The sequence below is a fragment of the Sinocyclocheilus grahami genome, unplaced genomic scaffold (assembly GCF_001515645.1).
Source record: "Sinocyclocheilus grahami isolate Dianchi unplaced genomic scaffold, SAMN03320097.WGS_v1.1 scaffold360.1, whole genome shotgun sequence".
Taxonomy (NCBI): Eukaryota; Metazoa; Chordata; class Actinopteri; order Cypriniformes; family Cyprinidae; genus Sinocyclocheilus; species Sinocyclocheilus grahami.
Genome location: NW_015505539.1, coordinates 795,401 through 860,197, shown reverse-complemented (window position 1 = coordinate 860,197; position 64,797 = coordinate 795,401). Strand labels below are relative to the sequence as shown.

The following is a 64,797-nucleotide window of genomic DNA, read 5'->3' as shown; positions in this document are numbered from 1 at the left end:
ACAGAAGCTGCATTAGAAGGGGCATTTAGATGCATTTACACAATGTTTAATGCGGGACATGAATGTTTTAACTTGCAGTTACAAATGCATTAATACCGTTTTGATATTTTAAACATAAAACGTTGAATACTGATATTTGGAATCATTAAAAAAAAGAAAGAAAATATTAATATATTTAAATGTGAAATTAAAACCGCCAGTAGGTGGCAGCAAGTCACTGTTAATAAGTGAGTCATTGCGACTGAACTGAATCATTTAAACGGTTGATTCATTCAGGAACGAAACACTGTCATGTTGCTCAGAAATGCAAATTGGAATTATATTTGTTGGCGAAATAGAGCAAAAACAGTCAATATTGTGTCTAAAATGTAAGTATCTTAATATTAAATGTTGTTTATTGAACTGCTGTGTAAAATCAATATCACATTTGTAATCATGTTGCTTTTTGGTGGAAAAAACGTCAGTCTTCGCGTGATACTGATTAACTATATGAAATGATATACATATATACATTTCTGCCCCTGTATCTTGAATTTTGTGATCATTCTAAATGCATTTTAATAAACTAAATCATGCAGTGAAAGAACGCGCACTGGTCTAAACTAGACTTCCTATTGCCTTAGCTAAACTTTAGCTGATTTACATGGTAGCTCTTGTGAGTCATGGATGTTAGCAAGACAATTTAACTATAATTGCCTTTTGTCTTTTGGATAATGAGCTGTAAATTTGAAGCATAGGTAGCTTAGTCTTTTGTTCATCACCAATCACCTCCACGGCAAGACAAACACAACTGGAAAGGGAGGGAGGGCTTCACTTCTGCGCTCTCTGCCTGTCTGTGATGTGCATGTGCCGATCAATGTGTGCTACACTGTTGTGCTGCACGGAGACGCGGAGGGGAGAAAGGCATCGGAACTCAAGAGAGTTTCAATATTTCCCGACCCGACCTGATATTTAGATCTTTTATTAGTTTGACGGGGAAAGCGGTGCGCAAACAGAAACACACACACGCGCACATATATACTAGGGGGTTGCACTGATTAATCGACTAGTCGACTTCAGTGCTCTGCCATGACGCTTTAAGCTTGACGTCGACTAGTCACTGGTCCTATAGAGGGTGCAACAGTATAAGAAATCTTTGAAGGACTTCCACATTTACGCTCCGTTTCCATACAGTTCAAATGACAAATAAATGCATACTCCGAAAGCGCTCCACAAGACATGTGAGATTATATTACTGGATGCTCGAAACTGAATGGGAGAATGCACATTTTAAACAGCTTATTGTACAGGTAAGTTAATCGCCGTTCTAATCTAATGCGCTGCTGCACTGTAACGCACACACATAGGCTACAGACAGTAACACACACAGAATCATTCAGCGCGGAAATGTATTGTCAACACTGTTCTGCGATTTCTCAATAAAATAGCTTAGAAACTGAAAAGTTCAAGCATATATTTCTTAATAACTAAATTCCACAGCTTCACTACTAGTAGAGAGACGCTGCCAGGTAGAATTAATTCACACACGCAATTGCTCTCACTAATGCATTCATATGAATGTAATCTTTACTGTGCTAATTTATCTGTATCCGATTTAGAATGAGCAGAAATCTGTGAGAAATAAATCGACCCAAAGACAAAAGAACTGATAAAAAAGCTGTTATAGGAGCAACAGCCATGTGGGCAGTGCTGTGTCATGCCATAGCTGTGCACAAGGTGTTTGAGTCTCAGCTCCAGGTTCAGGCTTATTTGTTCATTAATGACGTCATCAGCGACTAGTCGACTTCGACTCGACTTTCATCACATAAAAGTCGACTTCAAAAAATCAGAAGTCGTTCAAACCCTAATATATACATATATTAATTTATAAAAAAAAAATACAAGAAACACTCCCCAGACAGTTTAAGTTCAAATACTAAAATAACTCAAATTAAATAAACTAAAAATAAAAAAGACAGACATATAATATAGACCTATTAAAAAAGAACTAAAACAAAAATAAAAAAAATTAAATTAACTTAAATTACAACAAAAAAAATAATGAAGTCTAATTAAAAATATTAACAAAATTATAATAGTATCCTCTAATACTATAAAACTGTAATGATACTAAAATAACAATAAAATATAAATATTAGATGAAAAACTTAAAAATGTAAAAAGTTGCTTTGGCAACTAACTCAAATTAAAAGTAGTACTAAAATTATTAAACTAAAACTGAAATTAAATAAAGATAAAAATTAAAGCTAAATAAGCAATGACAAAAGCTCATAGCCTAATAAAATGACTAAAACTTAAATTAAAATATAAATGAAAACTGACTATAAAAAGATAAAAACTGATTGAAAATATTAGTAAATGTCATATAAATAATACGAAATACTACTACAAAGTGTAGGGTAAGAAATGATTTATTATATAACAGAATACAGCCTGGTGGTTAGAGCAGCATAAAAAATCATGCTGAAAAGAGTATTTATATTGTGTGCCTTTTTTTAAAGATAGATTTGCTCAAGAAGCAACACTGTGCAAGATATTAAGACTTATGCATGAAATTGTCAATTTTATGCATTGTTTCTGGTCAAGTAAATTATCTGGTTTCATTTTTTTATGTTTTTGTTAAAAAAGCCCTTTTGTAGCAGTGAGAGGGGCTCAAAATTGCATTGATTTGATTTAAAAGATTATTAATAAAAACATATTTAATTTGGAGTAATGTGCAAGAAAAAATTTCCTTTATTTTTAGTATTATATAATAATTTAATAGAACTTTTAAAAAAATGTTAGTGGAAAATCTATTTTTAAAATGTGAAAATTATTAGAGGAAAATGTCTGTTTTGCGGTTTACATTTTTTTTTTATTTCAAATGAAATTTTTAATGCAATTAAAATTATTTCTAATACTGTTTCATTGCCAATTATAGCAGATTTCCCCCTATTTCTAGTGTAGTATTTACTAATGTTTTACAAATAATTTTCCCCCCAAAAAATATTAGCAGTTTGTGTATTTTACTGTATTTTTTATTATTATTATTATTATATCCTATTTTTGTTATTTTTTCTAATTTAATGTTAATTGTAATTACAATTAATTAAAAAAAATGTTCTAATACAACTTTTATTGCAAATTATTAACAAGAATGTAAATTTCCCTTATTTTTCGTATTGTATTCTAATTTATTAGAATTGTTCAAAATTATTAACAGAAAATCTGTTTTTAAAATGTGTATTTTTTTTTATTCAATAGCATTTATTTCATTGCAAATTATTACAGGAATGAAACCAAATAAAATCAAATGAAACTTTTAATGCAATTAAAATGATTTTTTTTTTTTTTACAATTCTAATACAGTTTCATTGCAAATTATAGCAGATTTCTCCCTATTTTTAGTGTTAATTACTAATGTTTTTTAAATTGTATTTTTTTCCAAAAATATTAGCAGTTTGTCTATTTTTACTGTATTTTTATTGTTATTATTTTTACTAATTTAATTCAAATAATTTTTTCCATATCATTCACAGAAAATTTGTCTAATGTGAATGTGTATATATTTACAATTCTAATACAGTTTCATTGCCAATTATAGCAGATTTCTCCCTATTTTTAGTGTTAATTACTAATGTTTTTTAAATTGTCTATTTTTACTGTATTTTTATTGTTATTATTTTTACTAATTTAATTCAAATAATTTTTTCCATATCATTCACAGAAAATTTGTCTAATGTGAATGTGTATATATTTACAATTCTAATACAGTTTCATTGCCAATTATAGCAGATTTCTCCCTATTTTTAGTGTTAATTACTAATGTTTTTTAAATTGTCTATTTTTACTGTATTTTTATTGTTATTATTTTTACTAATTTAATTCAAATAATTTTTTCCATATCATTCACAGAAAATTTGTCTAATGTGAATGTGTATATTTTGTCGATTTTTTCATTTAATAGTTTATTTCTTTGCAAATTATGCATTTTTCGTTAAACCAATTTTTTTGTGAAATAAATTTGGATTCCCAGATTTTCAAGACTTTCTCAGTCTTTTGAAACTCACTTTATCCTAACACGTTTATCTTTGACTCTTTCCAAGTAACAGTATAAATTATAATTCATAATTATAACATTTGCATTTATTTATTTAGCAAAAGCTGTCATCCAAAGCGACTTACAAATGAGGAATACAACAAAAGCAATTTATCGACATCTGAAGTGCCACAATACAAAGAAAAGAACAAAGATAAAAGGGTATACAGGTACACAGCAAAGCTTGACTGTAACACATAATTCTGTGGATATTCTCTTCATAAACAGGGATGACGGCCATCCCGTGTGCCTGTCTGGGCATATTCCTGGGAGGTTTGCTGGTGAAGAAGCTGAACCTGTCTGCTCTGGGAGCGATTCGAATGGCAATGCTGGTCAATCTGATCTCCACGGCCTGTTACGTGTCCTTCCTCTTCCTGGGCTGTGACACAGGACCTGTCGCTGGGGTGACTGTCGCCTATGGCAACGAGTACGGACTGCTCAGCTGCTTTTTTCTCCTCACAGCCTTGTTATTTTTTGTGCCATTTATAATGTCTTTGCAGAGAAGCTAGAGGATGACAAGTCTTTTTTGTGGATGAGCCAGCTTCAGTATTTTATAGATGTCACTGGTTCTCTTTTTGAGTGTTTCAAGGGAATAGGAGAGAACAGATTAGTAATACATCCCAAATTATTTTCCAGGCCCACATTGAATCTTTGCTTTAGAGATCTGCACACATAGTGCTGTGGATTTTGATTGATCTCAGTGACTTAAAAGATTTTAAATCTGTTCATTTGCTGATGCTTTCTGCTTGTTTTCGTCATTACACCAGTAGGTGGTGAAAATGAGTGTATTTTTGTGTGTTATGAGCAAGTCGTTGAATCACTCATATTCTTATTATATTTGGATATATGCATTTTTAAACAATTAAAAGTAATTTAATTTTTTTTTTTTTTGTAATATAGTTTTTCATCGCCAGTTATTAGCAGAAAATGTCCTATTCGTTTTTTTATATATAATTTAATTTGAATACAATAAATGTGTTTATATAATATTCTTCTAATACAATTTTTGATGAAATTATTAATAGGAAAATGTCTATTTTTCCATATTTTTAGTATTATTATTAACTATTGATGTTTTATTATTTTTTATATTATTTTTATTTTTTAGTAATTTGATACAAATTGTTTTTCTAAATTATTAGCATAAAATTTTCCCCCTATTTTTATAATCATTTTTACTAATTTAACACTTTTTTTTTTTTGTATTAATTATTATTTGTCTTTCTTTTTAATGCAACACCATTTATTTCATTGCAAATTATTAGCAGAACATTTTTGGTGAAAACAGTTTTAGTGAAAATCTGAATCTCCGATTTTCACGATTTTTACACAAATTAATTAACATGTATTTTATTATTTTTTTGTAATACAGTTTTTCATGGGCAATTATTAGCAGAAAATGTCCTATTATCTGATTTTATTTTATTTTTATAATTTAATTTTAACACCATTCATTTTTTTATATAATATTCTTCTAATTATTGATAAGAAAAAAGTATTATTATTAAGTATTAATATTTTATTATTTTTAATATTGATTATTTTTTCATAATTTTTTCTTCTTTTTTTAGCAGAACTATATTATTAGCAGAACAATTTTTGTTTAAATCATTTCAGTAAATCCCAGATTCATAATTCTTCTCTGAATGAGATTGACAGTCTAAACAACCTCACATGCCCCTCTTGTTCAGTCGGTCAGCAGATGTTTCATTCATTCAGTTTGTTCATGAACAAGCCGTCTCAAGTCATTCAGTTTGCTCAAGAACAAGATGTCACTGCTGCTCCAATTTGTTCAGACTCAACACACAGACTCATTCAGTATTTATTCAATATTTCTGTGTACACCATCACACACTATTGGTTTTTCCCCAAACGATTCCATCCCCAAAAGTCAAACAGTTCCACCTGGGCCTGTTCATATCTAAGCTGCTAAACAAACAGGGCTGTGTGTGATAAATCAAATGAACTCATTGACACTCAGTATATCAAATGAACTGGCTTCAAACAGGTGAATGTGTGTTTGTGTGTATATAGGACACTGCAAGTAGGCCAGAGGCCAGAAGCCCCCTGCATGAGTCATTGTAACTGCTACACTTCATCCGTTAGCCCCGTTTGTGGCTCCAACGGTGTGACCTACTTGTCCTCCTGTTTCGCTGGCTGCTCCAGAGTCATCAGCACCGGACTTCCACCTCCTCTCTCTCAGGTCATTACCCATCTCATTTACACAACAACCTTTGTCTCTCGCTCTTTCTTTCCTCTTTGCTGTCACATACTCTCTGTATGTCTGTTTCTCTGGCTCTCCGCTCGTTTTCTGGACAGCTCGTGTCCGGCGTGGGTCATTAGAAGCGAAGCCCACGACGCTCATCAGATATACAGTATGTCGGAAAGGACACAGCGCTCTGCCTGCCAGGCATCTTAATGGCCACTGCAATATGGGCCTCTGCACTCATTACCATACAAAGCGAATGGTACAAACTGGAATAGATGAATCCAAGATAACAGTCACAACCATTATCGTAATTGCGCACTGGCTCACCACATGAATATACCAACTGGTGGGTTTAATTAGCCTGTTTCTGCCAGGGTTCGAGGGTGCATCGGTTCTCTGTAGATAAAATTGACTATAGCACGTTCAGACAGCTCATAATGACTCGTTTACTTTACACTAGTCCACTAAACTCTCATTTAATATTCATATTCATTTTTTGTATTTTAAATAAACCCTCGTTTTAATTTAATGGTCGATGGTAGCATATATTAAGTGATTTAAACTTACTGTCATATTTGCACATATCAGAAGGCAAAATTATAAGCAGATTTATTTTATGAGGAGAATATAAATGTTATTTGAGGTAACACTTTATTTTAATGTGTCCTTGTTACACAAGTTGCATATACTTACTATTATAATAACAAGAACTGATGCATAATTGCATGCTAGTAACCCTAAGCCAAAACCTAACCATATAGTACATGTAGTTCATTAATATTACTCAGTACTTAAATGTATAATTACACTGTAACAAGGACACCTTAAAATAAAGTGTAACCTTATTTGTTTTTATTTTCAGAATATGACGGGATGCGCGTGTATCTCCGCATACAATGACTTTGCCACGGCTGTGCCCGGCAAATGCCCGCGTCCCGGCTGCCAGGAGGCCTTCCTCACCTTCCTGTGTGTGATCTGTGCCTGCAGTATGATCGGAGCCATGGCCCAGACGCCCTCCGTCATCATCCTCATCAGGTGACTCTACCTTCACTTATTACACACTGAAATGAGAGTAAAAAACAGAGCTCTAATGTTATGGCCCGTACAAACCAAGCGCAATAACTATGATGATAACCATGATAGCGTTGTTTATTATAAGCATGCACTGCAGTTTTGTCGTCTGCACCTATCAATGCTGAAGCTATTTAATGCAGAAAGAAATCGATTTGGCTGTCAATGTTTTTATTGTCCATCAGCTGGAAAAATGGTTCTGAAAGTGATTCCAGTGATAGCTTAGTTCCCTCTATGTAGTTGTGGTGTAAACGTCCTTATTCTCATAGGATAAGAACATCTGTCTGTCTGTCTGTCTGTCTGTAAGACTTATCATTAATTTACTGTATACTCACCAAGAATGCATTTGATCAAAAATCCAGTAAAATTGCTTGATTATTACTATTAATTAATTACTTGAAAATTACTATTTAAAATAACTGTTTTCTATTTTAATGTATTTATTCATTTAAAAATTTGTGATGGCAATGCGGTTTTCTCTCACTCTTTAAATCATTGTAATATCCTGATTTGGTGCTCAAGAAACATTTCTTGTTATTATTGATGTTGAAAACCGTGTGCTGCTTAATATTTTTGTTGATATATGTCAGTTCAAAAGAACAGCATTTATTTGAAGTAGCAATCTTTTGTAACATTATAATGTCTTTCACTTTTGGTCAATTTAATGCATCATTCCTAAATAAAAGTATTAATTTCCTAAAAAGACAAACTGGTAGTGTAATAAATAAGTAAAATAAATAAATGATACATCTGATAAATATGTATATCAGATTTTTTTTTCTTTTAAATCTGAGGGGACACTTTGAACGTGTGTGTGTGTGTCATGAATGTGTGTATGAATAATGAACATGTTTTGTGCTCAATATGTTGACTTGCTTTCTTGCTCTTTTAGAACTGTGAGCCCAGAGCTGAAGTCATACGCTCTTGGAGTTCTTTTTCTACTACTGCGACTGTTAGGTGAGATATCACAGCACAGAACAACCACATGCTTTCACAGTATATTGTGGAGAGTGATTTGTTTGCCTCAGTGAAATAAGTCAATTTCCTAGCAAGCAGTCCAAAGTGCCATAAAACAAGGACAAGTTCATTTGCCACTTCTGTTAAAAAAAAGCAATAGTTTTCTAGCAGTAAAATTAAAGGGATAGCTCACCCAAAAATGACAATTCTGTCATTAATTATTCACCCTCGCAAAGTGCCATAAAACAAGGACAAGTTCATTTGCCACTTCTGTTAAAAAAAGCAATAGTTTTCTAGCAGTAAAATTAAAGGGATAGCTCACCCAAAAATGACAATTCTGTCATTAATTATTCACCCTCATGTCTTTCCAACCCTATAAGACCTTCGTTCATCTTTGGAGCACAAATTAAGATATTTTTGATGAAATTCACGAGCTTTCTGACCCTGCATAGATGTTCAAGGCCCAGAATGGTAGTAAGGACATTGTTGAATAAGAAAGAAGAAATTGTTGAATTAAGTCGTTATTTTAGTTTTCTTCGCACACAAAAAGTATTCTCATAGCTACATTAAGGTTGAACCGCTGATGTCACATGGACTATTTTAACAATGTCTTTACTACCTTTCCGGGCCTTTAACATGGTAGGTACGTTGCTGTCTATGCAGGGTCAGGGTGCTTTCGGATTTCATCAAAAATATCTTACTTTGTGTTCCGAAGATGAACGAAGGTCTTACAGGTTTGGAACGACATGAGTAATTAATGCTAGAATTTTCTTTTTTTTTTGCGTGAACTATCCCTTTAAAGCTGTTTGTCATACATAAAGTAGTTCTCAACTTGCTTTATTAATCAGAAAATGAAGACTTCCTCCATTCTCTCAATATTGCAAAACACCTAATATGTGCAGAAGCAGATCAGAATCAGAATTTGTCTTCAAAATGCAAATCTCAAATGATACAAAAACCATCTTTCAGGGTTCATTCCTCCTCCTCTGATATTTGGCACGGGGATCGATTCCACATGCCTTTTCTGGAGCACCGAGTGCGGGGACAAAGGCGCCTGTCTGCTATACGACAACGTGAGCTACCGGCACCTGTACGTCAGCATGGCCATCGTCCTCAAGGTCGTGGCGTTCCTCCTCTACACAACCACTTGGCAATGCTTGCGCAGAAACTACAAGAAATACATTCAAAACCATGAGGGATACGTTACACCCACGGAAATGTTCTCGTCCAGCGTGAATCTGGACAGTCTCGGAAAGGACAGCAGTCAGAGCCAAGTCAACAGGACTAAATTTATATATAGCCTGGAGGATCACGAGTGGTGTGAAAACATGGAGTCCGTTTTATAGTGGTTTCATGCTAATTCGCACATGATCGTTATACTGAAGGATCGTCTGTTATTCCAGGATGTGTCAGACTTTCTTGTAAACTCCTTCAAACTCTTCTACTGGGTCCATCTTGTTTTTACAAGTACTTTCACAGGTGTTTCTCCAGTGCCAGTAAAAAGTTGTAGTAGTTAGCTGAAGGCGTCTACTTCAATGCCTGACAGTGTAGCTGGTTTGTTAACTTCACACAGCTGTGCATTAGCTGAAGTCATACACAAAATGACTGTTTCCACAATTTTTCAAGTAAAATAATTATATATACAACTAAGATCAACAAGTTGAACTCGTCATCATCAGTCATCCGGCTGGTTGATGCTGGTTATGTTCTCGATCCCCGTTCCAGTCCGTTATTATTATGGGGATCATTTAGTACATCACAACCAGTTTATTAATACTAATATATAATTCTATTGTATACTACATACTGCAATTTTAAGCAATATATATATAAAAACAATATCAATTATTTCTCAAAACATTCAAAGGGGTGTTTGAGAGATGTTTTTTTCTAAGTGCTTTTTGCAGCATTTGCTTTCTGCTGTTGTTAATTTATATGGTTTATTAAGGCCTATAATGTCTTAATTTGTAAAGGTTATTGATACAGTACATTATTAGCTTCTTTATACATCTGTGCAATAGTGGGAGAGTGTATTTGATTTTGTTTTGGATGATGAAGACTGAGTGAGACTGATTATTTGTAGTTTTTTTAATGAATTTAGGAATGCCTCTTTATTCAGATGACAACAATGGCATGTTTGGGACTAGACTTTGGGAATATTGTGACCTACAATATGACTGACATCAGAGGGGAAGTATTGGGAAAAGGCGTTTTTATTAAATGGCAGAAGACTGTTGTCATTCATGAGTGGTGCGCTGATCTTGCTGTAGAGCAAATAACGTTCTGATGATTAGGCTGGGCCTTGGTATTTATGAGTTGGATGAAGAATGACATTTTATACAATTATAATGTAACATTTGAAGTGTGTTTCAGTTTTGGATTGAGATTAAACTGTTTTATTTCACTTCACTGCAATAAGACATGGCACTGTGGGTTCTTAGCAGATTAGAAATAGAGCTGTTTACAAAAGACACCTTGGGATAAAAACTGTTCATGATGAATTTCTGATTTTACATTATTTGAATTTCCTCTAAAGCTTCATAGCACATCATTCTTGTTTTACTGCAGGTAAAATTGAAGCAGTGTACTTTTCGTATCATTTTTTAAAATGGCAAAATAACTTTTATTTTATTCTGCAAATAAATTATTTTTCATAGAATCTCAGATTTGCCTCTATGGTTCTTTTTTACCTAATATTTTAAATAGTTCAAAAGATGTATAAAAATGTACTCACCCTCAGACCAACCAAGAAATAGATGAGTTTGTTTGTTCATCAGAACAGATAAAAAAAAATTAAAATAAAAATACATCACTTGCTCACCAGTGGATCCGCTATAGTGAATGGGTGCCGTCAGAATGAGAGACTAAACAGCTGTTAAAAATTACTGCATTCTATCAATTAATGTCTTGTGATGTGTTTTGTAATAATCAAATTCATCATTACATTTTTAAATTCAAACCGATACTTCAGGCTAAAATACGAGTCCTGTATCTATAATGTTGATTTTGTTTTCATGAAGAGTGATTCAGGAGTGACGTATGCACAGATAAAGTACCATTTACAACTGAAAACAGTTTAAAACAGTTCTAAACAAACATGTTAGTGAACTTTGATGCGAGAGGGATGGACTAGGGAGAGGGAGGATTATGGATTATGGACTCATATTTTGGCCAAAAGCAACAGTAAAATGTGTTAATGATGGGATTGTTTCTAACAAACATGCAGCTTTTCACTTCACGAGATGTTAGCTGATGGACTGGAGATGTGTGGATTACTGTGAAGTTTTTATCAGCTATTCGTACTCTCATTCTGACGGCACCCATTCGCTGCAGAGGATCCATTGGTGAGCAAGTGATATAATGCTACATTCCTCCAATTCGTTTCATATGAAGAAACAAGCTCAGCTACATCTTGGATTGCCTGAGGGTGCGTACATTTTCAGCAAATCTTCAATTTTGGGTGAACTATTCTTTAATGGAATAGAATTTAAGATATTTTATCAGTAGAGTATTATGCAGAATCTACTCTCAAAATATGTTTTTTTTATGTTAATATTCACTAGAATTGTTTTATTTAACTTTCTTTTATACATTTTTGGATTCACATCAAAATAAGAATAAGAGGATGTATTATAGTGTAGATGTAAATGGACCCAATTTGGTTATTTATAAAATCTAGGGCAAAATGGAGAGGAGATGACTATAAGCCATTTGACTGCTGGAGTGAGATTTCCACTCTATGGAAAAAGAGATTTGATTCAGAAAGGCCTTATTGCATTTGTGTTTGTCTACTTCTGATAATATATTCCTTGCTTTACCTTCTCCTCTTGAGCTACAACCTGCAGTTCAACCAAGGAGTTATTAAAAGTATGGACACGAAGCTTTTTTTCATAGAACCTTAAGCTGGTCCTGAAATAAAGAAACTGCTTGATCTATTGTGGATATGAAGGTGAAAAGCACAATACTTCACCATGGGCCTTTGAAATTAAATTCTGGACCATCTCCAACATCAGAGGCTATACCGCTATTGGGTAAAAAGGCTTTCTTTTGATTTCCTTCATAGACACACGCTCTTCACAACAAAAGGTCATATATAAACCTGACAACCTTCAAGGTTTTTATTTATTTAACTGATTGGACACCAAATGTCAGGCTGTTTGGAATCACCGTGAAGATTTTTGCAGGAGTATCTGAATTGAAATCCATCTTTTGGATTTATGAGTATTTATCTTCCATCAGTTTTTAACGGTGTCTCTTTAAGTGAGGTGACACATATACTGCGTGTTAATCTGCCCTGGTGTGTAAGAAGATTAAAGTCTTTATTTGATGTGGCTTAGATTCCCTTCTACAGCCTTGACAGATAAACGAAGAACCGATAGAACTGGAAGAAGAGTACGATGAGAGACTTAAAGGAAAGATACCCATTAACTAATAGGGAAACAAATGCAATGCTTTTTTTCCCCGTAGTTTGCAGCAGTGTTGTTTTAGAATAATTAATATACTAGTATAGTTTTTATTCAGATTTTGAACTAGATTTTTTTTTCAGTTTAGTTTTATTTTTATTCGTTTTTTTTCTAAGTCTGATATGTTACATATATTTTATATATATATATATATATACTTGTACTCACTCTCTCTCTCTCTCTATATATATATACATACAAATAGATATAATAGAAAGTGGGATTCACTTATTAAAAATAATGACTAAGTAGCAATAAGACCAACAACAACAGAGCAATATTCACTGAATAATGTACTAAATATCCCCGACATATTCAGGAGGATATTTATAGCATGATGTCCTATTCATCAGCACCTGCAGAAGACACAAAACATCTGCCAACACTACAAAAGGTTTATTCTTGTTAAAAATATGCTTCATGGAACACACTGTTGTCAAGACTGACATCTCAAACATGTCTTTGGTGCAATACTGTTCAGTTCCCACTTTCATACATCTCAGAGGATCCAAACTCAGGAGGGATGGGGATATGAAGCATTTATGTTCTGCAGTGCAGGGTTATTTATCAGGGTTATTATTGTCAGCAAATAGAGAGCTATTTTAAACTGATGTGTAGCAATAACACAGTTGAGAGAGCTAATTCAATTACCGACCATTTCACATACTTAAAGGAATAGTTCACCCAAAAAATGATAATTTGCTGAAAATGTACTCACCCTCAGGCCATCCATGTAGATGAGTTTGTTTCTTCATCAGATTTGGAGAAATTTAGCATTACATCACTTGCTCACCAATGGATCATCTGCAGTGAATGGGTGCAGTCAGTACAAGAGGCCACAAGTAATCCATACAACTTGTTAATTGAAAAGCTTTGTGTTCATAAGATTTGTTTATTACAAGCACTCAGCGTTTAGCTTCACAATTTGTTAATTGATGGACTGGAGTTGTGTTGCTTATTTGTGGAATTTATTGTTGTATTATTTTTATGTCTCATTTTGTGTTTGAAGTCATTGAGTCATTTTGACGGCACCCATTCACTGCGGAGGATCCATTGGTGAACAAGTGATGCAATGCAAAATTTCTCCAAATCTGTTCTGATTAAGAAACCAATTCAACTACATCTCGGATGGCTTAAAGGTAAGTACATTTTCATTTTTGGGTTAACTATTCCTTTAATTGCTAGTACAGAAGCCTTTGTTGGTATATTACCTGTGAAACTGGAGGGAAAACTCTTAAAAATGAAAAAGCGTTTTTGTTTGGGAATTCAAAGCTTTTACAATAGCTACAATGTTTCCCTAAAGACTTACTCCCTAACCATGGAGTGCATTAGTAGGGTTTGGTTTGGCATGTGTCGTGTGTACGTTTCTATGCACATTGCATCTGTTTCGCTTTGTTTCACATAATAATCCATCACTGCTATGGCTATCCCATCAAACTGTGCATAATTAATTTGAGGATTCATTACAAGGCCTAATTTCTCAGGAGACTGATGTGTTTGTGTGAAAATGCACAGAATATTTTATGTAAATAAGTCATTCAAAAGAGAGTCAATGTTCTGCTGCAGTGCTTTAACTGAAAAAGATGCTGAATTTATGGTTTTGAAAATTATCCTTCGGAACCACAGCTCAAGTTGTCCATAATAATCAAACAACTTAATCGTCTTCAGCTGAAGATAAACCCTGCTGTGTCACAAATATAAATAAAAAATACGCTCTTCTCTCTCCAATGGCTCTCATAATATTTGAGAGAGAAGCAGGAGGGGTGAATTGTCAGTTGGCTCTTTGTGTTGTACATTTTTGATGTTCGGTTCAAAGTAGATGTTGAGAGCAGCTCAAATGCTCAAATACAGACTGAGTTTAGGGAAAAAACAAGGGGCTTGATGCTTTATGATCAAAACCAAAGGATTTTTTTTTTCAAAAATGCAAACAAAAGTAAACTACAATCTGGATATTAAATAAATGTTGAATGCTCAGAATATTCTCTCATTTTACAGATTACAGATTTTTCAGATGAAGAAAATAGAAAAAAAGTGTCAGATTTCCTCCAAAGCATTTTTCACTTATTCTTTGAACTGTTGCAAATTACCATCTTACATAAAAATTAAATTGCAAAAGTATTTCCCTTCCCTGTGGCTGAGAGTTGAGCACTGTCTGTCTGTGTGTGTGTGTGTGTGTGTGTGTGTGTGTGTGTGTGTGTGTGCAGAGACAGGAGGAGATTATTTAAAAACATTACAAAAACCCATTACTTGCCTTCATGAAATCCTTAGAAGCAGATTGGATATGGAGCATGGTCATTTTCCATTGGATAACTTGATATACACATTGCACACGCAGGGCTAAACTGGGTCCGGTGCAATGGCACACTGAGCCGATGGAAATATGGGCACTATTTTCTGCCTTAATGTTGCAGCAGATGAATTATATTGGCTCAAGGCATTCAAGAACTGCTGTGACTCACTGACATGAAATGTTGCTCATTTATTTGCAGGCAGCTCTGCTGACTCTCTGACAGCTTCAGTAGCCTGGTCCAAGTTTGGTAAGATGAAAAAAGACTTACAAACTATTTGAAATACCTTTTAAGACGGTTATTCTGAATTTGATTTACTTTTTCACTTATTTCACTTTACTACTCTAGTATTGACATTCCAAAGGGGGTTTTCGCAACGATGCCATAGAACCATTTTTGATTCCCCAAGTGAACAGTCAGTTTATACTGGATGCAGCGCAACGCGACAGGTCAAATTCCCGACTGTAAAACGATGTCCCGTTCTATTTCTGACCCTACTTCAAATGGCCGCGCTACTTCTGACACGAAGGACAAATTCATTTGCAACAGTCGTTCTATCGCGTCCATCATAGACTGTTTTAAAGGGTTAGTTCACCCAAAAATGAAAATTATGTAATAAATTACTCACCCTCATGTCGTTCCAAACCCGTAAGACCTTTGTTCCTCTTCGGAACACAAATAAAGATATTTTTGATAAAAATCTGAGAGCTCTCTGACCCTCCGTAGACAACAATGCAACTGTAATGTTCCCAGGTCCAGAAACGTAGCAAGGACATCGGTAAAATAGTCCATGTGACATCAGTGGTTAAACCATAATTTTATGAAGCTACGAGAATACTTTTTGTGTGCAAAGAAAACGATGATAACATAATTTATTAAAAATTCTTCTCCCCGAGTTACCGTCTTCCGCCATTTTGGAGAGTACCCCAGAACGTAATCAATGTAATCAGTGTTGTGTACTTTCAGTAGACAGCGCGCACATGCTAAACGTAAACAACGCTGAAAGCGCGCATATGCTGAACATAAACAACGCTGATTACGTTGATTACGTTCTGGGGTACTCTCCAAAATGGAGGAAGACGGTAACTCGGGGAGAAGAATTGTTGAATAAATTATGTTATTATTGTTTTCTTCGCGCACAAAAAAGTATTCTCATAGCTTCATAAAATTATTTTGGGTGAACTAACCCTTTAAGCTGTTATGACGCGAAGCGACAACGCTTTTTGTGAAGAACATTTAAAAAATATTTTTTCAATATAAAGAACCTTTTGTGGAATAGAAAAGTTCTATGGATGTTAAAGGTTATTCATGGAACCATATCCCTGCTGAAAAAAACAATAGAGACCATCACAGGAATTATAATGGTTTCCATACAAAAACCATTATAAACATTACAAACCATCAACTTTTAACTATTAAAACCACTAAAAATGGATTCCTGAGTTTTGGGACATGGTCCATTAGGATTTAGTGGTTTTAACAAGCCACCAATAGAACCCCAACCAATTACAAGTAGAGACCAACAAGCACCATTACAGTTTCCATTAAAACCAGTACAATTCCCATTATAACCAGTAAAACCATTACAAATTCTCTGACGGCCTCTATTGTTTTTTTTCAGCAGAGATGCCAATAATAAAGAACCTTTAAGATATAATTTTCACTGACAGACAGTAGGCCTATTAAACACTCACACATAAACAAAATGCTATTTAGAAGGTTTTCACAACCCATCATGCATACAGACTCCCTATAAAGCAATTGTGAGGACAAATTAAAAATATGGCAGGATGATGACCCCCTTTTTCCTTCCCTTACTCTTTTCTCCACGGACACCACCATTTCTAGGCCATCTCTGGCAGCACGAAGCACACAAATGTATCAGAATGATTCAAATAAGATTCCTTCTGCTTCTTTTAGAAATTCACTATTGGTTTGTGGGCACAAAACAATGTTTTGTGGGCTCATTTGCCAATATATTAAAAACTTTGACAAAGAAAGAAAATCACAGATCTTGTGCTGACAAAATAGCAAGTTAAGGTCCTTGCACACTGAGTCCGAAATTTTCGTATACTTTTTTTTTTTTCGTATTCATCATCCTTTCCTATCAAAATGCTTGCTATCGATGCGAAAGCGCAGAAAATCGAACCTGGTCCAAATTTTTTTTTATAACGGATGAAAGTTTTGGAGGCAGTGTGTAAATGTGATTGACACAACGTGAGGTCGTATTTATTTTTTAACATGCGAAAATTTAGGACGAGAATTTGTGCAAAGACCTTTAGTTTAATGGCAAGATGAACTTTATGCAGGAATTCATAAATGATCATGAACAATCAGTTAACAGGCTGGATGTACAGTATAGGACACTTTCAGTTTACTATCATTATGTGTATATTGTTCCATTTCTAAAAACAGTATTAGGTTAATCCTAAATATGCATGCGATGATGGTATGACAGCAATGTATTATGATATTTGAATCATACAAATATAATAAATGGACTAAAAATCCCATGAATCCCATCTTTATATCAGTATTTTCTAATACAAACTTACATTTGCCTACACAAGAATATTTTGATAAGCAGTGCAGGTGTTAGACCTGACAGGAAACTGTGATATAAACAGTACATCTTTCACAGTGCGAGAATCTTCTTCATTTGTAGGTTTAGAAATGATATGCCAGGACTGTTTGAGTATATTCCTGAGCCTGGAAGACGGTGAAAACGGTCATGCACATTCTTCGTAAGTAATATTTTGTCAGCTTTTTTCCAGTTATGTCTGCTGGGTGCACTCTTAAAAAGACAGCAAATTTTAATACCTCTCATAACATCTGCTGTTGTGAAACACTTGGTGAGTGATCATGATAACCAGTCAATCTTAGCTGAAAAAACAATTATGCTGCCTAATTGTATAGGGTTGTAGATCACTGAAACAACCAGCAAATTAAAGTTTTACTACCTTTCAATTAAATCAGAGACGATCAGAATTAAAGATGAAAGAACTGTTGGTTGAAGCAGCAGGTGCTTGTGTGTGTGTGTGTGTGTGTGTGTATGTGTGTGCATGTGCGTGTTTTTGTGACAAATGAGGACATCAATTTGTATAATGACAAAGGTATGACATAGGTGACTTTTCAGGACATTACCCCATGTCCCCACTTTTCAAAACGCTTATAAATCACACAGAATGGAGTGTATTGAAAATCTGAAATAGCACAAAGTCTCCTGTAAGGGGTAGGTTTAGGGGTAGGGTTGGTGTAGGGCAATAGAATATACGGTCTGTACAGTATAAAAACCATTACGCCTGTGGGATGTCCCCACTTTTCACAAAAACAAACCTGTGTGTGCGTGTGTGTGTGTGTGTGTAGGTTTAAATGACCAAATGTCCCTACAATGTCGGCAAAACCCCATTAGCGCATTGACATTGTGACCTCCAGCAATTAAATTTGTTTTCTAACCAGCTGTGACTGCAAGGCGATGAGCAAGTATATACTAGCTAACATCCAGCACTTACTGTTTTTTTCCATATACTGTAAATATATGGCAACATCCACAATATTTTAATGTAAGAGCTGGGGCAGACATTTTTAACTTTAATGTGCAAGGTTTGTCAGCCACTTCCTGTCATATTAGCTGTACAAAAATATTGTTGTAATGTGCAGTCAAATTTTTAAAATTGCAGCGAAATTTCACCGGCAAAAAAACAAACAAACATGTATTGTCAATAGTGTAGTAATGTATAAAGCACAGGTCACACAGACGTTTCTTTCAAACTAAGCAGCTTTCTGTTTTTGTGGCAAATAATGGTGATCAACTGTAACCTGCTGTGAAATCTGCGTGAGAAATTTCTCGCCCTCAAATTAAACTCAAATTGCAAACTATTATTTGTTATAATATAATTTTAATTTAGTAGGGTATTGCAATCATAAACAAACTGTCAGAAAACGGTGTTACTGTTACTGCACTCTGTTATAGGCCTACTTCTAGTTATTTATAAAGCTGCTAATGAAACGGAAGTCTCGCACATTAACAGGAAATAGATCAAATGTTGCTAAATTGAACAGAATTAACGCTCCTGGACGTGCATATTAAACATTAAACATGAATGAGGTGACAGGTGAGGCTGACTGTGGAAGATGAGAAATATTGGAAATCATATGACAAATCCCTAAAGTTCAACAAAGAAAATTATGAAAAGCATGCCGCCCTAAATAACAGCAGGAAAGTCGTGAAAATAAAAGGTGTTCTGGTTGCGCAGCACAAGAAAGCGCGCAGACGGAACTGCTCTGGTTGGCAATGTGGACAGACAAATGGTTTGTCGCTGTAACCCTGTCGCGTCGCACCTGGTTAGGCCAAGGATTTAGGATTAGAGGTTAGAAAATACCATTAGCTCAATCTAAAAACAATAGAAGTCAATGGAAAGTCCTCACTGTAGAGAACCAAACGTCCGTGTCTTTGTCAAATAGAAACAAAGAGAGCAAGATGGAGAGGGGGAATCATATTTCATATTCAATTTCAAATCCACGCCTTCTGCCACTATATACCAATTACGCGGTTTAACTGAACGCATAACATTCATATGTGAGATTATGCACCTTGCAGGCAAAGTTTCAAGGGAACTGCCACCCACCAGATCTCCGAGGAGTAGCGGCAGGAGTAGAAGAGAAGAAAGGACGTTCACGTTTGCCTCATCTCTACACTACTTTAGTGGAGGTGGAAGAAGCTGATGGACGTGATGTTTAATGCAGACAACTGTTCGCTAACCTGCACGGCCAGTTAGAATGGTCCGGCTTTGTCGAGGAGACGGAGGAACATTACATGCGTTGCCCTGCGTAAGGAAGCAGTGTGAAAGAAGAACCGATTTCTATTGCGCTTATAGTTCAACGCTTCTATAGAACCGCACATATCGGTCAAGTCATGTCTTTTGAATTCCGAATACTGATGTTTGGAATCGGGACAGCCCTGGTTATATTTGTGATTATAGCTGATATATCGGAAGTGGAGGAAGAAATCGCGTAAGTAAATTCGATTAACGTACAATAAACAATACAGATGAATATATCGCATTCTTGTTGGGTCTTTGTGTCAACGCACAGTTGCACTCCGTTTATGTGATGTTTATGGTTAGGACATTGTCCTCCGTGCTTTGATTGTCTCACGAGAGACTTTGTAGAAGCCCAAACAATGGACAGTCCATTTAGGACTAGCCTGAGCTGCGTATTACATTGGCTTGTATTTATACCATTACTTTAAATACAAGAAAATGACAGAGCTGTGCATTTTATCTACTTGATTATTATGTGTATTATAATTTTTTTTTTCTATTGGAAAATCAATCTTAAATTGGTGCTGTGTTTTGGAAAATAACTGGTCTCTAGTTGGTCCAAGCTGGTCATTAGGTGGTCTAAGCTTTTCAGTTGCTGTCTAAAAAGCTACCATATTCCAAAAAGCCAGCCTGACCACCCTACTGAGCTGTTCCAAGACGATTTACCACCTTACCAACTTAATGACCACCTTGGACCAGCTAATACCCATTTTGGAACAGCAAATAACCAGCCTAGACCAGCTACAATGTTATAAAACACAGACTACATTTTAAACTGTGTCTTCCTGCAGGGCTGGTTTGGTCTTTCATCAAACAGGGTAATACTGTGTCTAGTCAAAAGAGGGAGACAATGTGTTGTCCCAAGGACTATTGTTTGCAAAGCCATAGCCTGTGTTTGTGGGTTCTTAAATTTGAGGGAACAGCTTACGTTTGATATTACGTTAGTTTGATGGCATTGATAGTTCTGTATGATCTGGAGGGGATATGTGAGATTTTAAAGCTTTTAAAGTTAATCTGTTATCCATTCAGAGTTACTTACCAGCAGAGTGATAATATTTTGGAACTGATTTTGCAGAATATTGTTAATATGTATATAGTCTCAAATTATTAATGCTTGGCAGGTCTCCAACACAAGTCCTTCAGACTTTGCCGAGTGTGAAACCTTGTATGAGAGTCATCAGATAAATGCAGCTGACCCTGGTGCTCTGTAACGAATGGCTGTTGGTTTGTGGTTTTGTTCTACTCTTGAGTATGTTCTGTTTGCGCCCATTCATGGCAAGTGAAAAGACAGTCTGATCTGTGGTTTGTGGCAGCTAGGGGATTACTGTTTGATTTGTGACTTTAAAGCTACAGCCTGGAGACAAAAATGAACAGTTTGCCTTTCCTCAGTTATAATTGAACCCTGTAGCAGAAATCCTCAGGCTTACATTATTGCAAAAATCTCGCTGTCTCGGGACATACACTTTAAAGCTCTTAAGCGAGAAGAATGTTTGTGTGTAGATGGATTAATTGCAAGAATAATTGCATGAGAAAACAACACTCAAGCACAAGTGTATGCTGCCAAGATGTGCATATAGGGCTTAATTTTTAAATGGATCATGCCTAGAATTGCCACATTTGACATTTTATGCAAAGTATTTGGCTTGTTTCTGTATACCGTGAGATTGTATTTCACATTTCTGCTGCACTGATTACTATTTATCCATTAAGCGTGGAATGGGAATATTTTCCTCCCTCATATTTGCTAACCCAAAATATCCCAGAGACAAAATAGAATTGTAAAATCCCAATTTGGAAATTTCACACCTCATTTACTAGCAGTCAGAAGGCATTAGATGATGCTTATGATCTAATTTTTGCTTAAGTTATTGGCGAGATTTATAATTTATTGCAATTTAGAATATAATTCCATATCAAACAAAGGATCTAAGGGGTATATCTCAGAGCAGTTATAAGCGCTTTGACGCAACACCACTATTAAATCTGCATTTGAAGCTGCTCCCCAGAATTTTAAGAGATCTGTGCTCTGTCTGCTTAATAATGCTCGTAGCCATGACTTTGAGGGAAACATGGAGAGCATTACAGTGAGTGGTAGACAAATAGGACTGATTTGCTGAAGGAGACAATGCTATCCTGTCCTAACTGCTTTGAAGGGGGGCACCCTGCAGGAAGAGGTTTTTTGAACGGCATGATGTCAGTTACCTATTATCCTTGCCGTTATGTCTGAAAGGAATAGTTCACCCAAAAATGAAAATTTGCTCACCCACAGGCCATCCAAGGTGTAGATGCGTTTGTTTCTTAATCAAAACAGATTTGGAGAAATTTGGCAATACATCACTTTCTCACCAATGGATCCACTGCAGTGAATGGGTGCCGTCAGAATAAGAGTCAAAACAGCTGATACAAACATCACATTAATCCACAAGACACCAGTCCATCAGTTATCTTGTGATGTGAAAAGTTGCATGTTTATAATGAACAAATTCAACACATGGTGAGCAAGTGATGTAATGCTAAATTTATCCAAATCGGTTCTGATGAAGAAACAAACTCATCTGCATCTTGAATGGCCTGAGGGCGAGTATACTATTCCTTTAAGGTGATTCCTCTAGTAAATATTCGGACACTTTATTTTTATGAAATAATTAATCAGTAATAACCATAACCTTGTGTTTGTACCATCAAAATATTCTAAAGAGTTTAGAAGTGGAACGGCTTATATTAAGTCCTAAATAAACATCATCATAATTCAATTTCATATATTTTTCCAGTCCAGGGTCTAATTGCCTTTACCTCATTATTAATGGTCATATTACTGGATAATGATGATGAATATTTTATGCCTTCTGCTCTTAGGAACATTGAGGATTCACAGAAGTTTCGCTTTGTCCTTCAGTCCAACAGGTTTGTAATCTGATTTGTTATATCAGTTATGATTTATGGTGTTTTCGTGAGAAAATGTCATTGATGCTTACAACCACATATTTAAGTCTGTTTCTCAGTGTTATAGACCTAAACCAAGACATTTTAAATGTAAATGTATTCAATTTTCAGTTTATTTGCATGTTAATTATTTATAATTATTTAAATGTACTTAAAATCTTTTTTTTCATATTACTGATTTATCAGGGTTTCAAGAATTCATTAAACATAGCTGCCAGTATTTTTTGAGGTGACAGATGTTGTTATTTGTAGCTGTGTCTTACAGTGATGTTTGGCAGACATGCACATAAACATGGTATTTTTCCTCCATCAGAAATTCAGTCCTGAATAGTGTTCCTACTTCACTAGTCACCTATCGAAAGAGCAAAGTCTTTTCTTCTCCAATTCCACTGCCAGGCATGAAGAGCAAAACCAGCAATTCATTCTCACCAGAATGGACTTTCAACAGAACCTTGTCTAACCTCATCAGGTATGGCTTGAATTTATTCAAATGCACAGTATGACATTTCTAAAGAATGTGGTTCCCTGTTAATACTTGGTTTTTTAATCCCTTAGCTTTCATAAAGTGTGTTGTTGTTTTTCATTTTCCTTCCAGGAAAAACATTTTGAGGTTCCTGGATGCTGAGAGGGACATCTCAATTCTTAAGAGCACCTTTAAACCCGGGGATGTAATTCATTATATATTTGACCGCCAGAGCACCACAAACATCTCTGAGAACCTGTACCACCTTTTGCCGACTGTGTCTCCCATGAAGAACCAGCATTACAAACAATGTGCCATCGTAGGGAACTCTGGGATACTACTGAATAGCAGCTGCGGCAGAGAGATTGATTCACATGACTTTGTCATTAGGTAAACAACTTTTCTTCTGTTTTGTGTTGTAGCATTCAAAAGTGTGTGCTGTTGATGTAACCTTAGCCAGCTCTCATCCTGAATTAAACAATAAATCCACCTAAACTAGCTGTAAAGAATAATTATAAAACAATGTCCTAAAACTAGAACTTATGTATATATATATATATATATATATATATATATATATATATACTTCCTAAAAGAAATAATGTGAACCTTCCTTTTTTGGTCCAGATTTAAAGATTTAAAAGAGTGTAAAAAAAAAATGTCATGCAATTGCCACTATTTCTCATAAATTGGTCTTTATTTCTTGTAACTGTGATTTTATATCTTACAGTGACTCATTTTTACACGTCACAATTTTAATTTTTTTTGCAGAAACTTGTTTTTATGAATAACAGGCAGAAAAAAATCTCTATATATATACTTCCTAAAAGAAATAATGTGAACCTTCCTTTTTTGGTCCTTAATACCAGATTTAAAAGAGTGTAAAAAAAAAATGTCATGCAATTGCCACTATTTCTCATAAATTGGTCTTTATTTCTTGTAACTGTGATTTTATATCTTACAGTGACTCATTTTTACACGTCACAATTTTAATTTTTTTTGCAGAAACTTGTTTTTATGAATAACAGGCAGAAAAAAATCTCGGATACAGAGGTTTCATCATGAGTAGGATTAACCTTAGAGCGGCAAGGCTGATGTTCATTTATTATGAAGTTTATTAAAACATTTTCTGTGCCGTTTGTATCTTTGCAGCCGTAGATTCACATTCTCTACATTCAACTTGAAACTTGCTTTAAAGAAATGGTTGGATTTCAAACACATTACGATCTGTATGCGACACAATGCACTTTTGAAATAGCTGTCAGTACTACATCCAGGCTTGACTCATACTGTCGGAAGGCTTTCAGAACTGAAGGGTGATACATACTGCAATTAGTGACCAACTGAGCCAATATGACATTTGTATAAGTCATACTAAGCCACAGTCCTGGAAACGTAATTAGGCTGTCTTCTAAAAGTGACTACAGTTCACTTGCCTGTAAAGTGCTCTGCCTACAGCCGAAAGCTTTTACAGCAATGTGCTTCATGTGATATACTAGTGTAATACTGTGAGATTCCCAATCCTAAATGAGTCTTCATCAGCCCAGCTGTGCTCTTAGGACATTAATGTCATTCAGCCCCAGTCCAGGGACATACAGAGCCTCGAAGATTAAGTAATGGAGGAACTTAAATCCCTCCTGTGTGTTTGGCATGGCTTTTCTGCTGGGTAAGGGCAAGACTGTGTGGGAGTGTGACCGTGACAGCTAAGCCTTGGCAGTCGGCATGGTGCCAGTGTTGAAAGGTTTTCCAGGTATTGTGGCAAGATGATAATGCCAACACTGCGCTCAGTATTTGCTTTAAAGTCACCTCTGTGTGTCTTTATGGATTTTTTGAAGTTAAATGATGGGATGTGCTTTAAAAGGCACTTGCTTAGTCTGTAGGTGTATTCTGCATGTGAGAAGATAATGCCTACTGTAGTATTAATATTGTAGTTTATACAAAGATAAATTACTTGCTTTAAAATGAAGCAAGTCTGGAGTGAAGGTCATTTACTCGTTCGTACTTTTTAGCTGTTTATATGTCACTCTTGATGCTCAGTAGTCCGGCAGGGCTTTTAAATTTTTCACTTGAACCCATCTTTCACCTTTCATACACTAGTACACTCAAGTGTGCTACAAGTGGTGACTAAATACATATTTTAAATACAGAGATAGTATGTTAAAGAGCAGGTCATATGGGTTTTCGAAAAATCTCTCTTTTGCAGTTTGTAAGGTAGCCTTCAATGTAAAAAGTCTGCAAAGTTGTTAATCAAAAAAGTACATGATGAATAAAGATATTGTCTCTCAAAAGAAAGAGTCGACTCAGAATCGCCTTAAGTCGTTATATTTTCGAATCTTCTGCCTGTTACCGATCTACGTCACTGGGTAACAGTGCAATACAATTCGAACCTTTTGTTGTGCTCGTCATTTTACCCAGGACTGCTTCTCTAAGCTTGCCTTTTATATTCATTGGCTTCTAATCTTCTTTATTTGGACCAATAAGCTCTCCGAACCACAACCTGTAAGTACAATTGATGCATTATGTGTACATTTTCAATTGAGTGCTCAAAATATCTAGTTTTTTTTGTGCTAATATGTGATGTATAGCTAGTGCTGCTTTAGGTTTCCAGGTAAAGCAGGATATTACTGTTTTACTGAAATAGGTCTGATAATTCGCTGTGAACCCACTATTTCCTAAGAATGTGTTGATTAATGTAGACTGTCGTTGTTCTAATTACTTTGTTTAATAATAAAGAATCTAGTGTAGCGCACCGACTTTATAATCATTGTGAAAGTGCTGTTTATGTAGTTATGGTTAATGCAGGGAGTAAAAGACCCGGTAAAGAGAGACGAGTTAGTTAGGCTGGTGCGCATGTGATACAGCTGTTCTGCGTTATAATTAAAGGTTAAGACACGGAGCGTCTTTTGTCTGTCGTTCTTCAGACATTACAGTAGACATATTTTGGTTTTCAAACTGTATTGTTTCATCAGTTAGTCACGTTAGCACTCGGCTAACGTATCCACCATTATTGTTTTTTTAAGTGTTTACAGTTTAGCAGCTAAACTTTAGCTGTGGGCATGATTCGCTTGCATAAGTGTTAAACAAAATGTTTTTGTCATTTATTTTAAGAACTGATTGAAGCACTAGATTATTGTTTTATGTAAAGGTGCATGCTATGGTTGCCAGGTTGTCACAACAAAACCAGCCCAATTGCTACTCAAAACTAGCCCAATCGTGTTTCGAGGGTGGTTCCCCTTTAAAAATCGCATTCTGGGGTGTAAAATACACTCTTTCAGTTGGGGTTCCCCTGGTAAATTCCCATTCCAGTGCCTAAATATGACGTTATTGGGGTCGCTACAACCCGCGACATCAAAAACAACCACGGATTTGGCAACACCGATGGTAGCACTCGCTAACTTGCTCAAGCGCTCCTCTTTATGCCAGTCACAACAGGCTTGGCTAGCTGACCAATCAGAGCAGAATAGGCTTATGGAAGGGAGGGGTTTACAGACATTTCGCTCAGAACTGAATCGAACGAACCGTTTCGAAATCATGGACAAATGACTCTATGTATATATGTAAATTCTGGGAAAATAACAGTGTTTTCTGACCTTTGATGCATTTAAACCTGTTGTAGGGGACTCCAACACAATATTAGGACACTTTAAAAAAAAACATATGACCTGCTCTTTAAAAGCATATTATAGTTCGGTGTCCCAAAATAGCACAGTTGAGTTCACTTAGATGATCTTAAGATTATCTCAAGTACTAAATCATAATTTTTAGTATATTAAGTACAAAACTAGTGTGCGATAATAGAGGACTAAGTACATTATGGAAGTGTACTTTTTTCACTTGGATAGATTGTACTTCCAACTTGAGACCTTTTATTTAGTATTTTAATTAGTGATGCACCAATCATAATTTTTCATGGCTGGTGCCGATTCCGAAATTTTTTTTTTTTTTTAAACAAGCAAATTACCCAATTCCAATACTGGTTGCATATTATTTTATTTATTTATTTATTTATTTATTTTTAAAGCTAATTTATTTGTTGATTTGCTCTATAACAGGCAAATTGGCTTTAAACAGAAATATCTGTTTCTATGTAACCACTGCATTTTAATCACGATCCAAACAAATATGCTACACATGTTGCAAGAGTTGTTTTTATTTGAATTAGATTGTATAATTTCAATATTTAAAGCAAAAACAGAACGGTCTGACTTCATCTTTGTAAAATGATGCTACATCAAATATCTTCCTTGAAACAAAAACAACAGAGGGGCTAAAGAAATGCAAATTCACTCATTGACAGCAGGTGGCGCTTATGGAACAGCAGCAATGTAGCGTTTCTTTGGATACTGCTGTAAACAAAACACTGCTGCGCTTATAAACACTGCTTTATACGGAGGTAAGAGGGGAAGAAAATGCAATTGCCATCAAAACTTTTCTGAAGACAGTTCCCTTCAGTGATACATTCATAACCCCTCACCACCAATTCAGTATTCATATTTTAGTTGAAGTTCAAAAAAAGCACCTGCAACAGATTATCAAACTATCAAACAGACAGTAGGTTTGTCTTGAAAGGTGTGTGTGGAAAAATAACCGTAAAAGAAGATTGTTTAGTCTGTGCTATCGCACCCCTTTTGGCAACAGCGAAAATGCAACACTTATTTGAAGGATCTGCACTGACACATTTGTGTAGAGTATGTTATGGGAGTAATGTATTCTCTTTGAAGCAGACATGCAGAGTGAAATAAACTTCAGATATGTTTATTGTTGATAGCTTGCTACTTGAAAACTAAGGCTTGATCATATGTCACCATGTGAATACACACAGGCCTAAGCATTTACGTATACAATATGTAAAGGAAGTAACTTGAGATAATAAGTAGTGCTGTCAAACGATTAATCGCATCCAAAATAAACGTTTTTGTTTACGTAATATGTGTGCGTGTATTGTGTACATTTTATTATGTATATATATAAATACACACACATACAATATTTCGTAAATATTTACATATATATTTAAATTCATATTATATATAAATATATTTCAAATATAACTTATTTTTCTTAAATATATACATGCATGTGTGTGCATGCATATTTAGTGTGTGGTGTGTGTGTTTCCAAGGTGTAACCTGGCTCCAGTGGAGGAGTATGCGACTGATGTGGGCCTGCGCACCAGTCTGGTGACTATGAACCCTTCTGTGGTGCAGCGTGCTTTTCAGGACCTGAATAGTGAGGAGTGGGTACAGCGCTTCGTCCACAGGCTGCAGAGCCTCAGCGGGAGTGTGCTGTGGATCCCTGCCTTCATGGCTAAAGGAGGAGAGGAGCGAGTGGAGTGGGCCATCCGCCTAATTCTTCTGCATACCGTGAACGTCCGCACTGCCTTCCCCTCCCTGCGTCTGCTCCATGCTGTCAGAGGGTACGTGTCTGTGCATTTAAGCCTACTCAACACTCATGATCGCTGAAGCATGTGTATCAAGCCTCTCGCTATTTATAGTTCAAGCATCAATACATTCACATCCTACTCTGCGACCACAGTGTGGGGCTGTTCCTGTAAGTGGACCGAGGCGCAAGTGTTTACCAGCATTTATATATCTGTATTTTTTACAGAAGGTCTTTGTAAGTTCGCTCAATGAATTCAAGCCCCTCTGGGCTCAATTGTAGTTGGCTGTCTTTAAATAGCACGCAACCTTTGCCTCTTTCATTGACCTCTGCATATTTTAAGTCTGCTATTCAGCCCTCCCTTGGAGCAGAGTGGCTAGAGCCCACCATCCTTACAATGCACCTAGCCGAGGATGGTTTTTCTTAGATCCATCTGTGTAACATGGGTTGCTGGGGCCAGAATAAAGGTCAGGCAAGAGACGGCTGTTAAGTGAATGGTGTATTGAGGAAAATATGCCATTACAATATGTTGTAGTTGATCAAATTATTAAAAAGTAGTACATATGTAAAGGAATAGCTCATTTAAAAATGATATAATCTGCATACACTCATTTGGAAATGAAAAACATTGAAAGATCTACAATGAAACAAACATTTTCAGAACCTCAGAAATTGCTAGTAAATTTCACAAACGGTTACAAAGAAAAAGAAATTGAGTAGAAAAACACATTTTCTTGTCAAACGTACTTCAGGATTTTTTTTTTACAACTTTGAAAAAAAAAATCCATGTAGTTTAAATGGAAGGAAGATTAGCACGTTTAAGTCATTAAATAGCTTTACATGGTGCATTCCATTTTTAAAATTAAAAAAAATAAATAATAATTTATGCTTATTTTCAGTAGCTATATGAAAATGTATTTGTACTTGTTGATTAATCATCAGTGTTACAGCAAAAGAAACTACATTTTATGTTTTCAGTGTAGGTTTGCTGTCTGTATTGAATGTTACAATATTTTAAATTGAGTTGTCCTTGTTAGATGCATGCCAAAAACAATTCTTTTTATGAGTTGATTCTTTTTAAATAATAATTCACAAACATGGCATACATTTATAAAGTTACCAGTTTGAGTAGGTCTGAATCAGTGCCCGCTATAATTTACAGCATTAGCAGAGAGAATGTTTAATTGATACAATACTGTTCTATATATATTGAGAGAGAGAGAGAGATTTAACATTTTCCACAAAAATATTGAGCAAATCAGCATATTAAAAAGATTTCTAAAAGATCATGTGACACTGACACCTGGAGTAATGGTTGCTGGTAATTTAGCTTTGCCATTACAGGAATAAATTCCAAGTTAAAATATTATGAAATAGAATTTTTAGAATTTCTTTTTAAATCCCAAATGAATCAGATAGCAGAATTCTGTACTCAGCCCTAAAGTACAAAGACCAGAGGTAGCTTTAAGATATTGGATCCTCTTTGTTATCTGAAACTCCTTTCCTCCAAGCCCCCCCCTTTTTCCTCAACCGTTCTGAATGAATGACACCTCACGGATACACAGAGAGAGCCCCATTGTGAGGGTTATTCAGGGGTGAGTGGACTGGAGAGGGTTCAGTGCATCTTAATGGACATTGTTCAATTGTCTGATCTTCTCCTTTTAAACGTGGAAGAGCGGCACAGCCGTCAGGTTTGGATGTGGACGAGTTTAGCGTGAGAATATTGTAAAAAGGGGATTTAGCCTAAATTCAGCAGCTGAGCTCAGGCACCTTTTTTAGTAACCTTAGCTGTTAACACACTTAGGATTTTATAATCCCCTGTGACATTTGGATTGGCACTTTTTAAAAACCTTATACACCTACTGTTCAAGTTTTGGGTGAGTTTTCTTTCTTTTCTTCTTCTTTTTGAGAGGAATGGCTATTTTTATTCAGTAAAGACACATTCAATTGATAAAGTGACAGGAAAGACATTTATAATGTTACAAAAGTTTTTAATTTAAAGTTAATGTTGTTCTTTTGAACTTTCATCAAAACAATTCATAGAACAATTCTTAAAAAAAATACGTATCAGCTTCCACAAAACTCTTAAGCAGCAAAAATGTTCAATATAAATAATAGGAATAAAGGTTTTTACAGCCCCAAATTAGCATATTAGTATGATTGCTGAGGTACCATGTGACACTGAAGACTGGACTAATGGCTGCTAAAAATTCAACTTTGTCATCTTTCTGAAGATTTTATTAAAGGGATAGTTCACCCAAAAGTGAAAATTCTGTCATTAATTACTCACCCTCATGTGGTTCCAGACCCGTAAGACCTTCGTTCATCTTTGGAACACAAATTAAGATTTTTGATAAGATCCAAGAGCTTTCTGACCCTGCATAGACAGCAACACAACTGACACATTTAAGGCCCAGAAAGGTAGTAAGGACATTAGTAAAATAGTCCATGTGACATCAGTGGTTCAACCGTAATTTTATGAAGCTAAGAGAATACTTTTTGTGCACAAAGAAAACAAAAATCATGGTACTCTTCTGAACGCACAAAGACTGACATAGAAGAGAAGAATTTTGCCAAACAAAAAGAATTCTCGTAGCTTCATAAAATTGTTGTACCGGTGATTTCACATGGACTATTTTAATGATGTCCTTACTACCTTTCTGGGCCTTGAACGTGTCAGTTGTGTTGCTGTCTATGCAGGGTTAGATAGCTCTCAGATTTCTTAAAAAAATATCTTAATTTGTGTTCCAAAGATGAATGGTCTTAAGGGGTTTCAAACGACATGAGGGTGAGTATATATGACAGAGTTTTCATTTTTGGGTGAACTATCCCTTCAATGTAATTGATCTACACATATAAAACAGCATACATCATAATAATTGTAAGAAAGCATGCACTCAGTCTTATGTTTGTAAGTAATCATTGATTTTCTTTCAGATACTGGTTGACCAATCATGTCCAGATCAAAAGACCCACCACTGGACTCCTGATGTACACCATGGCCACACGCTTTTGTGATGAGATCCACTTGTACGGCTTCTGGCCTTTCGCTCATGATCCTGACGGCAAACCGGTCAAGTACCACTACTACGACACGCTAACTTACCACTACACATCCAGTGCCAGTCCACACACAATGCCTTTGGAATTTAGAACTTTAAGTGCTCTTCACAGACAGGGGGCGCTGCAGCTGCACACGGGACCGTGCAAACTTCCAACATGAGCGTTAGCAGCCTCATTCCAAATGGTTTCATACACTGGATCTTAGAGATGCTGTGGAAAATATAGATTACCTGAATACTTTAGGTACATTTCTGACCAAATGTGAGAATGCAATATGAACACGGGGTAGGTTCATATGTTCAACCTTAAGAAGGTGTTTAATATCTAATTAAGGCTATTTTATAAAAAGTTCCTTGCCATTGTTTTATTTGTTCTTATCCCATGTTTTTTAAAATGTTTCTTTAAGTGTCTTATTTGTTCAGATTTTATGCCATATTTGGCCACAAGGTGATATGAGAGGATAAAATGAGAGGCTCTTTTTGTCTTTAGTCTTAGCTTTTTGAGACAATTTGTGTATAAAAAAGAAAGTCTAAATTAAGAATGTCATTTATCTGTTGCCTTTACGGTCTATGTGTCTGTTGAGCCCACAGACAGCATGACTGAATGTAGGACTATTGTCAGTTTTTACATTTAACATGATACAGTTTAGACTTAGAATTAAAATTTTAAATGGTTTAAAGGGGTTTTACCACTATGTTGCTACATGCGTTCTTCTAGACGATATTTTGGACAATAATTTAGTGCCTCAAGTAGGAGATGATGTTATGCTGCATCATGTGACTCTTGATAAAGTTGCCTTAGAAAGACAAAGTGAGTAGTGTTGTGACTTTTAGCAGGCGTTAAAACTTTTGCATCAATGTGCAGTAATACTTGTGGAACATGTGAACTGCGACTGTCTGAACACTCTGGTGTAGTTGAGCATGTTTGCACAGTGAGGCAGCTATCAGAGCATGTGCAGCCCCACGCTGAGATACTGTAGCCAAATCCAGTACACACCCAGCTGTTCACACACTCATGTGTACTCAAGGATGGTCGAGCGTGAAGGGATGTTCAGTGTGTAAACTTTGGAATTGGTTAAAGCCACATAGTAGCGGTGTTTCTGTATCTAAGGGTTTTTGGATTTCTTTTGTATGTGACACATATTACATGTTTAAGTGAATGTATTTGTGATAACTTCTAAGTAAAGAACATACTGCTGTACTCATCTGCCCAGTGTGATAACAGGGTCAATGACATAACACAATGTTTTTTTTTTTATTCATGCATACACTGTAAAAAAAAAAAAAAGTTTCAAGCTGTTCCAACTAATTATTATTTAGTAACATTCAGTCGATTTCTGATTTCAAAGTGTTATCTCAATTGTTAGTTTTTAGTTGGCTCAACCTTTACTGAACTAGTTTTATAGTCCATTCAGCTAAAATGTTTTAATTGGTCAAACATTTAGAAAACTACAGCAAGTTATGTCAATTAAAATCTAACCACTTACTCCATGTGTTTATACCTCAACTAAGATTTATTATTTGGGCATCATAAGAAATTGCTTGGGAACTAGTTGTTACATTTCATATATTTTTATAGTTTGACAAAATTATTAAAAATGATTAACTGATGTTTATCAATCACTAAAAACACACATTACAACACGTTATAGCCTTTATTTAATAACAATCTCCATTTGTAACATTTTTCATACAGACTAATCATACTCAATAAACATGCTAATAAAAGTTTGGAGGCTTACCAATGCTGCATTTAAATAAAAAATACAGTAAAAGTAATATTATAAAATATTACAATTTCAGTTAATTGTTCTAGTTTAATATATGCTAAAATTATGCTAATTTTTCAGGATTTTTAAATATATATATATAGCTCAAAAGAACAACATTAATATTTTGCAACAATGTAAAAGTTTTTACTCTCACTTTTGGTCAAATTCATGCATTCATTATTATTTTTTTATACATTTTTTTGGAATGGTAAAAATGGAACGGTAGTGTACATTGACTTTGAAATTGATATTTTTGGGGGCCATAAAGTAAAAATGTCAGGGCAATGCAGAAATAAATTAATAAAAGCAACAACATTTCTTTAAAAAAAACTACTTTACAAAATTACTTCATTGCTTATTAATATTTTTTAAAACTTAAAATTGATAAAAAGTAATGTGGTGTGACACATCCAGAAACAAACAGAAGAAGAAAAAGAAACAGGAAATGATATCACCGAAAGAACCCCTGCAGACCCTTATGACTGTATTAAGGTCAACAAGTATCAGATTAATTTTCATTTAGAATGAGACAAATTAATTTGATATTTTTACACAATGCAAGGTTATTTCAGGTTGTAAAATGTGATGCGACTCCCCAAAAAGGTCAAATGTAATGTAAAAACCAATGATATTTGTAAGCAATACTTTTAACCTTTATAAAATATTTAAATTTCTTTCATTTCGATGTGAACATGTAATCAAGAAAAATATAACTTTTTTTATTTAATGGTTATATCACGTCATGACTCTAGACATAAATAAATTTAGTGTTTAACTTCTTGAAAATAGATAGATCTTTAAAAAATATTTTTAAAGGGTTATTTTATTTTGGACACAAACAAAAAAACATTTTTTAAATAGCTGAGTGACAAATTTCATTACATTTGCTTTGAGGTCTAATAAAAGGATGTTTTCCTAGAAGTTGCTTGCTAGAGGTTTTCTGGAGACAGTTAATCCAAATTAGTGAAATGTTTGGAATATTTTTCTGCATAAACACAATCCCAGCGAGGAGCTTCTCATGTGTTTTGAACCATGTGATCTGTCGTGTTTTTGACATTGAGCATTCGCAGCACTACATGTTGCTCTTATGTCTCCAGTTAAGTTAAAAATAGATAATTGTCTCACCGCAGACGTCAGCAGGCCATCCGACATAATGAACGCATTTATCCGTAAAAGCACCCCTGTGTTTTGAAAAAAATAGAAACGGTCTGTAACCAATATGGCTAAATGTAATTACACCGCAACTGACTGCCAGTCACAGCTTGGAGGACGTTTGGAAGAGATGTCCACGTTTCCTGCTTTCAGGATGTGTTAATGATTACCACAGTGTCTGGTTTTACACAATGCAAGGTTATTTCAGGTTGTAAAATGTGATGCGACTCCCCAAAAAGGTCAAATGTAATGTAAAAACCAATGATATTTGTAAGCAATACTTTTAACCTTTATAAAATATTTAAATTTCTTTCATTTCGATGTGAACATGTAATCAAGAAAAATATAACTTTTTTTATTTAATGGTTATATCACGTCATGACTCTAGACATAAATAAATTTAGTGTTTAACTTCTTGAAAATAGATAGATCTTTAAAAAATATTTTTAAAGGGTTATTTTATTTTGGACACAAACAAAAAAAACATTTTTTAAATAGCTGAGTGACAAATTTCATTACATTTGCTTTGAGGTCTAATAAAAGGATGTTTTCCTAGAAGTTGTTTGCTAGAGGTTTTCTGGAGACAGTTAATCCAAATTAGTGAAATGTTTGGAATATTTTTCTGCATAAACACAATCCCAGCGAGGAGCTTCTCATGTGTTTTGAACCATGTGATCTATCGTGTTTTTGACATTGAGCATTCGCAGCACTACATGTTGCTCTTATGTCTCCAGTTAAGTTAAAAATAGATAATTGTCTCACCGCAGACGTCAGCAGGCCATCCGACATAATGAACGCATTTATCCGTAAAAGCACCCCTGTGTTTTGAAAAAAATAGAAACGGTCTGTAACCAATATGGCTAAATGTAATTACACCGCAACTGACTGCCAGTCACAGCTTGGAGGACGTTTGGAAGAGATGTCCACGTTTCCTGCTTTCAGGATGTGTTAATGATTACCACAGTGTCTGGTTTTTGAGGAGAAATGGGGATCCTTTTGTTTTTACTGAATGACCTGTGTGGTTAGGGGACCCTATAACTTTACACCCAAAATAGCCCAGATGTTTGGGGAGATGAGAGCTTCTTTGTCTTCATTGTATGGTAAAACTGTAACAGGCTGTGTAAAATTCTTTAGATCTAAATGCATATTTTAAGTTGGATGATGGATCTCTGAGCTAAGCCAATGCACTAAAGTCATGCTGTTATACTTTAAACTTTAAAAGAATAGTTCACCCAATAAAAATGAAAAATTTGCTGCACATTTACCGTTAAAGATGTAGATGAGTTTGTTTCTTCATCAGAACAGATTTGGAGAAACTTAGCATCACATCACTTGCTCACCAATGTTTCCTCTGCAGTGAATGGGTGCCGTTAGATTCAGAGACCAAACAGCGGATAAAAACATCACAATAATCCACAAGCAATCCGTATTTTGGCCACAAGCGATGGCTTAAAGTTATAACACCTTAATGAATGGATTTGTTTTTTTACAAACACAGCTTTTCATTTCACAAGATGTTAATTGATAAACTGAAGTCGTGTGGATTATTCTAATGTTTTTATCAACTCTTATTCTGACGGCACCCATTCACTGCAGAGGATCCATAGGTAGACAACTGATGTGAATTTCTTCAAATCTGCACTGATTAAGAAACAAACTAATCTACATCTTAGATGGCCTTATTTGCAGCAATTTTTCGTTTGTACACTCTTAAAAATAAAGGTGCTTCACGATGCCATAGAAGAACCTTTTTGTCTAAATGGTTCCATAAAGAACCTTTAACATCTGAAGAACCTTTCTGTGTCACAACAGGTTCTTTGTGGAGAAAGAAGGTTCTTTAGATTATAAAAAGGTAAGAAAGAGATGGTTCTTTAACAAACCTTTGACTGAATGGTTCTTTGTGGGACCAAAAATGGTTCTTCTATGGCATCGCTGTGAAGAACCTTTTAAGCACCTTTATTTTTAAGAGTGTAGGTGAACTATTCCTTTAATAAAGTATTATAGAGTTTAAATAAAGAGAGAAACGGGAACTGAGAAAACAGGAGATGCCACAAAATGGATCCAGTCTGAGAAAAGCTAAATCGTTTATGATCTGTGAGCCACTTAACAGCATTTTAGCCTATGTTTTCTGAGAAGTATGTGGTGTGATGTCTTGTCAGGCAAATTTCTGGAAATGTGGCGTGTTTTAAAGACTTGTGGGTGACCGACGCGTGAGGAGTAGCTGTAGCCATAGAATGACTCAGCTCAGCCAAAATTTGTTTTAAAAGACTTTATCACAGGAAAAATACTTTTAAAAAGCCTTTCATGTCAGGCAAAAAGAGAATTTACAATATTCTGTGGTGCTTCACAACTTAAGGATGGAAGGCTCATTTAACACCAAAATTCCACATAAAGCTTCAAATGCATTTTTAAAGCCAGAATTGTGTCGTGTGGAACAAAATGTGTCTGCCTTCTGCAAGTAATGAAGTGGCATGTATCCATGTGATTAAGTGAAACATACTCTCTCAGCAAAACTCTCCACAAAAAAAAAACATGATTCTAAGTTATATCTCAAAGAAATAATTAAAAACCTAAGAGGGCTATTAACGTGGATACATTCTAGGTGTATATATCAAAGAAAAAAGGCGCAAAGCTGTCACTTTGGCATCTTTGTTCCTTATTTACCTCCAAATTATGCATAGTACTTTAAAAATACATATTACCTTTTGACAGAGTACCACCTCAATGAGTTTTGTACCTTTTTCTGAGTGTACACCAATAAAGGACCACCAATTTTGAAACTTGTCTTTTGCATCTATTTGTCATTTTTTGTTGAGTTAGCCAAAATATTCTGTGCAGCTAAAGCTTGACTACTGAGCTAAAGGGAAGCCAGACAAATGAAAAATTTGACTTGTATGTTATTCCGTTCTTAAGCTGTTGCAAGTTATTGATTAACACGTTTGTGGCAGATCTTAAGATATTCCAACTCACATTCGAGCTCAAACCATCAAACGACGCATTTGACAAACCTTGTTTGAATAAATTTTATTAATCAAGAACCCCCAAAAAAGTAAATTTATGATTTGGTACTCTTCAGAAACAATATTCTACAATTAGCACAGACATAGACAAGTCTTCTTTGGAAAGAAAAAAAAATGTTTTGTCCAGTGTTTATACTAGCAAGCATGTCAGACAAAACCAGGAAAAAGTTAATGCATGTAGTTTAAGACAATTATAGCAGAATGCCAAAGGAAGAAAAAAGCACCTTAGACAAGACACGCTTCATCTTAACAGTGCAGTTTTACAGCCATCAGCAATCGCTTGCATTTAATACTTGTAACTTTCCATTCAGATTTGTATGAAATACATTAGGAAGTTGGAAACATTTAGAGTAGAACAGAAGGAGAGAGAGAATCACATATTCAGTTTCTAGTCAGACAATAACAGCTACATCATAAACAATTTATAATTCAATAAACATTCTTATTGACCCTTAGATGCTGGACATAAGTCCTTCACATTAGCATCTAGTAGGAGCATCAAGAAAAAGTCACACTGTGTTAAGGAAATGTCACATAATACAATATATCATCAATATATCGCTGTAGCTTTAAGATATTCTTTCAATGCTGCTCTAAACCTGGGAAATATAATTGAATATATCTGATACGATAGCTATATATGCGTTTAAACCCTTCATGATGTGTGGCACTGCAGTTTTCCACTGTAAAACCCTGTAAATTAAAAAAGGAGGTGTACATATGTGACACAATAAAGAACAACCCCCAATGTCCCCAATGTCAGAGAGCAGCAATATGGCAACAATATTCTCCCAACTCCACACATATCCTCTCTCACACATGCATTCAACCCTTATACAGTAAATATGCACAATTAGTGGTTAGTAGATTAACAATTCTCTAAATATATGGAGGTTTGAAACATATTACTCTTATTAAATCAAAATATGTTTTTTTCTGTCTAAAAAATAAACCATTTCAGAGGAATAATTTGCATACAGTATATACAGACAATAGTACATAATAAAGACAGTTTCAGTATTGGAACAAAAACATCCATTTAACCGTCAATAGTCGGACTCAGGGAAAAAACTAATCTCTGTCCATCACAAATATATCTATATTCTTTTCATTTGAAACTTTGAGCTGATTCAAGCACAGCTAAATCACTTAAAGTAAGCTCCATGTGTATTCATTTTAAATCAATCATTTTAATAATTGTCTGGAATTATAAAAAAAAATATGATTACATTTCAAAAATATTACTTAAAATAGCTTCAGTGTGATATACTGTAACAGAAATGTTCAAGCTGCCGGATACATTCAAGGGCAATGTTTAATATATTATACTGAATTACTGACTTTCTACCAAACAACTGGAATGTTTTTGGGCAAAAGGAAAAACATGAAAAGTTGTGCAATAATTAAAGCAATAATTAATTTGTGGAGGACTAACTTTAGCGTCTCCCTTCTTTGGAGCAAAGAAAAGTTTATTTTATCACTCTTTGATTAAGTTTATGTGCTTTCAACAGAAAAGCTTTCATAAAACATCAGATTTCAAGCTGGTTTGGAATGTCAAAACATATTAATACATAAAAAACATGTAACAAACAAACCACTGCTTTCACTGAAGATTCAAGCCGAGCACAATTCCTGTATAGATGTGTTCACACAGAGGTATCGGGGGGGGGGGGTCTTAAAAAGAGATCTTCAACAATGACTCAGAGCGCAGAATGTAGTTCACCTATGAAAAAGCAAAGAATTTAAATGAGCGGGTTAAGTAAACTAACAAAAAATATCAAGTTTCCAGTTGTCAAACTGGTCTAAACTGCTTTGCCTCACTATCAAACAGCTATGTTGCCAATAAAATCTGATAAACAGGGAGCCATGCCCAGCAAAAAGGAAGTAGTTTCTCAGTCAAAGAACAATTGGACGGAAGGGAGAAGTCAAGTCTTGACGCTCACCAGCCCTCCAAATAACACAACTATTTCTTTGCCTCACTATCAAACAGCTATGTTGCCAATAAAATCTGATAAACAGGGAGCCATGCCCAGCAAAAAGGAAGCAGTTTCTCAAGTCAAAGAACAATTGGACGGAAGGGAGAAGTCAAGTCTTGACGCTCACCAGCCCTCCAAATAACACAACTATTTCCATTGTGACCTGTGAGGTCACACACCAAGAACATCCATATAGTCAATAAACAATTACCAGGCATTAAAACACTGGTCTTTTTTAAAGATTATTATAATGTACCTTGTCAGATACTCCCCAGCAACACAAAAATGGTAAGCATTAACATTTTAAAACATTTACAACTTAAGTCTGTATAAAAACCAAACATTTCTGGCAGAAAGGTAGCACATAAACCCTCTTCCTCAGCAAAAAAATGTTCAAATATGCATTAAGTGCTTGGGGAGGCATTTTCCATTAGCTAATACTTTATTCTAATGAGATGAAAGTCCTTAGACATTTCAGTCTTTGTTCTATTTTTTAGCACCACTTCCTTATCCCACTATGTTGCTATTCTTTACTGAAACCTATTTAAAATGTTGTATTAACTAGAGAAAAATATGTAGCTGCACTGCAGACTACATTTATTGCCAAACATCTGGGAAGAAACTGAATCTAGTTTTCCTGTGAAGATTGGAGGTATTTAACCGGCAGACTTGGAAACCAATCAGATATGATCCAGACCCACATGCCACTAGTTTAGGCATTAGTCCCCCTCCGATCAACTTGTTTTTTAAATTTCCATTTTAAAAAGCACTGGAACAGCCCTATAAACAAAAACGACTAAAAGAAGACAAAAGTTAATACATAAGATCTTATGCAATGTTGTAAGCAAATGTTGTGGTAAAGTACTCACCTGTACTTGACATCGAACAGGGTCGAGTCCTCTTCTTCGTCATTTTCTTCATTTAAAGGTGCCATCTCTACACGCTCGGCCGGAGTTGTGATGATGTCATACTTTCGAGTTTTTCTGATCTTCTTCGCCGATCTAATCAAACCAGGGATCGAGAGAACAGGTGAGTAAGGTTATGACCTGTATGTTTAATAGCATATGACAGTTTTCCAGTTAGGCAATGGGAAATTCTGATTTCCATTCCTTAGCTATTAATGATCATTTTTAGTCATTTTGAACAAAGAAATAGTCACTTACTTGCCAAATTAGATCATTTTAGAACTAATCTAACAAATCATAAATACAATTCTTCAAAAGGCTGTATTTATAGTGACAGACTTTCTAGATATGACAAATGCAATCCAATAAATGATCCTGCTTGTATATTATCATGTCATTCATTTATTTTTATAAAACACCAATTCAACAAAACTCATAATGTCTTCAATTGCATGTCCTATTGACAAATCAGTCACTACATTTTAAGTACCACAAAACACACATTCGTTCATTAAGTTTTGAATCACTCAAAAAGAACCGGCTCATAAGAGTCACTATTCGTTTGTTCAGAAAGCGGACTTGTTCGCGCGCTGTATATTTGCTGGGAACACTGTCAGAGTATTTTAGTTTCGTTCGCATCTGTTAACGGAACCGAACGTCAAAAAAAACATTTCGACTGGTTCCTAGACAAAGGTTCCGAGTCGGTTCTCGGGTGGCGAACCACCTGCTTCCAAAGCCGTTAAGAGGATTAAATCAGGGATAACGTGTCCGCGTTGACAGAGAATCTAGAATGTTCCGAGATAAACGAAGTATGCATGTGATATATATTAGAAGAACAGTGACACTAAACAACAGAGACATTTACCACCGAGTCGAAAATTACGCCATTTTCAATCATGTGCAAGGTGGCATTTTCTTGGGAACAACAATAACAGAATATTTGCACAAGCACTCAGACCAACAAAATAATAAACCATGTAAATATAGGACAAATTGTGTTACCTGCATATTTTTATGACAAGGCACGTGATTAGCAAGACTGTTAATACGCAGATGAAAATCGAAATGCTTTTGATGGTAGGAAGATCCCTTAAAATAGTAGAAATACGAGATCCAACCGCTGACTCGGTTTCATTATGTGATGAATTTTCTTCTTGAGGGGGTAATGTTGAGTTGAGCGGCGTCGCTGAGGATGGACGCGTATGTGGCTCTCCGTTCATCTCATGCGCAATGACAACAAGAGCAATAGCCAAAGTATATAGCCACATATTGTTTCCCTATTTAAACTGCTTGCTTAATGTCTTGTTTATTGAAAAGAGTCAGTACAGAGAAGGTCGGCGTTCTGTAACTCGAAACGTGAACAACAGCTGGCTGACGAATGGTGTTGGGAGGTGCCGCTCTGACATCTCAAATATCCCACGCTTCCCACAGTCGGTCGTCAAACACGCTGTATCTCGCGAACTATCTGGCTTCCACCTCCAGTGCTCGGTTTCATTCGATGGTTTGCACTCACACGCAGCTCGGCCCGTTATCTAGGATGTTTTCTTGGGAATGCGTGTCGGCAGGAGGAAATGTGGGTTATCCACACCCGGAAGAGCTCCGGGAGGGTCCAAACCGACGAGGAACCAATGCGCATCAGCGTTTGGCACAAACGTGGTGTTATGGAAGAAGGGCGCGCGTTGATAGTTGTGGTGTTGGTAGGGTGGCCATATGTGCCATTTATACGGGACACATCCTGGCCATGATTTTTATATTGCCTAAAACAGCCAAAGTAGTTTGACCAATAACATGCAGGTATTGCACATAATCGACCAATCGTAGCGCGTCGCGCGTGAGAAGGTGACAAAGCGATGCAAATACGCGCACGTGTTTGTTCGTTCGATTAATCGACTTAAAGTTGGGCACCGATCATTGTATGACACCAAAGTACGGCGAGAGCGATTTGAAAGCATAAGGAGCCGTCTGCTCTGCTCTCTATAGCTCTCGTGAAACAATGTCTTACAACGATCGATCTGCTCAGCGCTAACAGCCCAAACCTGGATATTTGAGACAATTAGAAATCATGGCAAGGGTGCGTCCCGTAAAAATGGCCCGTATGATCACCCTTCACGGTGTTGGAAGTATTGAATTGTTAGAGTAGTTAATAGTTGAAGTATTAACTTGCAAATGTTAGATACAGGTGGGTCAAGCTTATTTTTGAATTATTTCTGCCAATTTGAACAGTTTGTGCAAGGAACACACATTATTTTAAAAAGCAATGTGATATAGACTTTACAAAGCGACTTGTGTTGAAGAATTATTCATTAAGTACTGTTTAACCGCAACAGAAAACCTGAAAGCCTCATCTTATCCGAGAAAATCTCTGTTTCTAAAATAAGGGAGCATTAAATGTACCCTGCAGCACAAAAACAGGCTGCGTAATTTGAGAGAGAGTGGAAAATGGGCAGGAAAAAAAGAATGAGACCGTTTATATTGTAAAAAAACAACAACTTATAAGTGGACCTCAAAAGAATAAATGCATGATTTGTCCTCTTAAGGTTATAAGTAAAGGAAATGGGTTCTTCTTGGATTAGGCTTTGGCTTTCCTGTGTTCCATCCTGTTATTTAACAGTATTTAACAGAGGAGTCTCAGTTCATATAGCCTACTGAATCAAAATGCATATAATATGAGACCATATTAAATCTATAATATGCATTCAAATCAAATTCATATGAGTGTTTTTTTTATTATAATAATAATACTTTTAAAACCTAAAAAAAGTTTAACCATAAGCAGACAAACATTTCTTGGTGTATCACACTTCTAAATATATAACTATTTTTGTAACCGAGGTTGTGATTTTTTTGGGGGGGTGCTGTTGAATTGTTCTCAAAGTTGAACACTTCTAAAGCAATGAAAAAGGGAAGTAAATTAAGTGCATAGTTTATATTAGCCACATGATGGCGCACTGCACAAATACAATCAGTGGACACTCTTTTTTTCAGCGTACAAATGTTTCACTGTGAACCCCAAACCAAAAATGTACTGTACAATGGTTGAGAATATGTTTACACATATGTTATGTATATAATATATATATATACAGACACACACACACACACACACAGTAGGCCATTAGTATTTTCACCAACAAAGAAAATGGTTTTAAGGCAGTTATTTCTATCTTTTGCTGTAGTGTGTCAGTAGGAAATATCAGTTTACATGATCAAACACTCCTTTTACCATTAATTTGAATGATCCATTGAGATTTTTGTATGCACTAGGAGTCTGACACAGAGATCTGATATCATTATCATCCAGTCTGAGACACACCAAATGTTGATTTGTTAGAAGTTAATTGATAAATAAAATCTATTTATGACATTATTTTTGACAGCATCCTCACTTTACAGCATTTTACACAAGTGCCTAAAACAGTAGCTTTAGGTAGGTTTCTTCCTTGACATTGATAAAGTTCTTCTGGATTTATTCTTAGATTTATGTTCATTTATTTCATACTAAGTATAGTTCAAATCTGTTAACATATTTACTGAAATATCACTCGAGACTTACGGATATAAAAAAATATAATTAAACTTCATTTGGAGTAATACTTGTGCACAATGCACATTTCTTAATATTAAGCCTAGAATGTGTTTTAATGTCACTATTGATGAGGATTGTATGATCTTTGAAAAATATCAGTCTTTAAATGCAAGATATTTAAAGTGTACCTGAAGTATACTTGCAATAGTTCCACTTTAGAACAATTACATATACTTCAGTATGTCTTCAGTTGGATTTCAGCACTACTTCTGCACAAAATTAGTTGTTCCAATTTAGCAGACTTTAAGTATACCAGTTTAGTATACCAAAAGTACAATTGCAGGGTGTTTTTATTAAGTACATACATATGTAAATATATTTGTAGTATACTTAGCATGAAATAAATGTATTTCAAATACATTTTAGTATATTTATTTTTCCCTAGGGTATACCTGTGACAAATATACGTGTATATATATATGTGTGTGTGTGTGTACTAACATAAGCACAGATTTAATGTTTATAAGTCAACTCTTATATATTACCTTGGAAGAACTGCAACTTTCTTTAGATCCACAGACTAAAAATATATTCATAAGGCCACAAGAGGGCTCCTAGATATCTGTGTATTTTTCAAACCAGCCCATATTTTAACATCTTTGTTTTATTCTGTACTACACTGTGTCATGTGCATCCAAATTTGTGTGCTGATATTAGGGGCCAAAATATCACATTATCATTTATTTATTATTTATTTAAGAAAAGTACAGACATAATAGCATCTTGGCTTTGATGTCACATTCTATTTATATTTGGCTAATTTATATGTAATTCTAGTCTTGGTTGTACACAAATAATCAATAGAGTTCAGCTCGAGGCCTCTGCCTTCCATGAACAGTTCACCTGGTGCATTTGCCAGTGCCTACGTGGCATGACTTTAGAGAAGAAGGGGGAGGGGAATGATCTAGTTACAGTTGCTTAGTAACCAACTGCAGTATGCAGACTAGCTGTTGGAGAAGATAGAAATGAGCCCTTGACAGAGCTGAGCTTCTGCTACTGTACACATCGGCTACTTGTTCATAAATTAAAGGTTATAAATATTTTTTAAAAACTCATGCAAATGAGTTTTAGATCAATATGTAATTCATACTGAAATAGCATTAATCCAATGTGTCTTATTTGGGCTGTTGCAAACATGAAACCTGTTTTTTCTTGGTGACTGTTGCATTGATAATGTTATTTATATTATATGTAACTATAATATAAATTCATATTAAATTAATATCAAATAAAATCATGTAAAATGGCAAAATAATCAAATCTACTGTTTTGACTGTTTAGTTAAAGGGGTCATATGACGCGATTTCAATTTTTCCTTCCTCTTTGGAGTGTTACAAGCTCTTAGTGCATAAAGAAGATCTGTAAAGTTGCAAATACTAAAGTCTCAAATCCAAACAGAAATTCTTTATAAAAGTTAAGAGTCAACCACGCCTACCTAAAACGACTCATTCTAACACGCCCCCACATGTCTACGTCACTATGTGGGAAGATTTGCATAACGCCGCCCAAATGTTCACGCAAAGAAAGAAGGTGTATCTTTTATTCTCGCTGTAGTATTGTTGCAGCCGCCGCCATGTCGTGGAGACGCTGTGTTTCGTTGTGAAAGCGAAACTACTTTGTTTGGTCTTCCAAAAGAGGACGATATGGCTTCGTCGTGCCTGGAGCTGATCCGTGCTCGTCGCTGAGGAAATACATCAACTTCGCGCTGTGGATCGCCGGATCGGCTTTCACAGTGGACGAAGCGGAGTCCAGCCCGGGGTCGTCACATGTGGTTGCCGCAAGCCCGCCGGCCACGCCGTTCTCAAGCCCACCGGCCACCACTCACTCTAGCCCACCGTAAAAAGCAACGCAACGCAGGGCATAGAGGAGAAACAATAATGTACAGTATGTGGAAAATAATGTGTTTTTTGAACCTTAAACCACATAAACACATGTCATTACACCAAATACACAAAATAATGTTATTTTTAGCAACATCATATGACCCCTTTAAAGAATTAATTTGATAGACTTTTTTTTAAATTAAAGATTTATTCAAATAGAATACTTTTTGCTCAGTTAGCCTATAGGTTAATAAATATAGTGAAGATGTCTGAAATGTACAACTCATGGAATTACTGAATAATAACACTGTGTATTAAATAAAAAAATAATAACAGCAACATGGCACTCTGAGCCTTCTGGGCCAAATTTCTGTCTTCCCAACTCCTTTATTAACAAACAGACAAGATTATGAAATTCAGCATAACACAGAATAGGCCACAGACTATTTTGAAGACACAAAATTAGATCAATTAACCTCAAAACTTGTTTTGACTGACTTAATCTTACAAATGTTGGCATTCAGATGAAACAAAATTAAGAAGAGCAATCTATCTATCTATGCTTTTAATCTATCTATCTATCTATCATTATTATAAGAGACTTAAAACTACTATAACATAACACTATAGGCCTATCTCAAACACAAATTTTGAAGCTGCTGTTTTTAAAAGAAAAAATGTTAACGTACATTAAGTCTCACATTCTGGTGTTAGCAAATAATAATAATTTAAAAAAGATAATAAAAATAAATATTTAAAAATCACTTTTTGAGGTATTACCGTGTAACTTATCTTCTGTTCCCTTCAAGTAGCTAGCCTAATGTTAACCACTGACGCATACATCAAATCTGGATTTGTGTAAATCAAAAACAAAAGACATTTACAATCAGAAATCATGGTTCCAAAAATACTAATTCTCTTCTTGATTTTAGAACTACAGACTGAGGAGCTCGTTTTGTTTTGTGTTGTTATATAAATGCCAAAGCTTTATATAAGTGGTACAGTAAGATAAGTGGTTCTTTGGGAACGCTTTGTTGTTGTATCGTCAGCATTTGTGGTTAAATTATAGTGTTGTCAATATTCCAGTGTAAAAAGTACAAATATTCCAGTGTAAAAAGTACAAATATTCCAGTGTAAAAAGTACAAATATTCCAGTGTAAAAAGTACAAATATTCCAGTGTAAAAAGCTTTTACGGTCACTGAAATCAATTAAACGTTAGTTTACAGATACAATCATGGATGCTGCGTTTCTTCTACCCAGAATGCTGCAGTGAGAGGAAGTGGTCTCTGCTTACGCTGCAGCTCAGGGCTGTCCACCCGATCAGTATAACAGCGCTGGCAGAGAGGACGAGGAGCGCAGACGGGAGAGGACAGACGGCGAAGATGGCGAAGATGGCGATGCGACAAGAGCTCATTAAAACGAAGAGTATTAACGACGAGAATGTCGTCGTCCCGTTCGGATGAAAGAGCAGATCGCAACGGTGGGAACATGGTAAGATTTCATTACAGATTATAATTTATAGACGTGTTTGAGCGAGTTCTACAGACGCACCAATATGGTGGAGAAGGAGAGGGTTCGACGAGGTGTTGTAAAATGGCCATGATGGGGCCATTGCTAAGTACTGAAAAATAGCATTCCGTCGATTTAATCGACGATTTTAAAGCAAAAACATCGCGAAAATGTTAGCAAAACAATGCATGGATGTGTTGCAGGAAAACTGTGAAGATTTCAGCTGACAGCAGCGAAGAGAAACAAGGATTTAACTGTCTACGCATTTTAAATTCGCTTTGTCCTTGAGAGGACATAATGTCCTTGTAACATTGAAAGCGGAAAAAAATATATTCAATTGAAACTTTGCTGTAATAATGCAATTTTGGACGTTCCATTTCCATTATCAACATTTTGAGTGTATTTAGTTGATTTCAAATGTTTTCTTTGAATAAACAATTTTATTGAACATTTAAATGCATTTATTGTGTGCTAATTACTGGAAAATATTTGTATTTTTTTTCCTGATGTACCTTGTTTTGAACTTCTTAAGAGGACATTGTGAATATGTCAATTTACCATAGGATTTGGCACATAATTTTGATGTTTTACTTTATTTTAGGATTCTATTGTTATCTGCATAAAATGTAATTGTTAAACTTTTGCTCATATTATGGTTCTTTTCCACTTGGTAATGAACTTAAATAAAGGTATCCACTTGTATTTCTTGTATTTTGAAAAGCATTTATGCTGTATTTTTCTACATTAAATAATAGGGTGTTGGCTTTTAACCCATTGTGGTCCACAAGAAGACTTTATATATTTGAAAAAAAAATTATTTTTCCTTTTTGATTAGAGATTTATGTGAAGTACATTTTTACCTGATTAGTACTGTTTTAAAGTATTAAATGCCTTAAAATTGTGCAAAAATTATTGATCAGTATAAAAAAAGTCAAATTAAACCTGGAATGTCTTTTTCCCTCTGGTTTTTGTCACAATATCATAGAAACATTTAACATAGTAAGATGCTCTTTAATATGTCTTATTTAAAGTGCAAAATGTTAACTTTGAAATATCATGAGGTCTTTGCTAAATATGTATATAGAATCAACTGTTATTCAGAAAACAATGGTTGCTACAAATGTTGCATGTAAGAATAAATAAAAATAAAACATGAGCCCTCAGTGATGTTTCTATATCAAAGAGGTTTCTTCTATGTGTATATTCTTCCGTGTGTGTGGTGTATTGTCACGTTATGTACATGAAGCAGATTTTAAACAGTAGTACTTTCCATTTACTTGCATAATAGCTAAATAAATTGTATTTCATATAGACAAACCGCATGTCTGAAATATTTCTTTTGAACATTTTGACGCTGAAGTGAGCGTTACTATGTAAATGAGACAATACAATATATATATATTTTTTTTGTGTACAGGAATCCGAACAACTGGATGAAAGATGATGGCGGTTCGTTCAGTCTCATATCATGTAAATGTAAGTGTTGATAACGTAATGTTGAATAATGCATAGTAAAAAAAAAAAAAACTGCTGTACTTTGTACATTAATTTAATTATTAATAATAATAATTAATTATTATTAATTTAAGCAATCTTTTGCCTTTTATTTACTTCATCACTGACTACCACTAGGTTGTGCTCTAAATCAAATTGTAAGATGAATTTTCAATTTAACGAAGAATCTTTTTGTTGTTAAAGGTTCCTGATCTGCCAAACGTCAAAGAAAGATGAGGAAAAGAATTTTCGCTGTAAGTATTGCACTTAAAGAAGCATTGTAGAAGCCTAAACTAATTCTTATCTTTTCTTGAACATCATACAGTTTATATTTTAGCTACTTTATAGTTAAGTGGTATATTTGTTAATGCTTTGAAAAAGCTTCAAATTTGCTTCAGTTTTACTTTACAGTAATTTGTACATAATTTAAGCATATCGACAATAGTGCTTTTATTCTAAATGCAGTCAGCTACAATAAATTCTAAACCGCATGTTTTCAAGACATTTTAAATAAAATAAAAAAATAATAAAGATCCTGAGTTTGCTATGGTAGCCATACCATCTGGTAATGTAACCGCAACATTCTATATGGTACTAGCTATGAACATTTTAACGTGCATCCATCTTAAGTGATGAAATGCAGACAGAAAAAAATGCATTTATTAATAGAAAAATACTAAAGGCAACATTATTGCACAATGTTGTTTGGGAATAGTGTGGAAAAATGTTTTGTCACATTACAAAATATACCTAATGGCATAATTTGCTTTTCATTGCGCCATTAATAGCTGGAACATTGCGACTTTTACTAATTGAATTCATTTAAATTGTCTAAATTATTCAGTCAATTACAATAAGTTATTTATATTTCATCCCTGAGAACACATCAGCATCCCTAGTATGAACAGCTTTAATGCAGCAAACAAAAAAAATTAATAAAGGACACGTGACCTTGCAACAAATTTAATGTTTACAATAAAACATAATTGTCACTCCAGTTACATTTAGGTTTGTTGTTGTTTTACTTGAAAACCAATTATTATTATTATTATTATTGTAAATTTGCCAGCATACCGTAAGCTCATTTATTGAGCACTTTGCAATACCTTTTAGTTCTTGAAACTTTAATTCACCAGTTGTCAGTTCATTGATTCCCTGGGAATTGAACCCACAACCTTACCTAGTGCAAGGATCTACTGTTTGAGCTTGCAGTAATATCACTGCAATTCCTGCTCAAACTGTGGTTTCTAATAGCAAGTTAGCTACTTCATTGCAGCCAGGGTAATGGAGTCTAATTAGTGATCGCTTTTATTTATGACTCCCAAAGCAAACATTACTGTAATTATTCCTCATTTTAAGTATTACATTTCAGTGAGTAATTCACCGTGCACTGGTTGTGCTCCAAATGAGAAAAAGGAGAGCTTTTAATATTTTCATCCCTGAGAACACATCAGCATCCCTAGTATGAACAGCTTTAATGCAGCAAACAAAAAAAATTAATAAAGGACACGTGACCTTGCAACAAATTTAATGTTTACAATAAAACATAATTGTCACTCCAGTTACATTTAGGTTTGTTGTTGTTTTACTTGAAAACCAATTATTATTATTATTATTATTGTAAATTTGCCAGCATACCGTAAGCTCATTTATTGAGCACTTTGCAATACCTTTTAGTTCTTGAAACTTTAATTCACCAGTTGTCAGTTCATTGATTCCCAGGGAATTGAACCCACAACCTTACCTAGTGCAAGGATCTACTGTTTGAGCTTGCAGTAATATCACTGCAATTCCTGCTCAAACTGTGGTTTCTAATAGCAAGTTAGCTACTTCATTGCAGCCAGGGTAATGGAGTCTAATTAGTGATAGCTTTTATTTATGACTCCCAAAGCAAACATTACTGTAATTATTGCTCATTTTAAGTATTACATTTCAGTGAGTAATTCACCGTGCACTGGTTGTGCTCCAAATGAGAAAAAGGAGAGCTGTTAATAGTTTCTAAATAATCAGGCACAAGAATTTCATCTGTCAAATTTTGAACGTCCCTTACACTTTAAAAATTCATAAATGATATATAGGGATCGCAGTATTGTGGGCGTGGAACCTTGTGACTTGTTTACTGAGCGCTAGTAATCCAGTCACAACCAACTGCATAGTAATACTCCTAACAACCAATCAGAACATCCGAACATCACGGCAGTGACTTTTGCATGAAGCAGCATCACTTACGTTTTCAACAGAAAATACATTTAGTAGTATTTGGAAGATAAATAGGCTTTCGGCTTTTCCACTACTAAACCGATAACATCTTGAATTAATCATTGGGCAATGTGACTCTAACTTGAGTTGAGAACAGCTCATGTGTTCTCAACTGACAGTATTATGTTTTATACTTCTGATCTCACCGATTGTCTTCCTCCCTGCAGATGACGTTTGCCTAAAGAGGAAGCTTCAGTAAAGTGTCAAGGAACAGAAGACTGCTCTGTAAGTCCTCACAGTGTTATTTGTATTATTAAGGTTTTACTCCATATGTCTGTCATTTTAGCTACATTTAGGTCCCACGGTTAAGGTATTTTAGCCCAGCAAATGTAGTAATCAGTAAACGGCATGAAATGGAAGTTTTGTCAAAATAATTGATTTAGAATTTCTGCAGTTCTCCACAGTTTTACAAAAGGTAAAGAACAAGTTCAAAGCTTAATAAAATGAGGTCAATAATAGCTTCGAGTTCAGCTTGGAAAAGTGTAAATGTTCAGCTTTTTCAATTTGCATTGATGACCACACTTTTTACATTTACTTGTCTTCAGTACCTGAGCATGCTTGGGTGCTGTCTTCACTTCATCTTGTTTTCAGTGAAAACCTTTCTTCAGAAAAGTGACTCGTTTCTTGTGGAGCCAGTTCTGCTTTTGTGTGACTTGTTTTACACATCTTTCTTGATTCTCTGCCACTAATGGCCTCTTTTTGTTTTCACTGGCTATTGCATACTTCATTATGCATTGAAGATTTCACTCTCACTTGCACTAGTGCCACTTTTATACTGGAATACACAGTATAAATTTCCATTTCCCTTGTGTGTCGTGTGATCGCTGAAACTTTTCTGCTTTTGATTTTGGGATAGGTATCCAGACAGGGACAGACCAGAAACCATGGTCTGTTGCTATTGCACATTAATTAATGTGCCTATTCCAGTGAATTATTCCATTTGCTTCATATTAAGACGCGGTTTAATTTGAGCTGCCACCTAATTATTGTAATGACATGGTTGATGAAAAGGGATTCAAACCGTTTAGAAGAAAAATTCTTAACTTGAGAATAAAGCTACTGACATTCAGTAAGCAAATGCCATGTTTATTGAGAGCTGTGACTTGAAGTCTTTTTAGTCACTTTTCTGAAGCCTGACTTTTATTAAACGTCCTTCATACCAGGCCTTTTTTTCTTTGGGGATTGTTTTTTCCTCTAACATATGGGAAAACTTGTTGTCCCATTTATATTTGTACTTATACACAGCCTAAACATTCTGAATGACTTAAAAGTAACAAGATTACAGTTTTTTTTTTATTTCAATAAATTTTTAATATTGGCCAAAGTTACACATTGTAATAACATTATCACAAGGACCGACACATTAAAATAATTTAATAAACTTCAATAATTGAAGTTCTCACTTGTTTTTCACTTACTTATTTCAATGCTTTTCAACTCTGACTTTTAACTTGGATACATCTTTGTTCTTGTATCAATAACTATTGGATACATCTTTGTTCTTGTATCAATAACTATTGGATACATCTTTGTTCTTGTATCAATAACTATTGGATACATCTTTGCTCTTGTATCAATAACTATTGGATACATCTTTGCTCTTGTATCAATAACGATGGGATACATCTTTGCTCTTGTATCAATAACGATGGGATACATCTTTGTTCTTGTATCAATAACGATGGGATACATCTTTGCTCTTGTATCAATAACGATGGGATACATCTTTGCTCTTGTATCAATAACGATGGGATACATCTTTGTTCTTGTATCAATAACGATGGGATACATCTTTGTTCTTGTATCAGTGACTATTACTACAAAGATTGGAATAAAGTTACCTTTTGTGAAGCACATTCAGAGAAATGATAGCTAATGACAGACATATGTTGTAACCCTACAGGATTTCAAAATGCGTATTTGTGTTGTGATCATTTAAACTTTGGGTCTATCATAAAGCTACTTTCTGAGTAGCAATGTAAAAAGTAAACTTAAAAGTGAACCAAATGCAGGTAATATAGATTTTTTGGTAGTTGAAAGTAATGGTTTTTGTAGTGTTGTTGCTTGTGATTTTATGCTTCCGAGATAGTGTGAAAAGAGTTTTTTGCACCTACAGCTGCGGCAACTATGTAGCATTGTTCTGTTAGCATTTTACCATCAATATATGAAAAATAATGCACTTTGTTGTTATTGTCTGTTATTATGCTACTATTATTGTATGGACAAGTTGTGCATGTTAATTTTGAAGTTGCCTTAATTGATCACCTTGGGAGATTGACCATTGTCTTAAACTTGATAATCGTTAGTTCGAGAACTATACAAAAGTGGGTACTGATAACATTTTTGTTTTGTTCGTAGCTACACCATAGCTGTGCGTTACAGTTTATATGAAAAGCTGTCATCGCATCTTTAAGAATACATTTGGGGTTTAAATGTTTTCCCTTCTTTTTAATTTCATTAAGAACCAATTCTGGACTCTCTCTCTCTCTCTCTCTCTCTCTCCATTCAAATAGCAATCGGTGGATTACTGCTATTATTTTTCTTTCCGAATATTATTCCGATTATTATTTTCGTCTCACTCCTGGAATATTTTAGATTTTTTTCCCTGTTATGGCCAAGGTAATAAATCGGGTATTTTGTCAGATGTGAATGTACTGATACAATCCTCCTCCTGTCAATGCAATAGGTATGTTTACATCGTTTATTTTTTATCGTCGATTTTATTTTCTATCATCGTTATGTTTTAATCGTCCTTTGTTTGATGACGCAGTAAGAATTTATGCATGTGGCTCTGAATCTATTGCCTTGAAATGCCAGACACATGGGTATTTGACATCGAATAGAGTCGAGCAGGTGCCATTTCAATTGCGATGCCTTTTAATTTAAGAAATAACATAAATATTTATTTGTTTTAAATTATCCGAGGCCAACTTGCCTTCTCCACATATCGCAACGGCAGGACTTTTTTTTTTTTTATTTTTTTTTTTGATGGTTCATCCCACTTTAAACTTTTGACAGTTAATACCTGGACAAAAGACCATCATTAACAAATCCCAAGACAAAATCATGATGAAGAATAAGAGTAGAAAGCAGGAAGATGAAGGCTCGACTCAAAGCAATGCTTCCAGGTACGATCTTACATATTTTTCCTCTTTTTCTTTTAACATGTGTCGTGATTGTTAACCTTTACAAGCATGGTTGATCACCTGTGCAGAAGTTTAAACCACAATGTCTGTAAAGTATTTGGGTTTCGGATCATTGACCTTGGGATAGATGTATAGCCCCACCCTGATTTTGCTAGCATTTCTAAAAGTGAATTCAAGGCCTATGGGCCTTTAACCAAATTTATAGTAAATATGCACAGGGTTTATACAGATTTATGAGGTTATTACAGTTTTAATATTTACACTTTAATAGTGATCGTGTGAAATGATCTAATTATCTAATTAGTATGTGCTGCATTGCACCACTATGTAAGGTTAATGTCATTTTAAACACTTTTACTTTGACATTGCATGAGTTTAGCATTTGATAACTTTGAATTAATATTGCAGTACTTGTATAGAGAACCTGTTCAGTCTGATTTTCTTGAAATATTTTAATGAAATCCCATTTCACATAAATAAAATGTTTAAAGCAAGTTAATTGTTTTATCCAAAATGAAGATGATTGTATGTTGTACATATTTATTTTTACTTTTTAATTTTTTTGTAATAGCAACAACTTTTGCTTGTTTACTGTGCAACTGTATTTTAAATTATATGACAAACCGTTGCTTATTACAGGAAATAAGGATCACTTTTGTGTTTTAGTGTTTTTATTAAAAAACTTTTGATACTAAAATACTACTTGTTTTAGGGTCACATGACCCATTTGAATTACAATATTTGTCATTTGCTATAAGGGTACTAAATGTTTATGGAGTAAATATTTATAATTCCCTAATGACATGGGGTATGTTACCTCATATATTAGTACATTTCTAGCTTAGCACTCAATAACATATTTCATAATTCACTACTTTTGAAAGCTCTTTGTAAAAAATACTTTAGCTTTCACTTAGGGCTGCACAATTAACCGGATTTCTAATCGTGATTACAATTATGGATGCCACAGTTACGTAATCGTTCAAAGCGGCAATTAATCATTCAAAGTCCACTTATGTTATTCTTCACGCTTAAGATGTTTTTTTTCTCTTTTTACATGTTATCTTAAGGGTTTTTACATTGTTTTAGTTTGTTTTAGTATAACATAATACCATTCATATTTTTTTTTATAATTTAAAGAAGAAACTAATCCGATGTATATTTGACATTTGAGGCTTAATACTATAGAAAAGCACAAAGTTCTTCAGTTAGTGTTTTCAGCTTGTTTATTTTCATATAAAAATACGGCATGCCGTTGCATCAAACAATGGTATAAACATCGTTCAATGTAAATTGTGATAATCGTAATTAATCGCAGTTACAATTTCATGGGGATAATCGACAATTATGATTTTTGTCATAATGGTGCAGCCGAACTTTCACTATTTTTGTTTTAAAAGAGTGTTTTATTATTTTTAAGCGTTGTTAGGACAATTTTTTTCCTGTTTTGTCACAATTGGTTTCGTTTGAATAACTTTCAGCAGCAAAACTAGTTTTGGGTGAAACATTTAAAAACCTTGGGGGAAAAAAAACCCAAGACAGATATGTTGCTCCTTAAGACTTATAGTACCATCTAAATCAAAAGTAGTTCTCCAATGTGAATATGTATATATGTTCTATGATTTTTTTTCTCCAAGCCAAATAAAAAAAACAGGATGTCTTGGTTTCAAACGTGGAAGCAAAATATTTTGGTTACTTTACTACACTCACAGTTACTTTTATTTCCATATGAAAACTGGAACTATTTGAGTTGTAAATAATGTTATTTCATATTAAGAGTAATTTGTCTTTTACAGAAATGTATTTACATATGCATTATTAATTTAGGCTATTCTTTAAAATATTACAAAATGACAAGGATTTTGAAATGAGACAGTGATGCCATTTTTCAGAGGTTCATGTTTTGTTTATTCAGGAAATATATTTAAAAAAACCGTTTGAATGGAAGATTTTATTTTAATTACCAGTTGTTCAGTTTTGAAAGTCTAATAATAATGCATTTACACTATACACATAAACACAGACACACAATTTGTGTCATTTTAACATACTTTACTTCACCTTTTAACAACATAAGACCTCATCAATGAGGGTTTTACCCTGTGGGTCATCATAAGTCTTAACATCAAAACATTGTGTGTGTGTTTTTTTTAATGTATAGTGCTTATGACTGGATCTGTCATTATTTTTATGGTTGTTTGTCAAGAATGTCCCTCTGAATTGATGACAGCTTTGACGTTCCTGCATATGTGCCAGATACCAGAGTCTAAACTGAAAAAAAACCCCTCAAATGTATGTTATCTTTTCACAATTACACAAACAGTAGTTATATGTAATGCTGTATATGTGAACATGAATTGTCAAATGAACATGTATGCTCACTTTTATAGGTTGCAAATAATGTTTTCAGTAATAAAGATGCACATTAGAGCCTAAATCAATGCAGTGTCCTCAGAAACATCTTCACTGTTGTTGTTTTTTTTTTATAGCTGTGACAGCCATTTTCTAAGTATTACTAAAAAAAAACGAGCTGAAAAATATTTTTTTCCTATATTACAGCCAGTGTACTTCTATTTGAGGTGCTTGTATGGATGCACATTAGAGCCTAAATCAATGCAGTGTCCTCAGAAACATCTTCACTGTTGTTGTTGTTTTTTTAGCTGTGACAGCCATTTTCTAAGTATTACTAAAAAAAACGAGCTGAAAAATATTTTTTTCCTATATTACAGCCAGTGTACTTCTATTTGAGGTGCTTGTATGCGTTGGCGCTACATAAAAAGCACTGCTTTGTTTCATCACTGTATGAGACTGGTTTCATTAAATGGCTGAAAGTCCTCAAAGTCACAAAATGGCTCTTGCTTTGTGCTGCATAGCTTGTAGTAGTTGCTCTGCTGCATTACATAAAAGCTTCTTGGAACTACAGGAAGCGGAAGTAGGAAGTCTTGTAGAGGTCAGATGATTTCATACAGCGTTTTCATTGGTCCTTCCTTTGTCTAGCAATAAGCAGCCAATGAGAATTCATTTGAGAGGTTAGGCCCGCCCACATGTGATGTCAGCAACCATATAAGGACAGTCTGGCTGCTTCATCAGCAGCTGTTTAGCTCCAGAGCACATGATGGGGGTGTTTGTTTCTAGCAGTGCATTCCATTATAGTACTCAATGTGCTAGCTTTCACATCCAGCTCAGCGTTATGGTCTCCCATGGGTGCATTGTAACAATTTAAAAGAGCACTACTGAGATACTTTTAACTGAGGTTTAAGGAAACAAGTTATTTTTTTTTTTTAACCATGTAAGGAAGATAAATGTTCTATTTTGAGATTGTTTCATTTATAGTAAACGGGGTCGGGCTTGTTCATTGCATTTATTTTTAGACTCAAAGGGCAAAAGGTGGTCAGACACAAAATGACCTGCAGGATGATGCCACATATCCGATAGTTTCACAATTCATAAAGGTTATTTTGGTAGTTTTTTATTTTTTTAAATGCAATTTTTGGATTTGCACACTGAAAGACATCTTTAATTTGAAATAAAATGAAATCATTACAAAATCAGTAAACCAGGTTGTATGTACATGTCTCATTATACATTTGCACATGTAAAAACGATTCCTAATTCTGTCAATTAAATGAATTATTCTAATTTTACAGGTGTTGTCAGTTTGTCATTTAAGTAGCATATTTTTTTTTTTTTAGATTTTAAATGCAAAAAGTTTCCCATGCATTGAATTCACTGTTGTTGTTGTTTTTTTAGCTGTGACAGCCATTTTCTAAGTATTACTAAAAAAAACGAGCTGAAAAATATTTTTTTCCTATATTACAGCCAGTGTACTTCTATTTGAGGTGCTTGTATGCGTTGGCGCTACATAAAAAGCACTGCTTTGTTTCATCACTGTATGAGACTGGTTTCATTAAATGGCTGAAAGTCCTCAAAGTCACAAAATGGCTCTTGCTTTGTGCTGCATAGCTTGTAGTAGTTGCTCTGCTGCATTACATAAAAGCTTCTTGGAACTACAGGAAGCGGAAGTAGGAAGTCTTGTAGAGGTCAGATGATTTCATACAGAGTTTTCATTGGTCCTTCCTTTGTCTAGCAATAAGCAGCCAATGAGAATTCAGTTGAGAGGTTAGGCCCGCCCATATGTGATGTCAGCAACCATATAAGGACAGTCTGGCTGCTTGGTCAGCAGCTGTTTAGCTCCAGAGCACATGATGGGGGTGTTTGTTTCTAGCAGTGCATTCCATTATAGTACTCAATGTGCTAGCTTTCACATCCAGCTCAGCGTTATGGTCTCCCATGGGTGCATTGTAACAATTTAAAAGAGCACTACTGAGATACTTTTAACTGAGGTTTAAGGAAACAAGTTCTTTTTTTTTTTTTTAACCATGTAAGGAAGATAAATGTTCTATTTTGAGATTGTTTCATTTATAGTAAACGGGGTCGGGCTTGTTCATTGCATTTATTTTTAGACTCAAAGGGAAAAAGGACCGCAGCAGTGGTCAGACACAAAATGACCTGCAGGATGATGCCACATATCCGATAGTTTCACAATTCATAAAGGTTATTTTGGTAGTTTTTTATTTTTTTAAATGCAATTTTTGGATTTGCACACTGAAAGACATCTTTAATTTGAAATAAAATGAAATCATTACAAAATCAGTAAACCAGGTTGTATGTACATGTCTCATTATACATTTGCACATGTAAAAACGATTCCTAATTCTGTCAATTAAATGAATTATTCTAATTTTACAGGTGTTGTCAGTTTGTCATTTCAGTAGCATATTTTTTATTTTTAGATTTTAAATGCAAAAAGTTTCCCATGCATTGAACTGGATTTCCTCATTTCTAGTTTCCAAATCCTTGGAATGCTATTGTTTACATAGACAAAGAAACAGCATGGTTGAAGGCATCCCACTTGAGGACTCGGCATTTCTTTGTTGGACTGAGATGATAACATTTTGTTTAAAAGACAGACTCGTCAGTTTAAAATTGGCGAAAAGAAAAGGTGGCATAATTAAGTGATTTAGAATTAAACAAGTTAAAATATTAAAAGTTATAAACTACAAATTTACCTATTGACAATTCATAAGAGCTGAATGACATTTTTGGCAGTAACTGAGACTTCAAAGTGAACGTCATTCCTGCTTTACTGTTTAGAGCATCTTGACATGTTTTTATTGTTTCTCAACATGCACATCTTTAATGTTATAGCAATTCAGCATCAGAGGAATCTAACCGCTCTGGATTGGAGTCTGGGAGTCCGTCTGAGAGCGAGCAAGGAAGTGATAGAGCTCGTTCCCGGCGTTCTGAATCCAACAGCACATCTGATTCTGAGAGCCACTCGGAGTCGGGCAGTGAATCCACTGGGTCCAAATCCCGTCAGACCTCAGCGCAGGTCAAAGACAAACCAGTCAGGAAGAAAGACAGCCTGGCAGATGTGAAGAAGGTACAAAAATAGGCCAGCCTGAACATTAGGATCAACCCAGTGGAAACTTACATTTAGCTGCTGATTAATTGCTTTATGATTTAAAATGAATTATATCCCTAATTATCATAGATGTGGGAGGAACATCCAGATATTTATGGTGTTAGAAGATCCAGTCGCAGCAGACAAGAGCCTGCTCGCCTCAACATTGGAGCTGAGGTAGGCTGGCTGTGCAAAAATCAATTCAACACTGACCCCTAGTGGTTTCTTGCGTTCTTTCACATGCTGTGTTGACATTTGCAGCAAGTTGACAACATGTTCTGCTTCTTGGACTAAAGTAATTACAGACATGGTTACTTAGTAAAGCGTAAACATTTATGTTTGGCTCTAGACTCGGAACTGATCAGGCTTGGCAGCCCAAGTCGTGTAAACATACTCCCATGTGTTGAATGCTTTGTTTTCTTGATTAATCTGAAACATGACATTTTCATGGCTTGTAATCTTAGTGCCACATATTCAAAATGGATTTTCATGGATTTTTAGGGCAGCAGTGATTCAGAGAGTGAAACTCCCAAAAGAAAAAGCTCACGGCAGAAAAAGAAAGAGTAAGTATACTGGAAGTATTTAAGTAGGTCTCTCACTCCTTTTTCCATTTTGTATTTACAAATGTGTGCCTCTGTTTAGTTATTTTTTTTTAAATCATGATTGTCTCCATTTATAACATTTGGATTCGCCCATATTTTTGCATGTAAATGTCTTAAAACTCCCAAAAGAAAAAGCTCACGGCAGAAAAAGAAAGAGTAAGTATACTGGAAGTATTTAAGTAGGTCTCTCACTCCTTTTTCCATTTTGTATTTACAAATGTGTGCCTCTGTTTGTTTAGTTCTTTTTTTTAAAATCATGATTGTCTCCATTTATAACATTTGGATTCGCCCATATTTTTGCATGTAAATGTCTTTTGGGCAGTTGTTTTTCTTTACACTAAATATATTGTTTATATTAAAAGGTATTTAAAAACTTAACACTTTTCTGAGTCATTTTTTTGTAAGTAATAAAAAAAAGAATTCACATTTGCTTGTTAAAATGTTAACTAAAAACAAATGGCTCAGAAAAAAAAAAGTTTTGAGAAAAAATGTTGCAGATGCCACTTGATATGAAGATTTGTATACAGTGCAATGACAGTCATACATTAAGTGTGGTTTATAAGTATATAGAATCAAATAAAAGTTTTCTAACTGTAAACTTTCAGTTTATAACAAATTAGTTTTATTATAAAATGCAATACATACGTTCTGAGTACACTACAATTCAAAAGTTGGGGGTCAGTAAGGATTCTTTTTATTAAATGTATTCAGCAAGGATGCATTCAGTTCAATTGTTATAAAATATTTCTATTTCAACTAAATGCTGTTTTTTTAGCTTTCTGTTCATCAAAGAATCCTGAAAAAAATGTTCATGGTTTTCACAAAAATACTTAGAAGTACAACTGTTTTCAACATTGATAATAATACGCAATGTTTCCTGAACACCAAATCAGCATATTAGAATGATTTGTGAAGGATCATGTCACACAGAAGAATGAAGTAATTGCTGCTGAAAATTCAGCTTTGCTACCACAGGAATAAATACACATTTTAAATTGGAAATTTAATTTGTAAAAATATTTCACAATATTACATTCTAGCTGTGCAGCCTTGGTAAGCATGTGACTTCTTTAAAAAACAACAACCTTACCAACCCAAACTTTTGAACAGTGCTGTATCCACACTGAAGTGTCTCTCGCAGCATGTTTAATTGCCTGCGCGGTGGGTAATAAGTGAACGGACTGACTTGCAGCTTTACGATAGGCTAGAAGTAGAAACTAACAGAGGTCCAATAGATCAACCTGTGGTATTTCTGTGTTGAAAGAAATACCTGGAAAGATGATGACTCAAATGACGAAGAGGGTGTTGAGGAAGAGGCCAGCAGTTCAGAGAGTGAGCAGGAAGAGAAAAAAGTTAGATCCAGACGACTTCCTGCTAGAAGGTAAGAGTGTAGCGAAGCCTGGCCTTCAGACAGCGCCTCGTGAATTATTAAATGAGCTGTCTTATTAAATGCAAATGGTGATGGCTCATTTTTAATTGCTATGGTTGTGCTAAAAATATTGGTGTGAATTTTTTTTTTCTGCTCTATCATAAATTATCGCATGTGTCCTAAATTGTTAAAGCATGTACTTTGGCATAATGATCAATATAATCATTAAAATATTTATATATGAAGAATTAGGACTGCTATATAAGTCTGACAGCTGTCTCAAGGCTATTGGCTTATGAGTCAGGCTGATAGGTGTGAAAACGAGTCGCTACACTAGCAAACACTTCAGGGACGCGGAACCAAAGGCAAAAAGCCCACCATGGTAATATGTGTGTGTGTACTTTTCTCTTTCCCTTCCCAGGCCACAGACCAAATCATCTGGTAAGCAGCAGTCACAAAAGGGACGGAAACAGAGGAAGGAGTCATCGGCCTTCAGACAGCGCCTCGTGAATTATTAAATGAGCTGTCTTATTAAATGCAAATGGTGATGGCTCATTTTTAATTGCTATGGTTGTGCTAAAAATATTGGTGTGAATTTTTTTTTTCTGCTCTATCATAAATTATCGCATGTGTCCTAAATTGTTAAAGCATGTACTTTGGCATAATGATCAATATAATCATTAAAATATTTATATATGAAGAATTAGGACTGCTATATAAGTCTGACAGCTGTCTCAAGGCTATTGGCTTATGAGTCAGGCTGATAGGTGTGAAAACGAGTCGCTACACTAGCAAACACTTCAGGGACGCGGAACCAAAGGCAAAAAGCCCACCATGGTAATATGTGTGTGTGTACTTTTCTCTTTCCCTTCCCAGGCCACAGACCAAATCATCTGGTAAGCAGCAGTCACAAAAGGGACGGAAACAGAGGAAGGAGTCATCAGATGAGGATGATGACGATGATGAGGAGGAGGATAACCCAAAAAGACAAACAAGGCGGCGAGCAGCAACTAAAGTCAGGTAAGGATTCATCTTAAGGAGTTTATGTAGAGCTGATATATGGGAGATGCCATACTTGTCAGAAATATTTATTATATATATATAAATATAATTTATTCAGAGATATAGTTATTTAATACATACAGTAAATACTACGCCTACTGTATATATTTCAGAATTTTTGTTTTTCGGGTCAAGCAAACTGTCTTTTAGTTGAATCCTATTAGTTAAATTTAAAATGTAGCCAATGTGATACATGAGAAACTTACATTTTTACATCGCTCAATCCTTATCTTATAACTTATATTTATATGCATTTTATATAAGTAGTCTGTTGTAGACTAAGATTAAATACGATTTTTAAGATGAAAAAATTATATTCAACAGAAAACACTTACGCAAACTTATTATTATTATTATTATTATTTTTATTTCATAAATTTTTTTATTTTTATTTTTCCTGTTCCATTTAATTCTCTCTCTCACACATACATATATATATTTTACACCAAATTACATTTTTAGAGTCAATAAATAATTGTTCTTGAAAATGGCATAAAAGTTTTAAAAAGCATACAAACTAGCATTCAGTAAGTTTTCTTTTTCCTTTTCTTCATTGACATTCTTATTTGTGATTGACCAATTAAGTATTATGACTTGGCAGAGTGGTAATGATGAAGTATGTGTTGCAGTTACAAGGAGGACCAGAATGATTTCGAGACGGACTCTGATGACCTTATTGAAATGGCAGAAGGAGCCGAGGAGCAACAGGACGATGACAGTGAAACCATTGAGAAGGTCCTTGAGACCAAAATTGGCAAAAAAGGAGGTAACAAACTTTTTATAAAGTTTTTCTTTTTATACTTAATATTCTGTGATACACACCAGCTATTGTGCTTGTTTATTAAAGCCCTTATTTTTTCTCCACCTTGTTTACAGCTACTGGAGCTTCCACAACTCTCTATGCTATTGAGGAAAATGGGGACCCTGGAGCAGACTTTGACCCTGAGAAAGATGAAGGGGAGACTCAGTTCCTCATCAAGTGGAAAGGCTGGTCCTACATACACAGCACCTGGGAGAGTGTAGATTCCCTCACTCAGCAGAAAGTCAAAGGGATAAAAAAGCTGGAAAACTTCAAGAAGAAAAACGAAGAGCTTAACGCTTGGTCAGTGCTCACAGAGATGCCATGTTCTCATTTTTATATGATCTCTGGAAGAAACTGGCATCTTGAAGCCGAACATGAACGCCATTTTTTTACAGACTAAAAACTGACACCAAACGTTTAAATTACAATTATGTTTTTTAGGTTGAAGAAAGCATCACCTGAAGATTTAGAATATTACAACTGCCAGCAAGAACTAACCAATGACCTGAGCAAGCAATTCCAGATAGTAGAGAGAGTGATCGGTAAGTGCTGACTCGAGTAAGACAATCTTACCGCTGATAAACTACACTACAGTTCAAAGGTTTGGTGTCAGTAATTTTTTTCAATGTTTTTGAAGGAACTGTCTTATGCTCACCAAGGCTGCATTGAAATTGTTATAATAATAATATATATATATATATATATATACATGCACACACACACACACACTCTTACGTGTATATATATATCAGGACTCGACATTAACGCTTGTCCGGGACAAGTGAATGAGAAATTTACTTGCCCAATCGGACAAGTAACATGAAAATGTCAATACCATAAACAATAATACCTGCCTTTATTTGTGATATAGCCATTGTTATAGGGGTGTGTGATATATATCATTTGCGATAATATCATAATTGTTGTTTAAACGATGTGCGATTTGACATTGAGTATATTGCAAAAATCAAACAAAACACACCTACAGAGTGCACGAGCACATTAGCCCTACGTAAAGTCTAGTAGGTTAGACTAGTGCACTTGTGCATTCTTTCATTGCATGATTCAGTATAATAATTCATGAAGAATGATCAGAAAATTCAAGATATGGGGGCAGAA

At 34.8% G+C, this 64,797-nt stretch overlaps 4 protein-coding genes across 4 annotated transcripts in view; 3 read left to right on the top strand and 1 right to left on the bottom strand.

Moving 5' to 3' along the window:
- Positions 1-4,144: 4,144 nt before the first annotated feature.
- LOC107549021 (solute carrier organic anion transporter family member 3A1-like) lies at positions 4,145-10,947 on the top strand. The gene is made up of 5 exons (XM_016229922.1): positions 4,145-4,505; positions 6,113-6,281; positions 7,150-7,322; positions 8,251-8,315; positions 9,285-10,947. Exons 1-5 carry the CDS (start codon positions 4,309-4,311, stop codon positions 9,659-9,661), a joined length of 981 nt encoding a protein of 326 aa, XP_016085408.1. The 5' UTR covers positions 4,145-4,308; the 3' UTR covers positions 9,662-10,947.
- An 8,400-nt stretch (positions 10,948-19,347) lies between these two features.
- Positions 19,348-32,212, top strand: st8sia2 (ST8 alpha-N-acetyl-neuraminide alpha-2,8-sialyltransferase 2). The gene is made up of 6 exons (XM_016229921.1): positions 19,348-20,079; positions 22,746-22,793; positions 23,146-23,301; positions 23,428-23,685; positions 28,418-28,711; positions 31,612-32,212. The coding sequence occupies exons 1-6, from the start codon at positions 19,982-19,984 to the stop codon at positions 31,895-31,897; spliced, it is 1,140 nt and encodes a 379-aa protein (XP_016085407.1). The 5' UTR covers positions 19,348-19,981; the 3' UTR covers positions 31,898-32,212.
- A 6,746-nt stretch (positions 32,213-38,958) lies between these two features.
- On the bottom strand, positions 38,959-42,288 carry fam174b (family with sequence similarity 174 member B). The gene is made up of 3 exons (XM_016229923.1): positions 41,564-42,288; positions 40,526-40,657; positions 38,959-39,403 (listed from the first exon to the last, which is right to left on the bottom strand). The coding sequence occupies exons 1-3, from the start codon at positions 41,827-41,829 to the stop codon at positions 39,400-39,402; spliced, it is 402 nt and encodes a 133-aa protein (XP_016085409.1). The 5' UTR covers positions 41,830-42,288; the 3' UTR covers positions 38,959-39,399.
- An 11,419-nt stretch (positions 42,289-53,707) lies between these two features.
- The window catches only part of chd2 (chromodomain helicase DNA binding protein 2), a 38,956-nt gene continuing 27,866 nt past the window's right edge, over positions 53,708-64,797 (top strand). The window contains exons 1-9 of the mRNA XM_016229909.1: positions 53,708-54,361; positions 59,588-59,822; positions 59,934-60,020; positions 60,345-60,406; positions 61,710-61,826; positions 62,691-62,834; positions 63,506-63,642; positions 63,753-63,978; positions 64,120-64,220. Of these exons, the coding sequence (XP_016085395.1) occupies positions 54,300-54,361; positions 59,588-59,822; positions 59,934-60,020; positions 60,345-60,406; positions 61,710-61,826; positions 62,691-62,834; positions 63,506-63,642; positions 63,753-63,978; positions 64,120-64,220 (1,171 nt within the window). The 5' untranslated portion in view covers positions 53,708-54,299. The remainder of the gene's footprint in view (positions 54,362-59,587; positions 59,823-59,933; positions 60,021-60,344; positions 60,407-61,709; positions 61,827-62,690; positions 62,835-63,505; positions 63,643-63,752; positions 63,979-64,119; positions 64,221-64,797) is intronic.

Excerpts from the sequence above, each read along its gene's own strand:
- LOC107549021 (XM_016229922.1), top strand. The coding sequence starts at position 4,309 with ATGACGGCCATCCCGTGTGCCTGTCTGGGCATATTCCTGGGAGGTTTG. Across the intron at positions 6,282-7,149 it reads TTCCACCTCCTCTCTCTCAG|AATATGACGGGATGCGCGTG; the intron begins GTCATTACCCAT and ends TTTTATTTTCAG. Across the intron at positions 8,316-9,284 it reads TCTACTACTGCGACTGTTAG|GGTTCATTCCTCCTCCTCTG; the intron begins GTGAGATATCAC and ends ACCATCTTTCAG.
- st8sia2 (XM_016229921.1), top strand. The coding sequence starts at position 19,982 with ATGTCTTTTGAATTCCGAATACTGATGTTTGGAATCGGGACAGCCCTG. Across the intron at positions 22,794-23,145 it reads TTTGTCCTTCAGTCCAACAG|AAATTCAGTCCTGAATAGTG; the intron begins GTTTGTAATCTG and ends TTCCTCCATCAG. Across the intron at positions 23,302-23,427 it reads ACCTTGTCTAACCTCATCAG|GAAAAACATTTTGAGGTTCC; the intron begins GTATGGCTTGAA and ends TTTTCCTTCCAG.
- fam174b (XM_016229923.1), bottom strand. The coding sequence starts at position 41,829 with ATGTGGCTATATACTTTGGCTATTGCTCTTGTTGTCATTGCGCATGAG. Across the intron at positions 40,658-41,563 it reads CTTGTCATAAAAATATGCAG|ATCGGCGAAGAAGATCAGAA; the intron begins GTAACACAATTT and ends TGGTTTGATTAG.